The following is a 72,089-nucleotide window of genomic DNA, read 5'->3' on the forward strand; positions in this document are numbered from 1 at the left end:
CTTCGTCAGTGTTCTTTCTCCATGGCAGATTTTCAGCTGTGTCTACCATCAAGATGAAGAGCAGCTGTATTCTCTTGCTCGTACCATTATCTAGTCTGACAGCCATATCGCCGAATCCATTTCGTAAAAGCCCCCTGCGAACTGTGTCTTCTCTGCAGATCCACGGCATCCCTCTGAGGAGCGCTTTGAGTTTTAGGCTTCTTCTTTTTTTTTTTTTTTTTTTTTTTTTGGCTTCTTCTCCGGTGCTGAAACGATGTTGTATTTGAGCAGAGTCTTCCATGGCCCTACCGAATTTCAATGGCTTCTCTAACGACACTATCCCAATATTTGGAAAGAATTACGCTAAAATCGAAGTACGGTTGTATTCCACAAAGTGTGCTCTTCGACCGCCGACTTGCTGGGGTACTTTACTTGAGTGTGCTACTGGTGTTCTCGGCATCGATCTTCTATGTTGAGCACTGTTTGTCTAACCTGTCTTGCCACATTGACACAGAATCTGATATAACCCAGCCTTCCACGAACCGAGATCATCTTTGGCACTACTCTATAATACATGTTATTAATTGGGCGGGCAAAAGACTATTCTTACGCCGTTCTTTTTCAGTATGCGCTTGATATTTCCCGATAAAGCGCCAGATGCAAAGGTTATCGCTATCTCTTCCACCGTGATTTCTTCCGTCTTCATTGGTTGTACTGTAGCGGTGGGGCGAAGAGCGCGCTTAATCTACCATTCTGAGAATCCATTTTCTCGGAATACAGTTCTAAGGCGTTCCAGTTCCCGGAGTAGATGCTGAGCGGCCGAGATGGTGTGTGCCCTGTGTACTGCTTATTTTAGCACCCTATTCTTGTGCACAGGATGGTGGCAGCTATCAGTGTGCAAATACAGGCTAGTGTGCGTTTTCTTCCGATACACACCGTGGCCCTGGGTGCCATCAGTTCTTCTCTTGACCATGACTTTCAGGAACGTTAATATTCCTTCTTATTCGGTCTCTATAATGAGTTTGATGTTGGGTTGTATGAAGTTCAGATCTACGAGGAAACCAAAGAATTTCTCTCTTCCAAGGTGACACATAACGAACATGTTGTCCATGTAACGAAAAAAACAGTTGTATTTCCATTTGGATAACGTCAGGGCGCCTTTCTCGAAGTGCTCCAAATTTGTAAGCACTGGCCAGAGTGGGGTGCTCACTGCCACTCACTTTATTTGCTCATAGTATTCTCCATTACACAGAAAATACATGGAGATTAGGACATGCCTGAAAAGGAACTGTGGTCCTCTCATCAAATTTTTGATCAATGATTTCTAGTGACTCACTTAGAGGCATCTTGGTGAAGAACAAAACGACGCAAAAGCTCAAAATGATATCTGAGTCCTTCAGCAGGAAGTTGTTGAGGCGTTTCACAAAATGCACAGAACTGCGGAAGTGTTGTGGGCCTTTACCAAAACAATGACTTAGTATATCTGTCAGGTATTTAGCCAGCAAATATGTGGGAGCTCTGATGTTGCTGACAATGTGTCGTAACAGTACCCCATCTTTGTGAACCTTGTGGAGTCTATAAAGTCTATGTAATTCCCTGAGAAGCAACCTGAGTTTGTCCTCCACCTTCAAATGGTTCAAATGGCACTGAGCACTATGGGACTTAACATCTGTGGTCATCAGTCTACTAGAACTTAGAACTACTCAAACCTAACTAACCTAAGGACATCACACACATCCATGCCCGAGGTAGGATTCGAACCTGCCACCGTAGCGGTCACGCGGTTCCAGAATGAAGCGCCTAGAACCGCACGGCCACACCGGCCAGCCCACCTTCTTGGTGGTGTCAGCTTTTATCTACCTGTAGGAGTCCTCTTTTAGCAGGCTATGCATCTTCTCAGTGTACTTCTTGTGAGAGAAAACAACAGCAGCATTGCTTTTGTCAGCAGGTAAGATAACAGTTTCAGAGGATTCTCTCAGGTTCTGAATGGCTGCCCTCGCTTTGCTGGTAATGTCTGACTTCGTAGTTTTACTTCTCGCTAGAGCACACACTACTTCTACTGCTTCAGGCGGTAATTGCACGGCAACTTGTCCGAGTGCACTGACGATGTTCCCAACTGGTGTGAACTTGTGGATGAGAGCAAAGTTAAGCCCCCTCTCTGGAACCAAAACTGCATCATCCTCAGCTGCATGTTAGTCTGACCGATGACAGTATATTTATAGTTTGTTAACGAGACATGAAAATTTTGATGTTTGACCTCCTGTAGCCTTGGTGTGGGAGGGATCGGCCGCCACTCATGTAATACCGTTAATCCCGTCCCAGGTCGAAAAGTTAAAATGATACGCCAGTTTTAAATGTAATTTAAAAATTTCCTTAACAGTGCACTCAAGACTCGGCGGGTAAAGCGTACCCACTGACTTATGAAGGCAAGGCTGGCCCCATTTCCTGGTTCTCCTGGCTGCCGCAGGATGGACGTGATGGATGACTTCAGCAAAGCTCGGCACAACTTTCTCGCCACGACATTTGTTCAGAAATGCAAGAGCACTCAGCAAACACCATCTTCGGTGGCGCAGGTTGTCGAGATTATTCATGCTGCGATACACCTCCTCCATGTAAAGGTATGTGATTTGATTCTTTATTGTTCAATTTCTCCCGGCGTATTTGTTGATCGAACAACCCACGGGTGTACTGACTGTCCATAGTGCCCAACGGGCAAAATATCTCGGAGGGCAGACATGTCATCGTTAGGCGCGTTGACGAAATTGAGCTTCTGAGGTGTTCTTTCCCGCTTTTCATCATCATCCTGAGTAGACGAAACGGGCTGCTTGAGAGCTTGCAGCATGCTCTTTCCAGCCGATTGGTGTACAAGTACAATTTATTCATTTAATATTTTTTGCATGTATGCAATTAGTCATGTTTTACAAAATTTACAGTTTCATGTTTTTCAATATAAATAAAATAAAATATAAAATTAATTTTATTTTTAATATATATTTGATAAATTATATATTCATGTCTAACATGTTTAACATAATGCTAATATTACTCATATTTTACAAATTACAAAGTTATTGCGTTAAAATGTATAAGAGTGTCACATTTGCTTATGTGTTTGAGTTGACTCAAATGCTTGCAAAAAGGAAATGAAATTTAATTGGCGTAACTGAACTGAAAAGAGTAAATGTGTATAAAAAGTAAGTAGATTTAAACAAGTAATCACTGGATAAGTAAGTCATTAATGAAGGGTAATGTAGAAACATTGGATATTGGTACTGTATTAGGGAGTACTATCTTGTTTCCTCACACACTGATGCATTACAGTTGGTAGCTATTGGTGTCAATTATGTGATGACGGTTTCCATTCATCTCAGATACTTTTTACTATCAGTGAAGAGCGGCATTGTGGTACTTTTAAGCTCACTGTTGGTTCTGTGGCTATCGTAGTTCTCGTGTGCATAAATCTAGTGTAATAGTACGTGTGTGTGTGTGTGTGTGTGTGTGTGTGTGTGTGTGTGTGTGTGTGTATGTGTGTGTGTGTGTGTGAGAGAGAGAGAGAGAGATTCGGTTGTATTGTGTGTTTTCTTTCTGGTGCGTATATGTGCAACTGGGCGATCCTAGAAATTAAGATGCAAAATCTCGAGGACAAAATACGCAAAGTGTTTCGACATTCAGGCTGCCCCAAAACAGAAGTGCGATCAAAAACGCCTCATGGTCCTAGGGGCTCCCCCAGGTGTAGACCGACAGACCGAACCCCTCCCTACGAGTCATCATCGAATAGGTCCCGCTCAGCACATCCAACGAATCGGTTATCGACCAGTTGCGGAAACAAGGACTGGACATTACGACAGCTTGGAGAATCGTATCCAGGAAAAACAACACCCAAACCGAAACGTTCAGAGTTGTTATAATCGACCCGCAGACTGTGGATAAAATGTTAGTGGAAACTGTTGAGACAGACTTGAAACGAAGATCCACCGAACCCACACATGGCCCTCCCTCCACAACCTGCACAGTGCGGCAAGAGCTTATCCTTCATAAAGGTAACGGTAAAGAGCATAGAACTGGTGAAGTGTGCGAAATGTGCTGGTAACCACAGCCTCTCGCAGCGCAGACAACTGGAGAAACAACAGTGTGCAAATTGCACCGGGGACCACTCGACACTGTGCTACAAGTGTCCACAGGGCCCAAAGAAACCGCTAGCATCGAGACCAGGGCCCCATCAAAACGATCAACGGACCTGAGCCCCTCCCAACTGAAGAAGACTTCAACGAAGAACCAGTACTCAAGGACGACTTAATTAGACACCTCACAGCGGTCTTGGTAGATTTGTTCGAAGAACGCCGGGAGGACGTAAAAATGTCGATAGACAGAGTCTGCAGGCGTCTCCTTGCAAGGGGCATGATCACACCCCAAGCGAGAAAAAGCACTTCACATCACAACAACAGACAGTTGGGATCCGGAAACACAACTGTATGGAAACTGCACTAAGCAATGAACACACCCCAATCCCTCCCCTAACACCGACTTATCACCGACCTCTACACAACACACACACCCCTCTCCTACACCATGGAAAGCGTGGGAGAGACAAACTAGTTAAACCTTCTTTTCACAAATGCGAAAGGAATCAAAACAAAACAGTCCCTACTAATGCACATGCTCCACCAAGAGAATATCCACATAGCCACCTTAGCGGAAACGTGGCTCAAGGATAGAATCAAATGCGACTTCCCAAGTTTAATATCTACTGCAAAGACAGGCAGGACGGCGGGGGAAGAGTGGCCATCTACATTCAAGAAACTACCGCTGCGAAGCAGATCACTCATCCAGCGGTTTTCGACAACACTGAAGCCGTTGCAATTCAAATAACAGACAGGAATAGGAGATCTCTCAAACTCGCATGCCTATGCAACCAGTTCACCTCCTCTCCCCACCAGGGGAACAAATACTAAAATATGCCACTGCAGACTGGGGCAAATACCAGAACTTGCTCAACAAAGAACTCTCCATTCCCATAAGCCTTACGGATAATAAAGACGGCCAGAAAATCCAAAATAGATCTGAAACAGCCATAAAGAAAGCAACACAGGGAACAATCCCCACCAAAGTAGTGGAAAACTGGAAACCCTTCATCCTCCAAGCAGCACTAGATCTGATAAGACAAAAGAAATAGCTACAACGACATATAATACGAGCCGACAGCCCAGACATTAAGAGAGAATGGAATAGACTGAATGCTAGGAGCAAGAGAATAATCTCCAACACAGACAACAACAATGGAATAAGACAAGCAGTAAGCTAGAGCACAGGAATGGGGGGAAATTTTGGAGCAGATTTAAAACCCTTACAGGGCAACGCCAGTCATCCACCAACACAGTAAAACACTGAAGCGCCAAAGAAACTGATATAGGCCCTCGTATTTAAATACAGATATATGTAAACAGACAGAATACGGCGCTGCGGTCAGCAACGCCTGTGCAAGACAACTCATGTCTGGCGCAGTTGTTACATCGGTTACTGCTGCTACAATGGTAGGTTACCAAGATTCAAGAGAGTTTTAACGTGGTGTTATAGTCGCTGTACAAGAGATAGGACACAGAAAATCTGATGTAGCGATGAAGTGGGGATTCTTCCGTATTACCGTCTCACGAGTGTACCGCGAATATCAGGTATCCGGTAAAACATCGAGTCTCCGACATCGCTGCAGCCGGAAAAAGATCCTGCACGAACGGGACCAACGACGACTGCAGAGAATCCTTCAACGTGACAGAAGTGCAATCCTTTGCTGCAGATTTCAATGCTGGGTCATCATCAATTGTCAGCATGCGAACCATTCAGCGAAACATCATCGCTATGATCTTTCTGAGCCACTCGTATACCCTTGATGACTGCACGACATACAGCTTTACCCCTCACCGGGGCCTGTCAACAATGATATTGGACTGTTGATCGCTGGAAACATGTTGCCTGGTCTGGAGTCTCGTTTCAAATTGTATCAAGCGGATGGACATGCACCGGTATGGAAACAACCTCTTCAATCCATGGAGCCTGCATGTCAGCTGGGGACTGTTCAAGCTGGTGGAGGCTCTGTAATAGTGTGGGGCATGTGCAGCTGAAGTGATATGGGACCCCTGATACGCCTAGATACGACTCTGACAGGTGACGCATACGTAAGCATCCTTTCTGATCACCTGCATCCATTCATGTCCGTTGTGCATTCCGACGGACCTGGGTAATTTTAGCAGGACAGTGAGACACCTCACACTTCAGAATTGCTACAGAACACTTTTCTGAGTTTAAACACTTCCGCTGGTTACCAAACTCTCCAGACATGAACGTTATTGAGCATATGTGGGATGACTTGAACCGTGATGTTCAGGAGAGATCTATAGCTCCTCGTACTTTTAAGGTTTTATGGACAGCCCTGCAGGATTCATGGTGTCAGTTCCCTCCAGCACTACTTCAGACATTAGTCCGGTCCATGCCACTTCGTGTTGCGCAGTTCCGTGTGCTCATGGGGGCTCTACACGATATTAGGCAGGTGTACCAGTTTCTTTGGCTCTTCAGTGTGCCTATACCAGTGTGTAATTCATGGTTTAACTAGTTCATGATAATTTTTGTGTTTCGTCAGCCATGAAGCTGTGAATACTCTTATATGGGTACGTGATATTTTATTATCTTTATGTTGTCGTTAATATCTTCAACAGTTTGCGAAGTGGAGAGGTGTAAAGTTAACCTAATTTAGAAAGAATTTGTATTAGAATACCTCCCTTCAGCTGCCACTTTTCCTATGACGCAACAGATAAAAACTAACGCAGGAAAAGTATTTAGCTCTGCTGGTGGACTGTTCAAGAGTTGGCACTCTCGTCATAACTTAATAATAACATGAATAATTAATATCTTTAACAGTATCTGATAAAGGGCTAGATATTAAATGTGGGTGTTGTAAGCATACATATGATACAGGAATTTAGTACAAGGTGTGCAACTTTGCTTCCGTCGTTTGCTGACAGCTGGCGACAACGGTAAGTAGCGGTCGAAAGCAACTGATCGCGGATGTCAGGCAGTTAGCTTGGACTTCGATCAACATAACCTCATTCAAACATTAGACGATTTGCGTCTGCATCATGAAGTTGTTCTTGATTGAAAATGACAGTTTGCGAGCCTGATTCTCGTCATTTGCGGGGGATGTTACTGCTTTGTTTCAAAACGAAGAAAACAGCGGCTGAGTCTCATCAAATGCTCTCAAGTACGTATGGTAAGCAGGCTATTAGTGAAAGAATGTGTCGTGAGTGGTTTCAGCGCTTCAAGAACGGTGATTTTAAAGTCGTAGGCCGGCATAGTGATGGAAGAGAAAGTTTTCGAAGATGCAGAATTGGAGACATTGCTGAGTAACGACTCGCGACAAACTCAAGGAGAATTTGTACGCTTAGTGGGAGTAACACAGCAAGCCATCTCAAAACGTCTCAAGGCTATGGGCATGATTCAGAAAGAAGGAAATTGGGTCCAGTGTGAGCTGAAACCAAGAGACGTTGAACGGCGTTTGTATGGTTGTGAACAATTGCTTCAGAGGCAAAAACGGAAGAGATTTCTGCATCTCTTTGTGACCGGAGACGAAAAATGGATTCATTATGAAAACCCTAAACGCAAAAATCATGGGGATATCTCAGCTATGTTTCCACGTCGACGACCAAACCGAATATTCACGGCTCCAAAGTCATGCTCTGCATTTGGTGGAACCAGCTCGGCGTCGTGTACTATGAGGTGTTAAAACAAAGTGAAACAATCACAGGTGCTCGTTATCGAATGCAGTTAATGCGTTTGAGCAGAGCATTAAAAGACAAACGGCCGCAATACAGAGAGAGGCACGATAAAGTGATTTTTGAGCACGACAACGCTCGACCCCACGTTGCTAAAGAGGTCAAAATGTACTTGGAAACGTTAAAATGGGAAGTCCTACCCCACCCGCAGTATTCTACAGACATTGTTCCCTCGCCGTCCGGGGTGGCCGAGCGGTTATGGGCGCTACAGTCTGGAACCACGCGACCGCTACGGTCGCAGGTTCGAATCCTGCCTCGGGCATGGATGTGTGTGATGTCTTTACGTTAGTTAGGTTTAAGTAGTTCTAAGTTCTAGGGGACTTATGACCACAGCAGTTGAGTCCCATAGTGCTCAGAGCCATTTGACCCATTTGAACCATTGTTCCCTCCGTCTGTCACCTGTTTAGATCAATGGAGTATGGTCTGGCTAACCAACACTTCCGATCTCATGAAGAAGTCACAAATTGGATTGATTCGTGGATCGCTTCAAAAGATGAACAATTTTTTCGACGCAGGATTCGTACACTGCCCAAAAGATGGGAGAAAGTAGTGACCAGCGATGGAGAATACTTTGAATGATAAATGTGTAACCAATTTGTTTCATTAAAGCCTCAAATGTTGGGGAAAAAACGACGGAAGCGAAGTTGTAAACCTTGTATAACGATGACCTTTATTCACATGAACATTAAGCATTATTTTAGCTTATGACCCAAAAACTGAGTGCAAAATACAACCACAGGTGTATAACAGAATGAGCTGTTGGCTAAGTGAAGATGAAGTACGATATAATTACGGCTCCCAGTGGTCTATGGTGAGCAAATTTGCTAAGGAAATAAACGCAGATTCTATTAGACAGCAGTGATCGAATAGGATAGCTCGTCAATGGGAACCCACATACAAATGGTGTCTGCTGTGGCGGCGAAGGTTATGAGTACGTTGCTGAGAGCACCAGAACAAATAAGCAAGTCCCTACTTTGCCGAATACCTTAGCAACTGTGCGATAGGCTCGTTGGTAGACAGATTTTATTTTTGCACGTAATTGTACTGCACGCTAGACTCAGGAATGCTGACCTCCACAATGATCTCCGTTGGCTATCGTGACCCAATGAAATGCGGAACAGATAAGAAATACTCGCGACTGTCAACCTCTGTCCGTACTACAAAGTCAGTGATCACTCTTAACTACACATCTACCTCGGTACCTGGCGGTGCAGAGGAGACTTTTAGCTGCGCTTTTTTACGTCAGCCAGCAACTTATTTGGTTCTCCGATCAACTTGCCTCTTTAAGGCGACTGTGGGAAGACAGAGATGTGAGGACTGCATCCAAGAGATGCAAAAACGGAGTGTGTGCATGGGCGCCGGACTGATGGAGTTCCCGCGGAGTCAGACATCTAAATCTGAGAAAGCTGCCCACGCAGTGCAGCCACCAGGCACCGAACCGGCGGTCAGCGAACTTTTATGGGCAGTAAAGCCATTTTGCGAAGGGGCAGTGAGCCATCTCTATCTCGTGCCGTCCGTAGCTTATGTTCTAGTGGCTAGCGTTGCTGCCTCTGGATCACGGGGTCCCGGGTTCGATTCCCGGCCAAGTTGGGAATTTTCTCTGCCCTTGGACTGGGTGTTTGTGTTGTCCTCACCATTTCATCATCATTCGTGAAAGTAGCTCGATGGGACTGTTTAAAGATTGGGACTTGGTACGGACGTTGATAAACCGCACAGTTGAGCTCCCCACAAACCAAACATCATCATCATCATCATCATCATCGTCGTCGTCATCACCAACATCATCTAACTTGTGTCGACTTTGTGTAATCTCCATACCGCCAGATACAAAGGCGTGTCGCAGGAGGGTCTTGAGTGATCGCCTTTGTCGGCGACTCGCTATTCACAGCGTCTGGTCCTTCCAGGAACGCACTACCTAACCTTCCATGAGCCTCACAGTGAACTACTTCCCGCAGAGCCACCGGAATCACCCATAGCCGAAAATGTAGGAAAGAAACCAGTGTCATCAGTCAAGCAATTTAATCAGAGCAAGGAAATTACAGCTCTCGTTATCTGATCACATGTTATCGCGTGACCTTACGCCGAGAAAATTTCAAGTGCGTGTCAAAATGAAGAAAAGTGATGGGAGGCGACTAGACAGTGAGGGCTTGGCATCTTTCAAGACAACAGATTCGTGAGAGTTTAAGCCTGTAAGGCTGCTTACGTATTATTTTATTTGGTGCATAGAAACTGATGATGGTAGATCGATTGAAACTGTTTGTCTAAATAAAGAATTTTACCAGTACCTCAAGGCGGAAATACTTCATTTTTCAGATACATAAGAACCGTGAGGTACCACCTCTTGAAAATATTATTTAATATCCGTTATAGTCTTACAATTTTCACGGCTAGCAATGTAAATTTCCAATGTCGGCAATGACATAGCCTGTAACGAATTTTGACTACACTGAGTCACTTAACTAACGATTTGAAAAGCACTCGGTGTTACAATGCGTAGTTAATTTTCAATAAACTATCACGTTATATTGAACTTACACTCCGTAAGGTGGAAACATAACATAGTCCTTGTTGTGTGCGCCGTCTATGATGTCTGGCCGTAACTGTGTTATGCCCCTCTGGAGGTTGGCGTTGCCGTGTATGGCTGAGTGTCGTATCTCTGGAGGAAACAGCATGTTTCCATTCTTTTCCTAATTTTAACCAAGGTGGTTGCCAAGACGGTTGCCTTGAAAAGGAATCTGTCTTTTCCAGATTCTTGTCTAGACTGTTGCGCCAGTGGAGTCGATCACACTGTTGAATCCGCGCTGTAGGACGTACCGGCGCGGTAATCACAGCTTAGCTGGGCTGGCTTCCATTCCACAGTGCTGTATTTCTTAGCACGCCTCAACCCAACGCAGTTGCTGCCGTAGGCGCCCAGTCGTTCGTCCTCATGCAACTGTGCTCAAGAAATCAATAGCTAAAGGTCTAGAAAACAGGTACTATTCTCCTTAAGTACAAGGTACCATCACTTCAGATCCTGACTGTGTGACCTCTTACAGAATGCCAATACATCCCTGAGTCCTACTACACTCGAACATTCACTTTGCAGAAATTATATCTCTATGAAACGAGTTTCTAGCAATTTGGTAACATGCGTTCTGTGATCAGGAAAACAAAGCAAATGGGTTGAGCAGTACTGCGCATTTCAGTATTCAAAGTTTGGCTAGCGACATTGTTAATCCAGGCAAATTCACTCTGCACCCGGTGTGTGTGCTGTTTTGCAACTTTCTGGTGGATTGAGACTGTGTCCTACACCTTGCCTTTCATGGCCAATGCTCTTACAAATAGAGCTATCCAGATATGACTCACGACCCAACCTCACATGTTTACTTCCGCCAGAGCCTCGTGGTGCGGGTTCCGCTGCGACACACAGTTTTAAACCTCTGGGCCATTCCGAAACACCGCGCACTGCGCTGCAGAGTGAAAGATTTATTCTCGAAACAATCCCCTAGGCAGTTCGGGACCCCTACTCTCTGCGTTATATCGACCCTAAAGATCTATGAAGCAGTTCGCACGGAAACAATAACTCGCTGGATAGCTTGCGTGTTAAAGTGTATCTTCCGGGATGGGGAGGTGCGCCAGTCCCCGATCGAATACTTTCGGTGGATTAACAGCGGCGGCCGGGGTGGACGAGCGAGCGGTTCTAGGCGCTACAGTCTGGACCCGCGAGACCGCTACGTTCGCAGGTTCGAATCCTGCCCCGGGCATGGATGTGTGTGATGGCCTTAGGTTGGTTAGGTTTAAGTAGTTCTAAGTTCTAGGGGACTGATGACCTCAGAAGTTAAGTCCCATAGTGCTCAGAGCCATTTGAACCATTTGATTAACAGCGAGATCTGGTATGCCAGCCAGCTTGGATGTGGTTTTTAGGTGGTTTCCCACATGCCACAAGGTGAATACTAGGGTGGTATCCAAGATCCACCTCAATTATAGGATTCGCAAATAATTAGAAAACTCTCGCTCACTTCCACATGGCCGACCCTCCATCGATGCGGGGCAAATGACAAGAAAAAGATTTGTACGGAAATAACACGCGCTCTGCAACGAAGATGGGCTTCCGGGCAATCCTAATTCGTTTTAAAGTGAGTAGTCTTTGACATTACAGCCTTACTCATTTAACATTTATCGCGAATCTCTCGCCCAGCGCAGAAACAAGCGCTTGTGTAGACTGAGGGTAAACAACTGGGCATCCAAAATTACACACCAGTACCCCAAGCGTCGGTTTGCTGCAGAATTCTACAGCATATTCTAAGATAGAATATAACAAATTTCCTTGAGAGAGAAAAGCTTCTGCTCACAAGTCAACACGTACATGTCGCGTAGACGCCACGAATGCAAGAGAAATCAGAAACCCTATAGCACAACCATCGTCTAGAGGAGCGGTGCTGAAACTTTTTTGCTCAAGCGCTAATACTGATATCGTGGGAAGGCACCTCTAGCCGCATATTTACCGAACTTATTATTAATTGGTAATACACACAAATTAGTATGTTATGAGTCCCCAATAGACGATCTGTAGGAGGGGTACACTAAGCTGGCCATTGGTTCACAAGTACTGATCGTTAAAAGTTGACACCATTCGGAACAGTCCGCGTCGACTGTTCTCTGTTTCAGATTTCTGTCACCCCCAACGACCGCAAAGTTGTGACACTGTAATTGCCTGACGAAATAGTGTTTTGTTGTCTGTGTGAGCGGATGATTAACTGATTAACTGATTTTAACAGTAATCGTTAGTTATATATATTTGAAACGTCCCCTTAGAAAAATTTATACGTGACTGTGCTTAAACTGACACACAATTTTTTTTTTAAATTTTTATTTTTTTTTTTAATTTAATTTTTTTTTTTTTTAGCGCATCGCAATCTGACTTTCAGTATTCCCTACAAGAGAATGGCCCTGACTAAATTAACCTATACGTTTCACAAATCACTTACCTCACAAAAATCTTCGTTACTCGAACTACTGCAGTACAGCGAGCGCCACTACTGCCAGCTGAAACGTCCCCTTAGAACAATTTATACAAGACTGTGCTTAAACTTACATACAATATTTTTAGCGCAACGCAATCTGACTGTCAATAATCCCTACAAAAGAATGGGCCCTGACTAACATTAAACTATACCTTTCACAAATCACTTACCTCACAAAAATCTTCGCTACTCAAGCTACTGCAATACAGCGACCGCCACTACTGCCAGCTAAATAAAAGATTCGAACTACAGAAGGCACTAACTACTGATAGGCGTAGTTAGGAAATGAAAGATTTTAATAGAGAACAAACAATGTATTTACCTTAATAGTCATAATATATATAGCAGTTCATGACAAATTACAAAACTCCGCCATCTCTCTCCCCACATCCACCACTGCTGGCGGCTCACTTCCAACTGCGCAATGCTACGCGCTGTTCACAGCCAGCTGCCTAACACTACAATGGCAGACAACAATGCAAACTAGACACAGACTGCACACAGCACAGCCAGTGATTTTTATACAGAGGTGGCGTTACCAATAAAAAAACCTAAACAGCCTACTTACATAGCCCCCATGCTCCCCACAAAAAATTTTACAAATTGTTTTGAGCAGTGGTCAATAATGATTTGATAAAATTTTTCGTAATTACAATAACAAAGATATCAAATCCACACACTTATTGATACAATGTTGGTCAAAAGCTAAAATTTTCTCACAGTCTATAAAGACAGTCCTGATCATTCATCACAGTAACATTGCAGTGTTTTTCTCAAAGTCTGAGCAGTAAAAGAAAATGCACACGGAAGTAGTGGATTTCCATGCAGTCTTGAAGAAGTAGTGTCCTTCCTACGGAAAGACAGTGCTGACTCTTGACATGCAGACAGGTAATGGGCCACAACAGAGCAAACCCACCGCAGAGTCAGTAGAAGTTGAAGGATATTGGTAGGTAGGTCATCGCAGAGCAGACCAACTGTAGTCCTGGTAGAGATTACGGTATTGGTGGGCCACCAGAGGTGTAGACCCAGTGCAGTCCTTGTAGAAATAATGGTATTGGTGGGCCATCAAAGATGCAGACCCACTGTAGTCCATGTAGAGACGGCCAGCAGCCATCTGTTGCAACTGTGCATGTGCACAACCACCATCGAAGAGTCTTGCAGAGAATATAGCAAGTCCATAAACCACCACTTATTACTCACAAACCTTTTTGGAATATCCTTAGAACCAGCAATGCTGTTAGCCAGTCCCTTGCTGAATTATCAACACACATGCAAACACTATCAGTCCCTACTTCTCACATATTGTCCATATACTATGACCAACAGAAATGTGTGCAGTGAAATGTATGCTTACAAGTTACTTAATTTGCTGAACTGGTGTCAATTACAATAATATAACATGAGAATACAATGACAAAGGTACAAAATATATCATTAAAGAACATAACGATACAGTTAACATTTGTAGTAATATGGGCTTTACAAAAGAATCGAACTAACATATACATCAGTGTTATAGGAATTATGACATAAGTAAATACATAAAAGATCAGAATAAGTTTTGAAACATCATCTTTACACATGAGCATTAAAACGAAACAGAATAAATAATGTCTAAGCATCTTTACAAGGTAAATAACATATTATCAGAAAAATTCTACAACGTAAATCTTATTAGCTAAACACATAAAGACAGGAAGAAGACAAATACAAAAGGGTACATAAACACATAGCGGAATAATACAAAAGGAAAGACAGGGTTCGTGTTCAGTGTAACATTTGGTACTGCAGTCCAACCCAAAACTTCATTTCATAGATCTTTCCTCTTATTTCAACATTTGTTTCCACCAAAAAATCCTATCCAAGCATGCTTTCTGTATTTGTATGTTCACATTTTTCTTACGTCATTATTTATTTTCCATTATCTTACCTCATCATTTATTTCCAGAAAATCCTACCTATACCTGCTTTCTGTGCTTTTTTTGTATAACTTCTCAATGCATTTCTTCCAATTCATCGCAACTCATTCTCTTATATAGTCTACCCCCTCTTAAGCTAACTTAAATCTACTGAGCTCAGATGCTAAACTAAGGGACGAGGCAATGCAGCAGCACAAAACAATTAACACAAACAGCAATGACAAAAAAATGGAAATTGGCAAAGCAAGCAGCATAAATTAGCAAAGCAAATGCAATATTACAACTAATACAAGGCAATGTGCAGCAAACAAGAAAAATAAATCCGTAGTAAAACTGGCTTAACAGAGTAATACAAAGTCAAATTCAGTAACATTATGCCTGGCAAACAGCAGCAGCAAATGCAATAACTTATATCTAATCATGACAAAGCTCAAGCCGAAAAAATTTTACAGTAAAAATGGCCATGTTCAATACCTATGTCACATCTTAACACTAGGGTGATGCATCACCTTAACTTACACTACTAAATAAGTTACCCAGTCATTGACAAAAATTATGTACGCAATTCCTGTGAAGGGAAATGTCTTTTTGTGCTCCCTCATTTTTTTGGAATAGATTATAAAGTTATTATTGACTGGATCTGTAGGCATAAAATAACTATATTAGTACATCTATTAAATTTTATTTTGACCAATGCTGCAGTGCAGCTAGAAACTAGATATTAATCAAAATGAGTAAATAAATACATAAAGCAAGCCATATGGCATTTCTCTCAACTAGCAAGACAATAACCGTGAAATGTTTCTCATCGTTTCATTAGGCATTTTAGTAAATATCATAAATTAAGAGCTCCACAGTATAATCATATGTTTTCAAGTTTGAGCGTGTCGTATTTGCGATGCTTTCTACAAAGGAATGTCAATAGCGAGGATAATGGCCTCCTTTTTTTTCTCCAGCTGTGCCTCTGAAAGGCACACACTAATGGCTTTTTTTTCCAGCTGTAGCGCAGCTGGGTGCCCACGACGCATTACGTGCAGGTGTTCACTTAACTTTCTTACCGAAATATTTACGATACCAGTTTGCACTACAGTGACAGTCTCATATAAAAATTTCACAGGCCGAGAATTTGCGTTTCAAATCTGTAGGAACAAAATCCTGTAAATATAACAGTGTCGAAAAAATTTTCGCCAGCATAGTGATACATTCACACATATACACGCATTTCATAACTCTTAAAGTACGATTCTCGGTTTCCAACATCATTTTTCACAAACCAGAGTCCCTAACTTCTATTCATTATTCATATACATATAAACACGCAATCACATTCCTCATATAGCATCAGCTTATTGATCATAAACATACCTCAACAGCATAATACACATTGTCATCGTAATAATAACATAATAAAAACTCAGTCAAATCTTAAAATCGTCGTAGCTTTCTGCAATAATTTCAAACCATAAAAAATATTCTCTGCTCATTTCAATAGTGTCATCTACCTCGAACATACTTTAAAAATCATGATCTCATACCAAATACATCATTCAAAGCCCTCATAGTATCACAATGGTTCTGAAAAAATATGAAGAGTTCACAAAGTACAGACAAAATACAGTTTCATAAGTGTGAAGTTATCCAACTGTGTAATTGCGTAAACATGTCACTGATGTAGTAAAAAATATGTTTGTCTCTCTCAGTTAAATGATCAGATATCTGTGTAATTTATGTGTTAGAGAAATATGGAACCGATGTGTAAAGTTGTATAAGCAAATACCACATTAGCTAGGGCTCCTTGTGCTTGCCAAACACATGGTACACAAAGTAAGCGTGTACCCCCCTGAGCATTAATGTAACTATACTCTGAGGTGTTACAGAGTACAGCAATGGAATGAAATGTATCACGGAAAACCTTTTTATCATTGTACTTCAAATATCTTTAAAAATAAATGTTTTAAGTAGAAAATTAATCAAACAAATACGTGTACTGTAGCGCTAAACTGTGCGTCTTGTTGTAAGATAATCTTTGTGGAAGTGTCATAGTTATCGTCCTCCGAAAGCTAAGTTCTGCAGAAGGCAATGTACTTACCTCATGATAAACAAAAGTGAAATGCTTTGCGTATAGATATCTTAGTTATTGCCGTGATGAAGAAAGTACTGTGCTGTAACGTATTGTTGTGGTACGGAAAAGGCTGTCTCATTGTACCTATACCACAAAAGTTACTACTAAAACATGTTTTGCTTTCCAGAATAATTCAGAAAAACTATGCAGATATAAAACAGATACAGTGCAAAAGCAATAATATAAATTGTGTCACTTATTAGTAGCATCGTGATATAATCGTGTAGCTGTCAAATAAACTAACCACTGTGTCATCTGGTATCTCACAAAAAGTACTTTGAATCCAGAATGTATTTTCAAGTAAACCAAAATGTTGCATTAAAATCTCATTAGCAGTACTGGCAAATGTTCTAAGTATGTGAGCCTTATAGTCGTTATGTAATCGTGCAACTAACAAGCAAGAATGTACACACACAATAACACTGTGTCGTCTGTTCACAATAACAATGCATTCGTAATTTCTGTTTAAATAAGTTCTCTTGGTTCTTGACTGGATATTTAACTTCAAACATTGTTGCATGTTAACAGATTCTAAGTCTGACAAAGCATACTAGTAATGTAAAGTGAACAGTTATATGGCAAAGACAAAGTTAAAAAGCAGATTATCTTTCAATAAACGGTTTTACACGTGAAATGTGGTGTAAACCTTTGCTCTTCCTAGTACGCAGAGTTTCAACTTCAACGCAATTATCATGTGGTACACGTTGGATTCTGTAAGGTCCATTGTGAACTGGAAAGAATTTGTGACTCAAGTGTTTCTTCTTATGTGACAATGAATGAGCTTTAATGAGAACTTTCTGACCAATATATAATTTCTTTGCATTTGCTTTACCGTGTAGTTTTCTCCTTTTGTCTGCTGCAGATTTTATATTTATAATAGCCAAATCAATTATGTCTTTGTGTCGAAGTTTACATGTATTCGGGAAAGGTACAAGCTCTCTGATTCTGTTCAGTGGTTCTTCATTCTTCAGTACAAGAGTAGGTGGTAAAGCAGTGGAGTTATGAGGCATTTCATTCAGCACGTTTTGAAATAAGTGTAAATATCTGTCCCAATGCTGATGCTTTCTGTGACAATAAAGTCTGCAAAGCTTATTGATTTCTTTCATAATCCGTTTGGACGGGTTACAATGTGGTGAGTACAATGAAACAAAAACAGGTTTGATTTTATGATTCCGAAGCATGCGTGACCAAACAGCAGATCTGAATTGCGGTCCGTTATCTGAAATGACTTTACTAACGTGTCCAACTTCACGTAAGAAATTTTTAACAAAGCTGTTGGATACAGACCGTCCAGTGGCTTTACGTAATGGTGTGAAAGAAACAAATTTTGAAGTAAGTTCAACAGCGACTAGAACGTACGAAAATCCATTCGATGTTCTGACAAGGGGTCCCAAGAGATCAACAGCAGCAAATTCTTTTAATTTAGAAAGAATGATAGGAAACAACGAAGCATGATGTGAGATGGTAGATGGTTTCGCCTTTTGACAAAGTTTACAAATAGACAAGACTCTTCGAATTCTCTTTTCCATATTGTTAAAATAACAAGTCGTTCGAAGAATATGATAACATTTTAGTGGACCAAAATGTGCGTAGCTGAAATGAATGTACCAAATGAGCTTATTAACAAAATCGTCTGGAATGCAAAGTACCCATAGCTTATCATCAACAGTGCAGCGTTTGAAGAGCATGTTATTTCTAACCAGATAATAATGCCGAATCTGAGTGTGTGTCTTTTCATTCCATTTACTTTTGATGTCGTTCCAAATCGGATCTTTATCTTGTTCATGAGCAATGTCCTTTAAAAATGTGGAGATGAAGTTTTCAAAGGAGACTTTCTGAATGTGAAGAATACTGAAATTTTTCTCGAGCTTGCCTTCTGTGTTACTTTTCTCAAGCCCAGCCGGTGCGCGTGACAGTGCGCCCGCAACAATGTTCTCCTTGCCAGGAATGTAGACTATTGTGCCCAACGTTTTAACCTATCATGATTTAATTTTGAAGACATAAGAAATTGTAATGCACGATGATCACTGTATACTTTTACATGCTTACCAGAAAGAAAGAAACGGAATTTGTTAAATGCCCAAACGATAGCTAAAGCTTCTAATTCAGTAACGGAATAATTTTTTTCAGATTTTGTTAGCACTCGGCTAGCAAAAGCAATGGTTTTCTGAACAGTAGTGTCATTTTCTATGGCTTCTTGACATAAATGGGCACCAAGACCGACTTTAGAGGAATCCGTGCTAATGCAGAAATCTTGTGACAGATCTGGATGAGCTAGTATTTACCCGTTAAGTAACGCTTCTTTCAAAGAATTGAATTCCAACTGTGCTTGTTCGTGTCAGTTCCAAATAGTATTTTTTCCAGTGAGAGAACAAAGTTTTCGTGTAACAAGAATTTGCATATTCAGAAAACGACGGTAAAAATTTACGAAACCTAGAAAACTTCGGACTTGTTTTTTTGTGGATGGAACTGGAATGGCTCTGATTGCTTCTAACTTTTCAGGATCCGGCTGAATGCCTTCAGAAGAAATAATATGTCCCAAAAACCTCACCTTTGACCTACTGAATTCAGACTTTTCCAAGTTAAGTGTAATTCTAGATTCTGCAAAAATACATAACAAACTGTTGAGGATGCGATTATGTTGTTCCCATGAAGCTTCTGCTATTAGAATATCGTCCACATATAAGGTGATGTGACGTTTTAAGAACTCAGGTAATATGGAATTTGGCCCGTGAATGAATGCTGCCGAAGAAATGTTCAAACCAAAAGGAAGTTTCCGAAACTGATAACAAACGCCGAAACAAAGGAAAGCTGTGTATTTTCTGCATTCTGGATGAAGTTCGATCTGATAAAAGCTGGATCTGAGATCAATGGAAGACAACACTTTTACACCATAAAAATTTTGAAGAAGTTCTTCCATCGTTTGCGGCCTGTCTGTTTCAGGGATAATGATAGTATTGATTTGTCTCGAATCTAAGACAAGCCTGATCGATCCATTTTTCTTCTCAACAACATGTAATGGATTGTGGTATGAGCTTACTGCAGGCTCAATAATGCCCTCGTCAAGCATAGATTGTATTTCTGTTCTAACACGGTCCCTATAATGTGCTGGAATTACGTATGGTCTAACACAAAATTTAGTATGCTTACGAACACGAAAGTGGTATTGAAATCCCTTGAGTGTTCCTGTTTTGTGGGTAAAAACTGTGGAATGTGCTTGTAAAATCTCAAAAAGGTCTTGCCTATTAGTATCATTACAATTCTCAATTGTTTGAATTTTATTCTGAATTAACTCATTAGTATCAAATGCGCCGTCGATATCATCCCTGTCAGTACTTGCAGAGTGATTGTTAGTGTCAAGTTCCGTCGAAAATTCCGAACTATTGTCTAACAGGAGGTAAAGCCGATTAATTTCTTCGTCATGGTTTGAGAGCCAATCACCAAATTTCAAAGCTACTGACTTACCTTCTTTCTCTAAACTTATTTCAGCATCGTGAAAGTTTAAGATTGCTTTGTATTCATTCAAAAAGTGTACTCCCAATATAATTTCCGTCGACAATAATGGAACAATAAGAAAGTTCATAGAGAAACTGTGGCTTTGGCAAAAGAATTCTAAGTTGGTTTGTAGGCGTACATCTACACTTTTTCCAACGATTGCACCTGTAATTTAATCTTACGTAACAGAAGTGTGGGGAAATCGTTCGATTTGTTGCATTTGCTAAAAGCTGTTTCACTAATTACTGAAATGGGACTGCCAGAGTCAAGTACTGCCATAAGTTTTACGTCATTTACAGTAATGTGAATCACAGGATGTGCAATGTTGTTATGTTTTACGTCGTGTTCCTGGAGTAAGATGTCCCTAATGTCTTCCATTTTTACATAATTACTAGCTACGGCAGCTGCATCGTCAGTTTCATAAATACGTTTTGTGGCTGCCAGCGGTATGAGTCATTGCCTATTGTGTCTTTGTTGGCGCGCGTCGTTATTGGGATTTGGAGACCTAACTTCTACAAATTCACCTTGTCGAGAGGGCCCTGCTCTGTTTGAATCCCGCCGGTTCTGATGCAATTCAGGTCTGTCGTTACGATCATATCGTCTGTCGTCATGTCGGTAGATTCCATAGTTTCTTTCTTGTCGGTCACTTGGTAGAGAATTTCTCCTTGAATCGTAACTGCGCTCTGGACCATTGCATCTAAAGTTATTCTGTCTCACTTGATAATAATTATTTTGGTTCCCATATTGTCTGTTTCTCTGATTGTCTCTGTGATAGTCATTACCGCAGAGAGGTGATCTTTCCCTGTAATTATTACTACTCTGCCAACGGTTGTCATACGGGTGGTGTCTGTTTTGGTCACGATTTGTGTTATGAGAATAGCCCTGTTGTGTCCAGTTGTTATTTCTTTCATCGCGGAATTGCGACGGATGTGACCTGTAATTGTTGTGTTCCTGTTTTCGCGTTCCGCGATTGTCAGTGTCAATTTCTAATTCTTGTAAGAGTCCCTGAAAAGCTTCAATGTCGTCTTTGCAACGTCCTGCCAAAATAATATGTCATAAATGTTCAGGTTGTTTGATTAAGCAAATGCAGATGAGTTCTGAGGGGCTGTATGGGTTTGACAGGTACTGATTCTTGTGCAACATGTGTTCAAAATATTTCATAAGACTGGAAAATTCAGATTGTTCGAAATGTTTCATCATTATGACGCTATGTTTTACTCAGTCTTGTGTAGCTTGAGACCAATATGCTGAGAGGAAGACGTGATAAAATTCTCCTTTACTGTGAGAATCGTGAATGACCGATCGCATTCTTTCAAATGGTTCAAATGGCTCTGAGCACTATGCGACTTAACTTCTGAGGTCATCAGTCGCCTAGAACTTAGAACTAATTGAACCTAACTAACCTAAGGACATCACACACATCCATGCCCGAGGCAGGAGTCGAACCTGCGACCGTAGCGGTCGCTCGGCTCCAGACTGCAGCGCCTAGAGCCGCACGGCCGCTCTGGCTGGCCGCATTCTTTCAGCTGGTTCATTCTCTAAGTAGCCATACATAAATTCTAATCTGTGCTCTAATGACCAGTTGGAAGAAAAACAATGAGAGAATTGATGGAGCCACTCTTGTGGATGAATGTCGTTGCTAGAATTCTTAAATGTTTTGAATTTACGTGTAGTAATGAACAGCTTATAGTCAAAATCATCGTGTCGGCGAGTAGCAGATCGCTCATTGTTACGTCGTTTCGGCGGTTCCATCTCAAAATTCAATGCGCCTTGCCAATTCCTTTCATAATTTCCGAAGTGTCCTGTGTTATTATTTTGTGGTTGTTCCGTATTTCTATGTCCCTCTTCCCATACTGGAGCGCGAGTGTCCTCTGAAATATGTAATTCTTGTATTACTTGTGCCAACTGATTTTGTACTTCCCGGATTTCTCTTTTGTACAGTGTATTGATTTGATTTTGATTTTGTTTGAATTTTCTAATTTGTTCATATTCTTCAGTGTCAGTGAAGGCTACAGGTCTTGTGTCATTCAGATCATCATCTACCTTTGTAGATAAGTTAATGAACTGATCTGAAAGTTCGGCTACTTTATCCGATAGTGAAATTATTTCCTCTGTGTGTTTTTCTGAACCAAGTTTCAGAGTGTCCATTTGTGTTGAAATCGTATCTACTGTGTTCTTTAAGTTTTCCTGAGTTTTTGCAAGTAGTGTAACAGAATCGGTAGATGCAACTGAGTCAATTTTAGCCCACAAGGTCTCATGATTTTCATGAACAATGGTTTGCGGTTCTTTTATGGCTGCTTCGTGATTCTGTAATGCATTTTCATGCCGCGAAAAAAATAGGTTGAAAATGCTCACAAATTTGTGTTTTTATGTCATTACAGACTTTTTGACATTTCGATTCAATGTTATGTAACTCAGTAGTTAAATCTTCAAGTGTTTGTCCAAGTGTGTTGTCTAACTTTTGAAGCTTTTGCTGTGTTTGTCTCTGATTTTGTTCCATTGTGTCTAACTGTTGCTGTGTTTGTCTCTGGTGTTGTTCCATTGTGTCTAACTTTTGAAGATTTTGTTCCGTTATGTCTAACTTTTGAAGATTTTTCCCCATTTGTTTCTGATTTTGTTCAAGCGTTGTGTCTAACTTTTGTAGCTTTTGTCCCATTTGTTGCATTAACTGTAATAACAGTGCACTGGTGTCTGAAACATGTTCCTCAGTGCTATTCGGCAGTGCATTTGAACCGGCAATATTCGCATTTTGAAAAGCAGAAAATGTGTCTTGATTTATTTGAGAAAACGGTGAGGACGCAAAACCTGAATCTACAGTATTTGCAAGATTGTGTCCTGTCATTTCGGAATCCTGAGGCGAGCTGTTGCCGATCGATCGATCGATAATGCTTCCCTGTTCACTAATTGTTTCACTGCCTACACCATTATTTGCAGCCCGCTCCATTTCCCTATGCACAATTACCAAATTACTACTTTGAACATTAGTTAATTCATTACATGGTGGCGCTAAGACACTGCTTTCGTCTTCACTGTCACTTCTCTGTTTACTTTAGAGCCTAGTATTACGTTTTTCACACGCCATTATTGTCACAATATTTCACACGACAACATATAACAACACATTTGAAGAGCAAAAATAAGAGAACACATTAACATAGCACTGAAAATAATATCTCGTTAATTGCAAGCGCAGCTGCGAAATACTTGGTGCAAATCTACATGCGTGCCACACCTGTTTTACTGTACAACAATGAAATACTGCAACTACAAAGGAGATTTTCTCTACAATTACGCGCTAGCAATAAATAAAATCTACACTAATTACACAAACTACAAGAAAAAATCAGAAGTTTCCAGTGAGGTATCCTCGGCTAAGCATCGACATATGAAACGTCCCCTTCGAAAAATTTGTACCTGACTGTGCTTAAACTGACACGCAATTTATTTATTTTTTTTTTTTTTTAGCGCAACTTTATCTGACTTTCAGTAATCAAAAATGGCTCTGAGCACTATGGGACTCAACTGCTGAGGTCATTAGTCCCCTAGAACTTAGAACTAGTTAAACCTAACTAACCTAAGGACATCACAAACATCCATGCCCGAGGCAGGATTCGAACCTGTGACCGTAGCAGCAGCGCGGTTCCGAACTGAAGCGCCTAGAGCCGGCCGAAGTGGCCGTGTGGTTAAAGGCGCTGCAGTCTGGAACCGCAAGACCGCTACGGTCGCAGGTTCGAATCCTGCCTCGGGCATGGATGTTTGTGATGTCCTTAGGTTAGTTAGGTTTAACTAGTTCTAAGTTCTAGGGGACTGATGACCTCAGCAGTTGAGTCCCATAGTGCTCAGAGCCATTTCAGTAATCCCTACAAGAGAATGGCCCTGACTAAATTAACCTACACGTTTCACAAATCACTTACCTCACAAAAATCTTCGTTACTCGAACTACTGCAATACAGCGAGCGCCACTACTGCCGGCTAAATAAAAGATTCAAACTACAGAAGGCACTAACTACTGATAGGCATAGTTAGCAAATGAAAGATTTTAATAGAGAACAAACAATGTATTTACCTCAATAGTCATAAAATATATAGCAGTTCATGACATCCATTCTTACAAATTTCAAAACTCCGCCATTTCTCTCCCCACATCCACCACTGCTGTCGGCTCACCTCCAACTGCGCAACGCTACGCACTGTTAACAGCCAACTGCCCAACGCTACAATGGCGAGTATTACAACAATGCCAACCAGCCACAGACTGCACACAGCACAGCCAGTGATTTTCATACAGAGGTGGCGTTACCAATACAAAAACCTAAACAGCCTACTTACAAATTATTTAAAGACAAGTTTACTTCTACTCACTGCACTGTGTTACAGAGGCTTTAATTAATTTAATGGCTCCTGCCAAAAATAAGTACCGCATTTGAAGGTGACCATACCTGTAATATGCTTTCACGAATGCATGTTACTTCCGTGTTAAAATTTATACCACAGCAGCTGACCGCTACGCCGCGTACGCCCGTTAGTTGCCGGTACTTTAAGACAAATAATAAAGATTTCGCCCTCTCACATCCTCTATCCCCGCAGTGGCCGCGCAGCCAGCCCCTCTGCTCCTGTGGTAAGCGGCAGTCTTTACTTAGCTCACAGCCGAATTCACCAACGTCAATTACAAATAAGCACATCTTAAAATATTATTGTCTCTGTAACTATTGTTTTTCTTACTGAGCAGCAAAAGTACTCTCTTAAGAAGCTCAACGACAGATGACGTTTTTGGATTAGTTTGTTGGTTGCGAGGTGCATCCATACATATTATAAAAATGTATGTATGTATATGTGTTTGTATGTCCCTCTTGTCCACTTAAACTGCTGGACCGATTTCCACCAAACTTGGTACACATATCTCTTACTGTCAGGCAACAATGGCCATGAGGGTGGGAAACACCAGCATTAATTCAGGAGATATGACCCTGTAAACACTAAGATGCGTGAAGAACTGGCACATCATGCATGATGTTTAAATTTATTAGTTCTTTGCTACTAACTCTATTCGCCACATATGACGCTGTATGTAACTACACAAATAACTGTGCGACACAGAGTTGGCCGAGCGCTGTGGCCGAGCGGTTCTAGGCTCTTCAGTATGGAACCGCACTGCTGCTACGGTTGCAGGTTCGAATCCTGCCTCAGACATGAATGTGTGTGATGTCCTTAGGTTAGTTAGGTTTAAGTAGTTCCAAGTTCTAGGGGACTGATGACCTCAGATATTAAGTCCCACAGTGCTTACAGCCATTTGAACCATTTGACACAGAGTTGAAGAGTTATGACGTCATAAAGAGTGAGATATGTGAATAAATGAGGCGTCTTGCATGAAGTTTTAATACATTGTTTCTTTACTAGTAAGACAATCCTCAGACATTCCTGACCCAAGCAGTGCTTTCGACAGCTTTCAAGTACTAAGGGCAAACGGCCGTGAAATCCGGTTTTGCAGGACAGAGCAGATCAGGTTATGGTTGTAGAGGGGGCCGTAATCAGTTACTGTTAGTTGCACAAAACATACAAACTTTTATTTTCCTAAAAACCACTTAAATACACATTGCCTTAAAAGGATCAAATTAAAACGATACAGCTGAAGGCCTGGTTAAGAAAACTTACAATACCTTCTGGGCTGAAGGCCCAAACCCACACCGAAAAGAAGAACGGCTGAAGGCCTGAACACAATTTATAAATATTGCTTTAAAGAATACATGCGCCTGAAGGCCTTACCTAAAAAATAAAAAAAAATATTTCACGTAAATACTCGGCTGAAGGCCACACACAAGATATTGAGCAACTCAGGGCTTAGGTCCTGGATAACAATAATTTCAGATAGAGCAAATTTAAAAAAAAATTAGTTTTACACAAATCAATTTTCAAACTTTTAATTTAAGGTGGCTGAAGGACTTATCTTAAAAATATTTCACGAAAAAGCTCAGCTGATGGCCACACACTGGACATTGAACAATTCAGGGCTTAAGGCCTGGATAACAAGAAGTTCAGATACAACAAACTTTCAAAATTTAGTTTTTAAAGAAATCAGTCTTCAAATTTTTATTTAAGTCGGCTGAAGGCCTTATTTTTAAATTAAAACATACTAAATTAATTAACGGCTGAAGGCCTAGCACAGTACATCACACTAAAATGAAAATCACAATCTAAAACCTACAGAACTGTGGTGCTCGACTGACCCACAAGTTAATCAATTCCCTTCCGCCCGACCAACGGTACGACAATGGAAAATATCAGCCAGGGATGAAGATACCCGCCGCACTATGTCTTCAAAATTGGCATCAAAAAAAGAGCCAAGGCACAATAACCACTGTTAAAAATAAATATGAACAAACAACTGAAAGGCTGCTGAACTACACGCCATGACGGACAGCATCAACATGGCAAGGAAAACACACTGCCGAGAAACTATGCTAACGTCCTGAGCAGGTAACTGGGGCGTTAACGGCCACAAGGCAGAAAATACCGCTGGTGCACTTCACTGATAAATAAGAACCAATTTAATAGTTAAAGACCATAGAGGAAGACGGCTGCAAAATTTCGCCAACTCCTACACACCATATGTTGCTGCTAGCTGGAACGGCCCAGGAAGCAACAACTGGCAATGAACGAAGAGGTGTCACAGCTGTTGAGGTTTCGTAACAGGTTAACTGATCACTCAACTTCAGTGTCCAGGTTCGGTGGGCAACGAACTTTGCAGCTCTCGCAGCTAGCGCCTCACAATCTGACCACGTGTGCACGCCGCCAGCTGTCCCGGCGTGACCTAGTGCCGCAGAGACTTCCTCGCTGCTCTGTCCCAACCGACCGACTGCCTTAATCCAGCACACAGACAGCATTAAATAACTGCTCAGGCAAAACCACACAAGCTACACACAATTGCACAAAAACACTTCCACAAACAACTCGACAAATCTAAAACAAATCAATGTGGAACAACAAGGACGAATCATAAGTCGACACACACAGAGAGCCCAGAAGCGGTCAGCGACCAAATACACGTTGTCCGAAGAGACGACCGACTAAACGGCCAAACAAGGTCGTTCCCACTCAAGTCATGTGTGTCTACAACGATTGGGCGAGTCATCACTGTCCGGTTCTCACTGCTGATTCGTCCCAACTCAACTCCCGGCACACGACGACCCAGAAATACTAGCGGTCACTCCAAAGACAGTTAGACAGTGCTCTTATTGATAAGCGCTGCTGCTGCAACTCACGGGCAAGCAAGCCAGCAACTTAATGACGCCAGTAAATCGAATAAGAAACGGGACGGCAGTACTGTAAAGACAAGATCTGAAGCAATAAATGACACGAACACGAGCTGTGCGCGGCTCAGGCCTAGGCATGAACAGTTGGCCTCTATAGAGCTATGAAGAGACGTGGCCATGTAGACGTTTACATAGTCGCGTTGTAAACACGCGAAGCAGCTGCACCAAGCGTACAGAAACTGCCCGGGACTTAGAGTATAAACACAGTTCATTTTCTGTTTTTGTTTCTAACGAAAAATTGATAAAATGAAATCCCAAGCAATGCTGGATTTGTCAGCTAGCATTTCATAAAATAAGCTTCAGAGCCGCAGGCCACAGAAATGCCTTTTTCGGACTGCATGCAGCCAGCGAGTTGCAGTTTGACGACCACTGGCGTAGAAGGTTCATTGGGATGAGTGAATAGCAGACATGCTCTACGTAGAAATTTTATTTTACTCAACGATGGTGCAAGGGTATTATTTCAGCCGTCTTCATAAGAAAGATTGGCATGACTAGTAACACAAGTAGACGTGTAGTTGTCGTAAAATGGAATCTTCGGCCACAAAGAACCTGCCTTCCATTCAGTGCCCCCTTTTAATATGAAAACGGTCTCTGAGCCCGATGCTTCTGACAGTTTACAGCTTTGACCAATTACTCCAACTGTCCAAGTTCTACAGGTAAACGAAATAACGGGATTTGTCTTCTGTAGTTCCGGTCGCTAGAAAGTCGAAAAGAAAGCTTTCCAGGCCGGAAATGACAGATAATTACAAATAATTGTTTTCGAATTAATGCTGTGAAGCGCGCTTCGGGAAGAGGGAGCGGCCATTGTGTACGCCACGACAATGTGAAAGTGCGGCAAATTTTTCGTCTCGCGGAGAGGATATTATTCACAGTGGAGAAACACTTTGATATTTCAGAGCGCAATTAGACGCGGAGTGCGGCCTAAACAAGCAGCGCCTTTATTGTGGGGAGGAGAGACGGCGCGGCGGGCAGAGCGGGCCGGGGTATTCAGCGCCTTTTCTGGGAGCTCCGGCGGACTCGCCTTGTGTAAGGAAGCCGCGGCCCTGGAGATACCGCGGGATGAATGGCGCCTCCGGCTAGAAGAGTATTGATTATCGCTGAATGGAGATGGGCTGTGGTGGGGGTTAGGGGGCGGGGGGACTCGTACCTGGTCCGGGGCCGACACAATGCAGCGCCGAGGAATATCTTATTAGCAGCGCCCGCGGCTGCGGCGGCGGCGGTAAAGGCGGCGCCTGCGGCGGAGACCTGGGGACAGGAAGAGGAGGAGGAGGCGAGGCGAAAGAAATGGGACGGCCGCCCGATTCTGGGCCAAGGCAGCCGCTTCCTCTGGCCTACATCCGCCTGCAAACTTTACCTCGCCTCTACACGTCCACTGGTAACGAGATCACCACAGTTCAGCTTTCCGTTACGTCTCCGTCTCACTTGCGAAAGTGTCAACAGAGAGCTACCTGCCTTCTGGCGTCCTCCTTATAATGATACTGCAGGGTTTACTTTCTGAGCAAACATAACTGACGATGTACAAGTACTCGGATTTGCCTGTTGTAGTAATACATAACTGGAATAGTATCTCACATGATTCTGCAGCGTACACGATGTATCGTAGCTTATAGAATTGATAGATGTCCGCGGAGAATTCGCAAGATGTGTTGTAAATAAATAACTAAATAAAACACACCATGAAGGAATTATCAGAATGGGACGTAAATCAGTAGATGTGATGTGCACGTACATGCAAACAAATGATCACTTTTCAGAAAAATTGGATGATTTATTCAAGAGAAAAATGGTTCAGATGGTTACGAGCACTATGGGACTTAACATCTGAGGTCGTCAGTCCTCTAACCTAACTAACCTAAGGACATCACACACATCCATGCCCGAGGCAGGATTCGAATCTGCAACCATAGCGGTCGCTCGGTTCCAGACTGAAGCGCCTAGAACCGCTCGACCACACCGGCCGGCTTCAAGAGAAAGAGCTTCACAAATTGAGCAAATTAATCACACGTTGGTCCACCTCTAGACCTAATGCAAGCAGATATTTGGCTTGGCATTGATGACAGAGTTGTTGGATGTCCTTCCAAGGAATATCGTGCCAAATTCTGTCTAATTGTTGCGACAGATTGTCAGAATACCTGCATGGCTGGCGGGCCCTGCCCATAAAGCTCCAAATGATCTCAATTGGCTCAATTGGGGAGAGATCCGACGAGCTTTGGCCAGGGTAGGGTTTTGCAACCACGAAGAAAAGCAGCAGAAACTTTCGCCATGTGCAAGCGGGCGTTTCTTTCTGAAATGTAAGGCTAGGACAGCTAGCCATGAAGGACAAAAAAACGGGATGTAGAATATCGTTGACGAACCGCTGTGCTGTAAAGGTGGTGCGGATGACAACTAAAGGGGTTCTTTTATGAAGTGAATTGGCACCCCACACCGTCATTTCTGGTTATCGGGCGCTATGGCGGGCAACAGTCAGGTTGATAATCCACAGCTGTCTGGGACGTCTCCAGACACATCTTTGTTGGTCAGTCGGGCTCAGTTCGAAGCAGGACTCTTCACTGAAGACAATTCTACTCCAATCAATGAGATTCCCGGCCAGTGACATGTCTGGAGATGCCCCAGGTAACGCTGAGACACCAATCTGAATGTCGTGCGCCATAAGGCCCAACAACTGGGAGTTATGGTCTCGGATGCCATTTCTTTTCGTAGCAGAATCCATTTGGTTCTCACCCGTAGCACCCCTAAAACACAACGGTACGTCGACGATGTTCTACGCCCCGTTTTGTTTCCCTTCATGGGAAGCCACCTTGCGGTTACATTTAAGCAAGAAAATTCTCGCCCGCACACTCTGAGAGTTTCTACTCTTGTCTTCGTGCTTACCAGTCCTCACCTTGGCCAGCAAGTTCGCCGGATATCTCCCGAATTGAGGACTTTTGAAACGTTGTGGGCAGGGTCCTTGAACTAGCTTCGGGATTTTGACTGTCTAAAGAGACAATGGGGCAAAATTTGGCCGATATTGCACTGTGGCGGAACAGCTCTTATGCTATCGTGTAGTAAACAGATTTATCGCTGATATGTAGAAGTGAGAATTTTAACATTTCTCTTTGTTTTTTACTTATACTGTTAGCCACTAAAATTCTTCCACTGATGTGTAAGAAGGGTATTCTGGCTGTGGACGACGCTTCCTTCACTCTGAGAAGGAGCAGATCTTACAATAAGCCCCTTCCTATACTGTTGCCAGCCTGTTACGAGTATAAGCTTTTTTAACAGCAATTTCATCTGTAATTTAAGTAGCAGACTGTAAGTCGCCGTCTACAGTGTGACACAATGTACTAATTGTTACTACAATCGACGACTTTATAAATCGTCATTTTTCTGTTTTCCGTCTTTTCTTAGTTGCTTTAAAACTCGTGGTGGTGTATTCCGTATATGCAACTAATTAAAGGCAGTTTCTTTATTGACATACGCGTTTCGCTTCTTTTATTTGTGAAACATCTTCAGTGGCCTGTAATACATGTTTATTTTTATACATATAATAAACGTATTAAGTGACAGTTACAACATATTGCTATGTTACATGTTGTGTTTTGCTCTAAAAAACAAGAGAAAAACACTACAAAATGTAACATAGCAACATATTGTAGCTACTACATAATACGCTTATTATACGTATAAAAAGAAACATGTATTACGGGCCAATGAAGATGTTTCACAAATAAAAGAAGCGAAACGCGTATGGCAATAAACAATCTGCTTTCAGTTTGTTGCATAGAGACAAAATACAGCCAAGGACATTATAAATGTTTGCAAATACCTTGATTATACGTCTAATGTTAGTCCGGTCCAGTTGAAGATAATTTTACTTGTTAATTTACGAAAACCGAAAAATCGATTATTTACGTGCACACATCTGAATCACCACTGAGCAGAGATACCAGTTCGTGCACACTTTGTACGTGTAAAATTATAAGTTTGAAATAGATTCCAATATTGCATTAAAGCCAGCCAGTATATGATACATATTATGTCTTGACAAACTTAACACATGCTCTTGTAATAACAGCTCTTATAACAACAGCTAATCAAAACAGATTCTCTGAATACACTGAACAGGGCTACTTGCTACACAGTTGGTATTAACAATAAATCTCTCAGCAAGCATTTGCAGTTATCTAGCAAATGTTATGAATTTCAAAAAAGCTCTGTGTCATACGATATCTTGTTAATAAATAAACCTTCTAAAATAACTGAGATCAGAAAATGCGACTACATGCGCCGTTGATCCATTTCTATTATCGTGCCCGCGTAAAAATAACATAGCATACCTCTTAACTGATCACAAGGCTAGGAGTCACCTTCTACTTATGATGCTTTGTTATTATTAGTTATCAGGGTAATACATAATTGAAACTTTCTGGCAGATTAAAACTGTGTGCCGGACCGAGACTCGAACTCGGGACCTTTGCCTTTCGCGGGCAACTGCTCTACCAACTTAGCTACCCAAGCACGACTCACGCCCCGTCCTCACAGCTTTACTTCTGCCGGTACCTCGCCTCCTACCTTCCAAGCCTTTGATGAAACCTATATGGAACGATACGTCTACATTATTTAACGAATCAAATAAGCCACTGCAGAAGGGAGAACTACATAGACGTTACAAATAAATCGTCAAAAGAAATAAAACTCTTTCCCAACACAGAGGAAACCAATCCCGCAGCTGTTGTTAAATATGTGCCACAAACGGCAAAAATCTTCAACATATTCGCATTTGAAGCAAAAGTAATTACACTTGTAAAAATAATCGTATATTATAAACCTGAGTGAGTTGTAAGAACGGACAATCATTAAACTCCATTAAAAATCTTAAATGTCAAGGAGAGTGCCTATGATAATAAGAACAGACAACAACTGCTATGCATCTCATGCATGAAATATATGTTGATATTCTCTTGCTTTCAGCAGAATAAGCTGAGAATACACATATATTCGAAAATATTTCTTCATGAATACTTTGTAGCTTATGTTATTGAATCAGTGTGACTCGGCTGTTCTTATATGCATTTCACAATGATTCATGTCTACTGGTAATTTAATAACGCATGGAACGCAAAAAATTAGCAAATATTTCGTCAGTTAAGTAGAAAATAATTAAAAACAAATATTATCCTTAAGACGAATGGCACTCACTGCTTTCTGACTGCTTGGAGCGATAGTGTCGCTGTTAAACAGTAAGAACTTTCGCACCAGAGAGTGTTGTGACCGAATGAATTAGACTGTGCTACAGAGTATGTGTCACAGTCTGTGTTTTGTTCGAGTAATAAAATCAATATCTTTGCTATACTTCTGTCTATTTATACTTAAAATAAACAATCCAGAATTATTCTCTGAATATTTCCAGCCATTAAGGAAAACGAATTAATTAGTAATTATTTCCTGATAATATTACTCAGATCTGAAGTTAAACTACAAGGCTTTGAACTTTAATTACTTTGTACACTTGAATATCAGCATCAAAGAACATCTCTGCCTGGTAATATCCACTGCTATCTCCTTTAATTTCCATTTAAATGTTTCCCTTGGTTTCTTTAGGGAGGAAAGACTTTAACCATTTTTCCGTTATGGGGTTAATCTCAATTTTCTCTGAAGTTCAGAATCGCGAATAATTTTCTTTCGGTTTTAACACAACTCTGCTTTAACTAGCTTTCGTATACAGAAGCGGACGGCGATAGTGAACGTGTGACCGCAAGTTGCAACCCACAATTAAGCGGTTCTACACTAAAAAAAAAAAAAAAGTAAGCAAACTTCCTTTGTGCCACCACCACTTTATGCCATACCGTTTAAACAACTGGAGCAAAATTAAGCCTCTTCAGGTGTTGGCTGCTCGCGACGCACTATCATTCCCAACTTTAAAGATCACTCGGCACACAAGAAAACGTAACTAATGGTCAAGTCTTGAAGATATAAGTAAATGGTTCCACATTATTATTGATCGACTTTTAAGATAAAATCTTGACAATGAATGGATGAAACTAACGCTATAAAACCAATGAATTATTGCTAGCTGAGTTCCTATTAATCAAAGCGAAAACCGATCACCTTTTTACAACAATAACGCACTACAGTATTCTCTCAGTGAGCGCATAACTCTACAAATCTCCATGTCGAACACTTGATCCTACCAGAGTGTATCAAATCCATACACCAAATAAATATTGCAACACTCAGCCATAAATGAGTTTGAAATAACTGGAGTGCTAATACGAATTTAGAGAATTATTCAGATCACCATGTAGTCCCCATTTATAATGACTCATTAACCAGAGTCTGCTTTTTGTATGGTTTGGTTCTACCACATAATTCTCGATTCCAGTAAAATATTTTGTCCATTCCCCACTATCAAATAGCTAGATCTTCCTCGTTACTTGACCATCTCTACGTTAACCATTTAGTAAGAATTCACAAGCGAAAACTTGCACTATCTATCCTTCAATCATACCGAGTCATTCAGCAGTCGTACCAAAAGAACCTAATTCACTCTACACTACAAATGCAACTATTGCGCCGAGATTATCATCAACAGAGCCAGCAATGGCTATTCACACGTCACATGTACTGAGAATATTCAGGTCAGCCAGTCTCTTCTGCGTTGATTTTCCCCAAGAGTAGGTCAACCACGATTGACCTACTCCCATATGAAGCCATTTAGGAAACATTTACCAGAGAAAGGCAGAGCGATACCATCACTTTTAAGACTTCACTAATTTAGGTGGCCTTCGACTTTTCTTCTCGTGGCCTGCTATTATCGGTACAGTCTTTCACACTCGAACTGCTCGTGCTGTCTGCATACAGTAAATAGCGTCTTTGCCTCTCAAATCTGAATCTTGGCGATGTATCAGCGTTGGTACACTATAGCATACGATTCGAAAGGACACTTATAAACAACATATAATAATAACATCAAACCCACAATCAAAAGATTTCATTTACAATCCATCAACTGCGACAGTGTGTTAAGACGAGACAGACTACTGTGAAGAGTCTTCAGATAACTATTTCTTTCGACCTGTCACAGTATCCCTCAGGTGGACATCCAACAACTCTATCAGTGAATGCCAAGCCGAACAACTGCTTACATAAGGACCAGAGATGGATCAACACATTGAGTAGCTCAATATGTGTAGTTCCTTCTTTTGAATAAATCATCCATTTTTTCTGAAATTCTAATCATTTGTTTGCCTGTACATGTACATTACAGCTACCGATTTCCCTCCCATTCATATAATTCCTTCGTAATTCATCTTTTTTTTTGTCTTAGAGTGTATTGACGAAATATAACACGCTATTATACATTCTGACACTTCAGATTTGATTAACATTACATTAATCGTGCTTGAATAAATATAACCAAATAATGACACACAATAAAAGAAGGATAAGAAAATACATGATAAAAACCTTATGCAGGTATAACCTCTCCCAAAATGTATCCAACGAAAGCTAACATCACATTAGTACTAAACAGGCAATACAAGGGAGTACAAGTCGAAAGTAGCGCACTAGCCCTAGTTACACTCTTTTTTATGCAGTAAACAAGAAAATAAAAAAGTACTTGCTACAATATCTGAGCCAAATTTATACCAAAAAGACAATACAAGGAATGCAAGGGAGTAAAAATCAGCAGTAATGCACTACTTCTAATTACATACTGTTGCATACAAAAAACAAGAAAATAAAACAATACAAGCCAGCCCAACGAGACACAAAAATTTCTCTGAACGCACTATAATTAGTAGGGAAACTCCAGCTTGAATACAGCAGGGTAGACAATGGACTAGTTGAGTTTAACAAATGTTATCAATTGGTGACTCGATTTATACAACCCACACAGAGTCGTCTGCGCTGCAAATAGCAATTGTCATACCGGATACACCCTCCTTTAACTGTAAAAACGGTAGACTCACCAAAACTTCTGTCAATGCTGCATCCTCTAGACCTGTGAACCAAACATTATCCACTGTCCCAAACCGGAAGGATGCCTCATGCTAACATCAAGCCATCGCAAGCCCTGCATGTAAGTCCACCAAGCGGCCTCGCTGCCCTGTTCCAAGCTTTCTGCTTAACATATCCAGCCAGCTGCCACCTCTCTCAAAGCCGCTGGTAGTGTTGTTTCCTCACTGGCCATCTGGCCATCCAGGCACTGTCTCTGTTCCAGCGAAGGTCTCTGTAGCTGATGACTATGGCGACCGCCCCTTTCTCTAACTAAAGGAGGCAGCGCGGCCTTCGGTAACTCCCTGAGCCACACACATCTCACCCAGCACGCCACACACAACCCACCCGACACTGAACTGAACACTTGTCGACCACTGTTCATGGCCATCAGGCGTTGGAACGAAGTTGATGTTGCCACATTAGCTGTAAATACCAGACTCCATTTCCACTCCTCATTTGATGACTGCTCCCAGCCCCAGGGACGACCATTCACAACAATGACAAGCTCGGCCAGTGTACCACTCCAGGACCAGTGCTGTAGCCGAAGTCTTAGGCCAGCTCAGCACTAGCTCAAGTTGTAGTTGCCACCAGTCTGCCCTCCACTGAGGCTCTCGTCACAACTCACCTCGGCGCGGCGCCGCGTCCACAACTTAGCAGATATGTACGTCTCTCAGTGGTGGCAGGGACACAAGAGTCACACTCGCATCGCCTGATAGATGAGCAGGAATTCAACTGTGCCGCGAGTTGCTAATTCACGACACAAGTTTGCTGAACATCTTCGTAACGATCCGGTGTTGACACAAGCCGCTCTTTGTCGGATCTTCCATAATTCTTCCACTAATTGATGAATAGTACTCAATAATCAGTCGAATTAGTCAGAATGAGATTTTCACTCTGGAACGGAGTGTGCGCCGATATGAAACTTCCTGGAAGATTAAAACTGTGTGCCGGACCGAGACTAGGAGACGAGATTCTGGCAGAAGTAAAGGTGTGAGGACGGGGCGTGAGTTGTGCTTGGGTAGCTCAGTTGGTAGAGCACTTGCCCGCGAAAGGCAAAGGTCCCGAGTTTGAGTCTCGCTCCGGCACACAGTTTTAATCTGCCAGGAAGTTTCAGTCGAAGTAGTGTTTTATAAGTCACTTCTTTCGTGGACGAAATACATTTCCATGTGATTCGCTTAGTGTTTCTCACCCTGGCTTGTGATTTTCATAGTATTTTTTTATGCAGTCATTCCACTTTAGGTGGCTCTGAATGTTTACTTCTGTTTTTTTAACAGTGATTACTGTGAGGAGAAGAAAATAGTCTGAGTTACGAAGTTTAAATTGCTGTTTAGTTATACATCAATGAAGCGTATTTCGCGTGATTCAAGGTATCTTGAAATTGGCCAATATATGTTGACTAGCAGTCCGCCAATCTGAGGATGCCTTGAATTAGGCGAAACGGATGTCATTGATGGATAAATAAACAGTACTTTCAGCATCGCAACCAAGAATGTTTTTCTTCTCCCCATTCTACGTACTGGTTGCTGAACGACTGAGGCACTACTGGTGATATTAGGCTTGCTACCTCCAGACCTAGCCGTAGGAAAGAAAGATGTACAATAGTGGCTGAAATAGCGCTAGTATGATAAGGGCACAAGAACAGTATCGAGTAAGGTAGTGCATTAACAGAGAATGGTAAGAAATCTGGGACAGGGCGGAAATAGGAAGGAGGGCCTACATGTTCCTTCCTAACATAAAACAAAGAACCAAAACGACATACTTCCTTTCGACCAAGGGAGCTATACACTACTGTCGGGACATGATCCATATCCCAGCTACTTGCTGAAAATATAACAGCGCTCCAAAGACACTTATGAATGTGGAGCAATCGGCACTGTAGGTCACATTGTCTGGGAATGTACCATTAGACAAGGTGCTATAGACCAGGACAGGAACGAATTTGGAAATGCATCAGCCTGTAATACAATAAGGAATGAGGAACTGCGGCATAAGCTGAACTCGCTGACAGCTAACAACAAGAGAGACAACCAACAAGAGAGCGTAATGACGATAATGAGACCTGCCACGATAGAACATGCACCTATTACGACTCTCTGGAAGCAGTGAGGAGATGAGCCTCGAGGAGGACCAGGGAGGATTTCTTGAGGCCATGACAGCCATCTCTCAATCCAATGCCTCTGAGCACTATGGGACTTAACATCTGAGGTCATCAGTCCCCTAGAACTTAGAACTACTTAAACCTAACTAACATAAGGACATCGCACACATCCATGCCCGATGCAGGATTCGAACCTGCGACCGTAGCGGTCGCACGGTTCCAGACTGTAGCGCCTAGAACCCCTCGGCCACTCCGGCCGGCCATCTCCCAATCTCTACACCTTGGGTGGCACAGCAGTGTGGGCCCTGTGAATCCTGAGTTGCACCTCAGTGCGCTGGAGGCTAACCATGCAGACGAATGAGAAATCCGACTTAGTTCTGATACCAAATACAGTAGTGTACTTTACTGTCGTGCTGTGTAGTGTAGTGCTGCATAGTAAGATAGCCCAGCACTGTAAGCTACAAAATTTTTGGTATGCCTATGCTGCATAGTGTAACAGATCAGTAGCGTGTGTCTTCCGGATTCTAGATGAACAGATAACTGGGCGCCAGATGGCCAAACAGTAGTACGTATACAATTTTTTAGCTATAATTATTACTTTTCCTTTTATATATATATTATAGTAGATTTTGCCCACTTAAACAGCATAATGCTCGCTTATTAGAAACACATTTGAAACTGTGTTAAAATATTATGTGCTGTGCTATATTCATGCCGATTCAAGTGCAACATTCGGTCTTTTCTTTCATACACATAACAGAATAAGAGAAAATAGCAAATAAATAAATAACTAAATGTTCTATGTATTGTGCTACATATACTCTGAATGCTGTACCATCACGCCACGGACTGGAAAACTTTTTAATGATTACTATTTCCCATGATTTGTCCCCAGTAGTGTAATCAAGCGGTAAGGCAGTTCTTTGCCTTTTTATCCAGAATACGTTAATTGCATTTACATTCATGGTCAGTTTCCAGCACCGTTTTGTGCAGAATACGTTACGTCTAATTGCGGCCATGGTCAACTTCCAGCATCAGCGCTAATTGCCGATCCCCTGCAGGTCTTCCTGCATTTCTCGACGGTCTTCTTACGTTTGATTCTTGCTAATCATTGATCCCCGAATAGTCTCACAAAGCCGCAGTATCGCTCTGTCGGAAGTACATATTGTACACAGTAACAGTACAACGACACTCTTGGCAACGACACTCTCTTGGAGTACAACCGAAATTACCTTTACATCTGTCGATTTTGTTCCGTTAAGAACGACATGCTGAATTCTACGTGGCAGCAAATCTTGATACCAGTCACATATCTGGCCCTATACAAGGCAAGCTAGTATTTGGCGACTAAACAACAGTGCAAAATTGCATCAAATGTGTTCCAGTAGTCAAGAGATACAGCATCGACATAGGTGCCTTTGCTTGGGGCATCCTGGATCTCTATATGAGGAATTCATGTGTATTTTTCTAGAGGATACTTTTCGCTCTCCAAAAGGGTCATAAGGCTTGAGCACAAAACATGTTCCATAAGTATTGTTCAAAAATGGTTCAAATGGCTCTGAGCACTATGCGACTTAACTTCTGAGGTCATCGGTCGCCTAGAACTTAGAACTAATTAAACCTAACTAACCTAAGGACATCACACACATCCATGCCCGAGGCAGGATTCGAACCTGCGACCGTAGCGGTCGCTCGGGTCCAGACTGTAGCGCCTAGAACCGCACGACCACTTCGCCCGGCCACAGTATTGTACAAAGGTTGACATCAGTGATATAAGCCTACAGTTATGCGAATCTCTCCGACAACCCTTCTTGGAAATGGGAATGACTTGTTGCTTTTTCCATTCACTATGTACCCTTGATGTACCAGCCATGGCAAATGTCCAGAAAGTTTCATCCGATATTTTCGTAGGACGATAAGTCTGTGGTGTAGACCTTCCACTTGGTTCTAGTCCAAAGAACCGCAGTCTACTCTTTATACGATGCTGCACTCTGCACGCTCTGCTAACTGCCTCACCTATCTAGCCAACTACCTGCAGAAACCGAGGATGGATTCAAACCCCAGGCGGTAAGCGTCATTCGTGACCACACGAGCCACTATTTGCAGCCAGTAGCGGCCTGTCCTTTCAAGAGCTTCTGGCAGCTCCTCCTTGGACGGGGCCTTCCTGCAAGCATACCGAATTCGAGATAACCTACTTTCGCGATTTGCTTACTCTTTCCCTGAGGGGCTGCATTACCCATCTAACGTCGGAGTTTCCAATGACTAATATACCCATCCTCTGTGAATTTCCTGGACTTGGTAGGAGTACCGGTTATTGGCGCAACAGACAAGGCTTCCCGCGTTGCCTGTGTTTTTATCTAAAATGGGCAGCTCTTCATGGCGTAGCTAAGGCATGCACGGGGAGCCGTCCGATGAGTTTCCAGTTTCGCTTTCCGCACAGAGATAGGCGAATACTACATTCGAGTGAAGACAAATTGTTCAAATAACGCGAATCCGAAGGCTCTGTGATGTTAGCGTTGTCGGCGTAATAAAAAAACCGAAGGTATTGCGGCTTTGACAACCAACCGTTGCCCAAACATCACCGCAGCTTAGGGCAGGAATCTGAAGCCTGTCGACTGTGGCCAACGTAGCTTCTAGCAGTTTTGAGAGCCTCAGGGTGCGTACTATCAACCGACCCATTCCTTTAGACAAGTTGTGACATGAACTGCTTCACGTGTCAGTTCAGTTCAGTATCTCTTCACTGTTATCCGATATATCTAACTAATGTTCACAGTTGTACTGTAACACGACATCTCAAAAGTTTCTATTCTATTCGAGTCTGTAATATTTATCGTCCACCACTTCTTGCAGGGCTGCCCTACAGACAAATACTCTCAGAAAAGACTTTCTAACAATTAAATATATGCTCGATGTCAAAAAATGTATCTTTTTCAGAAATGCTTTTCTTGCAGTAACTAGTTTGCATTTTATATCCTCTTTCCCTCACCTATCGTCGCTTCTTTAAATGCTAATATATCAAAAACCGTCTACTGCTCTTAGTGTCTCATTTCCTAACCTAATTCTCGCAGCAGCTCCTGATGCTCTTCGACTGCATTCTATGATTCTTGTATTATTTTTGTTGATACTCACCTTACAATCTCTACTGAATTATTTCAGGTTCTTTGCTACTGACAGAATTAAAACCTCGAAGATTTTTCTTCCTGAACTTTAATTCTCTTTTCATATTTAATCATAGTTCCCTTTACTGCTTGCTCAATGTAGACATTCAATAATCTTCTGCTGCCTTCAGAATTTCAAAGACTGTATTGTCAAGAGCTATTTCTAAATCTAATACTAATATTTAGAAATACAGGGTGATTCAAAAAGAATACCACAACTTTAGGAATTTAAAACTCTGCAACGACAAAAGGCAGAGCTAAGCGCTATCTGTCGGCGAATTAAGGGAGCTATAAAGTTTCATTTAGTTGTACATTTGTTCGCTTGAGGCGCTGTTGACTAGGCGTCAACGTCAGTTGATGCTAAGATGGCGACCGTTCAACAGAAAGCTTTTTGTGTTATTGAGTACGGCAGAAGTGAATCGACGACAGTTGTTCAGCGTGCATTTCGAACGAAGTATGGTGTTAAACCTCCTGATAGGTGGTGTATTAAACGTTGGTATAAACAGTTTACAGAGAATGGGTGTTTGTGCAAAGGGAAAAGTTCTGGACGGCCGAGAACGAGTGATGAAAATGTAGCACGCATCCAGCAAGCATTTGTTCGCAGCCCAGGAAAATCGACTCGCAGAGCTAGCAGAGAGCTGAAAATTCCACAATCAACTGTATGGAGAGTCCTACGAAAAAGGTTACTTATGAAACCTGAACGTCAACTACCCGAGGCGATGGATCGGCCGCCAGGCAGCCCGTGACAGAGCACTTCATCACTGGCCTCCAAGAAGCCCTGATCTTACCCCCTGCGATTTTTTCTTATGGGTGTATGTTAAGGATATGGTGTTTCGGCCACCTCTCCCAGCCACCATTGATGATTTGAAACGAGAAATAACAGCAGCTATCCAAACTGTTACGCCTGATATGCTACAGAGAGTGTGGAACGAGTTGGAGTATCGGGTTGATATTGCTCGAGTGTCTGGAGGGGGCCATATTGAACATCTCTGAACTTGTTTTTGAGTAAAAAAAAACCTTTTTAAATACTCTTTGTAATGATGTATAACAGAAGGTTATATTATGTTTCTTTCATTAAATACACATTTTTAAAGTTGTGGTATTCTTTTTGAATCACCCTGTATACTTATCTATGCTCCAGTTCTTAAAAATGTTGCTACATTATCCTACAAAGATTCGGATGATTTTGACTATAGTGATATAGAGTCTAAACCTATATAAGAGTGTATTCATCTGCCTACATGATTCATTAATAATAAATATTATTTATTTATGAATGTATTAGTATTTTTGTCTCATATGTATTACAAATTTTTTGACTCTTTTGTTTCATGTATGCGGAAGGAGATCTGATAAGAGTGGCCAGCTAAACTTTCGTGAGGATTTAGCAATACATGTCACCAACTAATCATAACTGATCAACAGCAAACAACCGGAAGAGGAAGCCAAAGCGATACCAAATTTCCTGCAGCCATTGTGGTGTGACAGTTTGAGAAATGAATTACTGTTGAACATGATGTGTGGTTATAAAATTGTATTCAGTTTAGATTTGAGTTCTTGCGTTGTACAGACATTTACTTTGTGAAGTGTATTCTTCGCCATTTGACAGATTATAGATCATTGCATTTCATTGCGAGGTGAGGTAGACGACAAAATACAACCAATAAATAGTGTTCATTTGCTTCATTTAAAATTGGTCAAGTCATTTGTCACTTCATTACCGTGTCTGAACAAAAGGGAAGTTTTTTGCTGTAATTTTTGAGGAATAACTAGAAGATAATTTAATTACAAGTTTTCAGAGATGCAACTTAAATCTATGGTCCTGAAACATTACGACGACTTAAATTAGGTATAACATAGACTGGGATTAACAGAGGAAAACGCATTGCCTCACATTCTAAACTGATGAAAAGTACATGTTGTAGATAGACTGATGAGAAACTTTTATTTCTAGAGAAGTTATTAATCAGATATCAACGTTTCATTGATAGTCTTGAATTTCTAGCTCAAACTTAACGCGTTTGCTCCGGTATTTGAACAGAGTACCAAAACTAGTAAAAATCAACTTGTTAAATGAATTTAATTCCTTTTTCACTGAGCAATGAAGCAACGGTCATTCATGATGAGAGCATGCATTCTCTCTACTGCAATCACGTAAAAAGAATACAATGATTTAAGAAGAAAGTCGGCTCATGAAATAGCCATCTTTTGCAAGTTTTAGCAATTTTACACAACCACCAGTTTTGTGGGTACTGTATCTGACAGACGCGTGAGCAGCAGATTGACAGTTCGGAGACAATGCCTAGATCATATATAATTTGGGCTTGCTCAAAATAATCAGAAGGTACTATTAAATGATCGGAAAATTATGTCAGGGACGTGCTTTTCTCATAGAAGAATAAAATCAATGGGTGAATGAGAACTGTATTCAGTCATTGCGTCTCTTTACTATGATCTGCCGAATTCGCAGTTACACCTAGGTTTTCTGAAAGGAATATCACAAAATTAAAATTCATGTGCACCTTAATAATTGCGGGGAGATCTTTTAGTTATAAATGATATCAAGAAGTAAGAGATTTGTAACATATGTAATTATAAATGAAATATAAGCTAATACAAGGACACTTAAAAGAAAATGCGTCTGCTCAAATTGAGGCATACATAAGAAGGCCAAGTTTTCTGAGAACCTCATTTCCCGCTTTTTCTAAAAAAAATTAAAATTACGGAGTCTGCGATTGGTTTCCGCCACAGGCTGATTTCTCTCAGACCGTTAATCTGAATATGTAGTTCATATAACCTTTTCTGCCCAGTATTTAGTTTCTATACGTTTCATTAAACTGTTTATAAATAACTTAAAATATTTATTTGTTCGATTACAAGGAGCACATAAGCTTTGACAAGGCCGTTGTTACAAGGAAGGTGACTTTTTAGCCGGAAGGCTTCGTCAGCCATTGCTGATGCGCGGTGGCGCGGTTCGAATCTGGTACCGAGGACGTTTTGATTATTAATCAAAACCATTAGTCCTAGGCCACGGATGCGAGCCTTGCAAGTGGTAACACTGTCTTCCCACGAAAAGCAAACATTCTGATGAGATTTCTGAATGAGAAACCCCATGTGTCATCTTTCACTTTGTGCGGAATGCTAATGGCTTTACTCACACTCACTTTGTGCGATTGTGCTGAAGTGATGGACTCGTGATTTGCAAGCAAGTAGTACAATTTATTCCAATTTGAAGTTCATGGGTTAGTTAGTTACATGTTCTACAGGTCACTTGAACGATTCTTTATCCAAGAGTTGTGGGACGAGTCTGTTTACGGGAAATATGTACTTGAGTAGTGTTAACATTAATGAAAGTATTATTTTTATAATTCTGCTAATGCAACGATACTTAAAAAATAGGGTCTTTTAAAGATAGGCTACCAGTTTTTATATAAAAATTCGTTCATAGAACAGAATGAATTGGCCAGAAGAAATTATTTCAAGTTAGATTTATAATTTGATTTGCTACCTGCCAAGCACTTTATGCTAGACTCTCTTCATGCATGTCGTCTCCACGGTGTTGCAGTTTTAATGGTCGGCAGTATATTAAGTACGTAAAAATATATTTTTTCCCTTGCCTGTTATCACATGTCGATAAATTTTTCCCGATTACAAACCATCAACTTAAAGGTAATATACCGGTTTGAGAGCGTTTTAACTTAAGTTCGACGGAGCAGAAATGTGCAGCGAGATCGAGTTTGAGGGTATTAAAGATCAGGCTGCTGCATTACTGCAGACGTTCCGGTGTGGAGAGAATCTAGTGAGCAGTCCAACTGCCGCGTGACATAATGCTAGCGTGTTGATATTGAAGCCTCGCTCATATCAAGCCATCAGTTGAGCGTGCGGCGCATTACAGGACAGGAATCCGCAGTAAGTGGGGGACGAGCGCGATTCCGGCGGCTCTAGCGCCGCACAGATTAATATCCGCCAGCACAGCCGCCTCCTCATATTGCGCGCTGCCCTCCTTACAACTGCGCGCCGCGCCGCACCGCACAGCTCCAAGTCCTGCGACGGCAGCGCCTGCGCTCCCGCAGCCCGCGCTACAGCCGCCCCTCTGCCGACCAACTTCGTGCATTCGCAACTCTGCTCTGCCATTCATCGGAGGAACCGATTGCCAACTCAAACTCACATAATACGCACGTCATGTTCACATTTACGAGGGCATTTCGAAAAGTAAAGATACAATGGCTCGCAGTCCTTAAATAGAACATTTATGTACAAAACGTCAATTACATCTTATTAACTGGATTATTTGTTATTTTTTGACATAATCACCCCCGTTATCCAAACATTTGTTAAGTCGGCGCACAAGCTTTTGTATCCCACAGTCATATAAGGTTGCCGCCTGTTGTCGGAACCACATTTCAACTTCATCTTTGATCTCTTCATCGTCGTGGAATGATTTTCCGCCGAGATGTAACTTCAGGTAACGGAAGACATGGAAATCGCTGGGCGCAAGGTCCGGTCTGTATGTCGGATGGTCCAATACGTCCCATTTGAATTGTCTGAGTAGTGCTTTGGTTACGAGCGCTGTGTGAGGCCGAGCGTTGTCATGAAGCAAGCGGACTCAACTTGTCAGCATTCCCCTGCGTTTGTTTTGAATTGTCCTTCGAAGACGTTTCAAAGTCTGGCAATATGCAGCATTAATTGTCGTTCCAGGAGGCATAAATTCCAACAGAAGAATGCCTTGACTGTCCCAAAAAAACAGAAGCCATGATTTTCTTCGCTGAAATCGACGTTTTGCATTTCTTGGCTTTTGATGAATTCGAATGGCGCCATTGCATTGATTGTTGCTTGGATGCAGGTGTATGGTGATAAACCCATGTCATGTCACCTGTCACAATGTGATCAAGGAACTCATCACCTGCTTCAGCATAGCGTGGGAGGAAGTCGAGTGCAAACCCCATCCTTTTCTTTTTGTGTTCTGCCGTTAACAGTTTTGGAACCCAGCGCGCACACAATTTCCTGTACTCTAACTTGACAGTCACAACGTCATAAAGAGTTGTCATTGACACGTCCTGTATGATCTGATGCAATTCTTTCAATGTGTGACGTCTATTCGCACGAACTGCTTCCTCCGCTCTCCGAAGGAGGGCATCAAAGATCACAGATGGCCGACCTGTTCTTTGTTCGTCATGAACAACCGTCCTACCTTCAAGAAATGACTACACCATTTCGTTACATTTTGTCGGTTCATAACGTTCCCATAAACAGAAGCAATTTCTTTGTGAATATCCGCTGGTCGCTGACCTTTTGCATGAAGAAAACGTATGACGGAGCGCACTTCGCATTTGACGGGATTCTGAATCGGCGCAGCCATTTTAAACATGACCTACTCCAATCAGAAGCAACGTTCAACTGCCGTACGACAGCGAGGAGAAAGCTAGCGGTTCAAGGCTAACATCAGTGTTGCTAACTTGCTCCCTAAACTCTTCTGTTCCTCTGGCGTACGGTGTATCTCTACTTTCCGAAATACCCTCGTACTACAAGTTCATATTATGAAACGTACTGATCCAATATTTATTTTCATTTCTGTCGTTGTAGAGGAATGAAGTGCTGTCAGGCGTGAATATTACCGAACTACGAGGGCGTTCAATAAGTAAAGCAACACATTTTTTCCCGTCCAGTTTTGATCGAAAAACTGCTGAATTTATTGTAGGACGTCGTGGAATATTCCCGCTTCAGCCCCTATAGTTTCATGACGTTCCAATATTTGGCAGCAATCTAGGTAGCCTTAAAAATGGCGTCTGTAACAGAGGTGCTTTTCAAGTAGAGAGCTGCCATTGAGTTTCTTTTGGCAAGAAACCACAGTATCACAATCGTTCATGGGCGCTTGAAGGGCGTGTACGAAGACCTGGCAGTGAACAACTGCATGATGAGTCGTTGGTAGAGGCGTCTGTCATCATTCCAGCAAGGTCGATCACGACAGCGCCAACATGTAACTATTATAAAAACAAACTCCTCGCGCGGTCTGGTTATTTCTCAGATACTATCTCTCAAAACTGATAACATCGTCTCGACGGAGCAGCACACGGGAGTGTGTGGGCCGCCCTTGCTTGTAATTAAAGCAGTGGTGTTCGATGTCTATGGATCTTTTCCACTTATAAATATAGCGACTGCACCACTCGATAACTCGATGACTCCCTTGATCTGAAATGATAACCGAAAGTCCTTTGGGTGTTCGCGACAGACTTTTTACTTTAAGCGAACTTGCTGACTGTAGTTCTTATGCCCGGTTTGAGAATGGGTATTCAAACGTTGAAAATGTAATGTCTTGACTCATCAGTCCATCACCGAAGCCGATGTCATCTGATGATTGTTGCGAGGATATTGAGTTGTTAATTGTTATTCCGTCGTCAGGGCGACGCTACGTCGCGTATTCAACAACTACAGGACGTAATTCCAGAGACAACATACCCTTGAGCAATATTGAGAATGCGTCGTATTTCGGTTTAAACTTATTGCTGTTTACAGTTAAATTATCATTAAATCACTTTTCACTTTTATGTTTTCCGAAGAATAAGTTAATTCCACAAATACACTTTAAATGTCCATTAAACGATGTATACGACACGAAGAATTAAAGTTGAATTAAAGGTTTTTGTTCTTCGGAATTATTTGTCCCTACACTGAACACACACACAGATTTTTAATCCAGGGAATTGCGTCTGTTAGCATCAGCAATTCTGACTCTAACGATAGCTTCTGACAGCACTGCGCAATTGTAAGTTCTTCGTGATTGCGTTTATCTGTTGCCTTCTCAAGTCTAATAATTGAGTTTATGTCGGCGATCAGTCTCTTTCTGTGTCCTTTGATATTCGTGACTATTAAGTATCACGAAGGCTAAGCCCCATCACAAATCAGCCATCACACGAGCTATTTTTCTGTCACATATATCAACTATCCCATTATCTGTCTAAACGTTAAAGATGATTTTACTTCAGTCCGACTTCTGACTAATACTTCCAACCGTAAAGCTTTTAAACTTCAGATCGGTTTTAAAACAATCTAGTAGGGCTTAAAATGTGTACTACTATTGCAAAAGTACGAGAGAGAAGTGAACATCTCCATTGCCGAGTTACACTGTAGTCACAGCGAACTTACAGCTCTATGTGGCTACAACTCACTTCTAGGATAAATGTAACCTTTGGTCAATTTGTGGTCTGGGCTTTAACCTTCGTAAATAATAATTTTTTAAATTATTTCTTTAAAGTTTCTGTTTCTAATCATATGGTATTCTTTCATTCAGTCCTTTCTTTATGATAAGCATTAGTATTTACATAACATTCTTGTTAATCGAACTGTCAAGGGTGTAAATTTTGTTGTCAGTAGTTGTCATGACTGTCAAGATGACTGATTTTTTCCATTTCTTTTTGCAACAAAAGGGTGTTCATTGTGCGTTGTGTAATTGGGGTGTTACAAATTCAAACACCTCGCTGCACAACTGGACGTGTCTGTTGGTAGTGCTGGCGCAATCGTCCACCGGTTGGGGTACTCAGAGGTGTGTGCCCGCTGGGTTTTCGCCGCCTAAGAGGAGACCATAAAGAGCAAAGAAGGACCATCTATGCTTAAGAGTTACGAGACTGATTGTGACAATTTTTTGTCTAACCGCGTCACTGGCGATGAGACATGCGCTCACTACTTCGAACCGCAAACAAAACGGCAGTCCATTGAGTGGAGCCACATCACCGCTCCTCCTAATAAAAAGTTCAAAGCCGCACCCTCAGCCGGTAAATTTTGTTGGGTGACGAGGAGGTTAATGGTGCAGCAAGACGCTGGCTCCGACGTCGACCAGCAGAGTGGTACCATGTGGGGATACAGGCCCTCCCAGTGAGGTGCCGTAAGGCCATCACGTTGAGCAGAGACAGCGAAGGCTTGGAAGTGTAGCTGAACGTAGTACATAGTGTCTTGAAACAGCGATGTAAGATGAACATTATCAAAAGCAATGCAAGGGGACAGAATGTAGTAGAATTAAATCAAGCAATGCTGGTGGGATTCGTCATAAAGTGAGGCACTGAAAGTATTATGTGAGTTTTGCTATTTGGTTAGTAAAATTATTTACTACGGTTGGCGTAGAGATGACAAAATGTAGAATGACAGTGGAAAGATAAGCGTTTCTCAAGAAGGGGAATTTGATAACGTCGAATATAAATTTAAATGTTAGGAATTCCTTTCTAAAAGTATGTGTCCGGAGTGTAGCCTTGTACGGAAGGGAAACGTGGACGATAAAGAACACAGACAAGAAGAGAATAGAAGCCTTTGAAATATGGTGCTAGAGAAGAATGGGAAATACTGAGTAGAAGTGGGGAAAAAAGAAATTTTAACATAACTAAAAGAAGGGATCGGTTGACAGGGCACTTTCTGAGACACCACGGAATTGTCAGTTGAGTAGTAAGGAAAGCGTGGTAGATAAACTACGGAGGGAGGCCAAGAGACGATCACAGTAAGCAAGTTCAAACGGATTCGGGTTGTAGTAATTATTCGGAGATGAAGAGGCTTGCACAGGATAGAGTAACATGGAGAGCTGCATCAAATCAGTCTTCAGACTCAAGATCACAGTGAATACGGGGGAACGAGAAATCACGCGTAGGATGCTATAAACACCATAACGCAAACGCTTGCGCGTGGTGTGGTGCCATGACCGAGAAAGCATGGACTGCTGAAGAATGGACTCGAATTTTTAATCAATAAAATAATATCATATACTCTACTTTCCCGTGAAATTTCATTTCCATCTTTCCTCCCGGAAACATCACTTTTTTTTTTGTCAGGTACTGTTTATCTTTGCTAAACACATGAGGTCACTCATATTTAAAAACTTCATAATTAGGACGGACAAGCGTTCTTGGTGAATTATAGTAAGGCTTTTTAATGCTACATTTACGTACGTTGTACACTCCTGGAAATGGAAAAAAGAACACATTGACACCGGTGTGTCAGACCCACCATACTTGCTCCGGACACTGCGAGAGGGCTGTACAAGCAATGATCACACGCACGGCACAGCGGACACACCAGGAACCGCGGTGTTGGCCGTCGAATGGCGCTAGCTGCGCAGCATTTGTGCACCGCCGCCGTCAGTGTCAGCCAGTTTGCCGTGGCATACGGAGCTCCATCGCAGTCTTTAACACTGGTAGCATGCCGCCACAGCGTGGACGTGAGCCGTATGTGCAGTTGACGGACTTTGAGAGAGGGCGTATAGTGGGCATGCGGGAGGCCGGGTGGACGTACCGCCGAATTGCTCAACACGTGGGGCGTGAGGTCTCCACAGTACATCGATGTTGTCGCCAGTGGTCGGCGGAAGGTGCACGTGCCCGTCGACCTGGGACCGGACCGCAGCGACGCACGGATGCACGCCAAGACCGTAGGATCCTACGCAGTGCCGTAGGGGACCGCACCGCCACTTCCCAGCAAATTAGGGACACTGTTGCTCCTGGGGTATCGGCGAGGACCATTCGCAACCGTCTCCATGAAGCTGGGCTACGGTCCCGCACTCCGTTAGGCCGTCTTCCGCTCACGCCCCAACATCGTGCAGCCCGCCTCCAGTGGTGTCGCGACAGGCGTGAATGGAGGGACGAATGGAGACGTGTCGTCTTCAGCGATGAGAGTCGCTTTTGCCTTGGTGCCAATGATGGTCGTATGCGTGTTTGGCGCCGTGCAGGTGAGCGCCACAATCAGGACTGCGTACGACCGAGGCACACAGGGCCAACACCCGGCATCATGGTGTGGGGAGCGATCTCCTACACTGGCCGTACACCACTGGTGATCGTCGAGGGGACACTGAATAGTGCACGGTACATCCAAACCGTCATCGAACCCATCGTTCTACCATTCCTAGACCGGCAAGGGAACTTGCTGTTCCAACAGGACAATGCACGTCCGCATGTATCCCGTGCCACCCAACGTGCTCTAGAAGGTGTAAGTCAACTACCCTGACCAGCAAGATCTCCGGATCTGTTCCCCATTGAGCATGTTTGGGACTGGATGAAGCGTCGTCTCACGCGGTCTGCACGTCCAGCACGAACGCTGGTCCAACTGAGGCGCCAGGTGGAAATGGCATGGCAAGCCGTTCCACAGGACTACATCCAGCATCTCTACGATCGTCTCCATGGGAGAATAGCAGCCTGCATTGCTGCGAAAGGTGGATATATACTGTACTAGTGCCGACATTGTGCATGCTCTGTTGCCTGTGTCTATGTGCCTGTGGTTCTGTCAGTGTGATCATGTGATGTATCCGACCCCAGGAATGTGTCAATAAAGTTTCCCCTTCCTGGGACAATGAATTCACGGTGTTCTTATTTCAATTTCCAGGAGTGTACTTTTGGTTTGGTCTATTGAGGACCACGTGAATTTCCTGATTATTTTGCTTTTCTTCTTTGTTTTCACCTAATACCTTGCCTACATTTGACGGAAGGCTGTGTGAAGCTTAAAGTCTTTATCAAGACACAAAGGAATTAATGACATTAGCTGCCAGTGGGCGTTGATTTAAATCAAATGGGAACGTTGAAAATTTGTGCTGGAATGGTTTCGAAACGGGATCTCCTGCTTAATAGGCATACTGAGTCAAAGCGACTGCACGGACTACCTTAGCACACCTACCGACAGACCCAAATTATCAGCTTACCCACACACTACTGACGTAGTGATGCCGATTATCTTCATTACTCACGGCATTTCACCGACTCACATAAGAGTTCGAGCATGGTCTGTACCCTCGCTAAGGTGATCAACTGATGTGGCTGGAGGGAGGGAATTGACACCATGAATCCTGCAGGGCTGTCCATAAATCCGTAAGAGTACGAGGGGGTGGAGTTCTCTTCTGAACAGCACGTTGCAAGGCATCCCAGATAAGCTCAATAATATTCATGTCTGGGGAGTTTTGTGGCCGGCGGAAGTGTTTGAGCTGAGAACAGTGTTCCTGGAGCCGCTCTGTAAGAATTCTGGACGTGTGAGGTGTAGCATTATCCTGCTGGAATTTCCCAAGTTCGTCGGAATGCACAATGGACATGAATGGATGCAGGTGATCAGACAGAATGCTTACGTACGTGGTACCTGTCAAAGTTGTATCTAGAGGTATCAGGGATCCAACATCACTACAACTGCACACGCCCGTACCATTACAGTGCCTCCACCAGCTTGAACAGTCCTTTGCTGACATGCAGGATCCATGCATTCATGAAGTTGTCTCCATACCTGTACACGTCCATCCGCTCGGTACAATTTTAAACTCTACTCGTCCGACCAGGCAACATGTTTCCAGTCACCAACAGTCCAATGCTAGTGTTGACGGGCCCAGGTGAGACGTATCGCTTTGTGTTGTGCAGTCATCAAGGGCACACGGTTGGGCCTTCCGCTCCGAAAGCCCATATCGATGATGTTTCGTTGAATGGTTCGCACACTCACTCTTGTTGATGGCCCAGCCCTAAAACCTGCAGCAATTGGCGGGAGGGTTTCACTACTGTCATGTAGGAAGGGTCTCTTCAGTCGACGCTTGTCCATTCTTGCAGGATCCTTTTCCGGCCGCAACGATTTCGGAGATTTTATGTTTTACCATATTCTTGATATTCACGGTACGCTCGTGAAATGGTCGTCCGGGAAAATCCCCACTTCATCGCCGCAGTTTTGGATTTACGGATAAAGACTTCTCGTTATGTACTTTAAATGAAAAGCCACTGTCATTTTCCTTGCCACATCTAAGTTAGCTTCTTTGTCCAAAACATTTGATTATATTATTTGACCGTGATGTTTACATTTTTTAGCCTTTTTTATTTATCCATACTTAGTTTACATGTATTTTGGTGCCTCCTTTGCACATCTTTTCAAAAGATATTCATAGACCATTTTTTGAAGCTATCTCTTGTAGAAGATTTATTGGCGTCGTTACAGATTCAGCTAAGATCACAAGATCGTCTGCAAGGACCAAACAATGGTTCTCAGTTTATACCCTTTTCTCCCTATTATAATTTTTTAAATTCTTTCTTCTTCTGTTCTTATCTTGTTCTTATCCTGCAGTTCCTGATTACCTATTTCAGTACACATTTAAACGGCAGTGGGGAAAAAATCCATCTCGTTGTCTTAGACCAGTTTCGATCTCAAAAGCCTTGGGAGTTCCACTTGAAAATTTAATTTTACCGTTAATATTTGTTAATGTGTCTTTTATGACTCTTGTTAGCTGCAGATTCGTTTAAGATTCAGTACTGTTTGCCTGGCAATACAATCATACGCTCTTTTGCAGTCTACAAATCTTATATAAACGCTTTTGGCAGTCTACCATACGTTATTATCAATTTCAATTTTAAAATTCGTTTCACACAGGGTCTTTATTTACTAAATCCTCTTTTTTACTTTTCTAATGATCCTGTTGGTTTTCCGGCCTGTTTTGCGATTAATTTAAATGAATTTTGTAAGTACAGAAAGGAGGAAAATTGCTGTATAGTTCTTGGCGCCAGTCTTACCTTCTTTTGGTGGATTGGTTGAATTAATGCTCTATTACAATCTTGTGGAATGGCTTCTGCTTCCCAATCTTTTTGAAAGACTCTATGTAGCTTCTTGAATGTTCCACCACCTGTAATTTTTCACATGTGGGCGGTTACTGTATCAGAGAAATCATCATTCTTGAAATCTTTGATGATATTTTCGATTTCAGCCATCCTGCAGTAGTTTCTGAATTTGAGTAAATGCATCCTGGACTTTTTTAGAAATTTTTCTCTTGGTTCCTGACAGTTTAACAACTTCTTGAAATCACTAGCCGATAGTTAACAATTTTTTTTGGCTTAGGGCTAATTTTTCATTTTTGAAGCACTTGTTTGGTGGTTGGTAAATTTGGAGGTCTTTTTTAAAGTTTTGTAAAAGCTGCTTGCTTTGTTATTTAAAGCTGATGAAATCTTCACTTCTTTTGCTGAAGAACCCTTTCTGCCAGGCCTGTTTAAAAAGCAGTAATGAATGCCTTGTAACTCTGTTCGCTTCAGCATGCGTGCTTTTTGTGTCTCGTAAACTGTAATACTTAAGGGCTATTTTGAATAATTTTGTTCCTGAAATTGCTGTTTCTTTACTTGAAATTATTTATGAAGACTGTTTAGTAAGTACTGTACTTACAGTTTGTTAATTCTGCCCAGTGTGAGCTGGCCAGGAATCCAGTTTCTTTATGCGTTTCGGTGATCCATTTGGGGCTGTGTGTCTCAATCTGTATGCGCCAAGCTAGAATTTTGCAATGTTAATCTTGTACTTGAAATCATGACTTCTAATCATTGAGTTTTTGATACTACTGATTGTAATTTCTGTTTATTGTTGACCTCAATGCCCTTCCTGGGGTGAGTTATTAGAGTTGACCTGTAACTAAAATTGTGTGCGCTCATCGTAAAAGTACGCACGCGTGGGTCATGTGTCTGTACGTGCTTGTATTTGCAAACTCTCTTACTCCGTGTTGAGGAACCCTTCGGTTACAAGGGTACAATTTAACCGGCCACCTGTCATTTTGTGCGTATCCCAGTTACACTGTCTGTTCGCCCCGAAGAAGCTTGTTTGAACCATTATGTAATTATTCTTTTACATGAGTTTTTACATTGCTTCTTGTCATTGCTGGGAAGGTTCACTTGCAAAGTTAAGGGCGGGCTGCTCCCATACTGAAGTTTTAATAGCTGAATTTTTAATTGCCCGTTTAAGTAATACTGTGTATGGTAATTTTTATCAAACTTGTTTTGCTGTTTGTTGTTTCTTATATTTGACAGCCTTGTATCAGTAGCGGTTGACGCTTTGCTGTCGTGCTGGCCTTAGGCTTGGACGTGTTTTCCTTCTGCTTCAGCGGCTTTGACGTCATCGCATGAGGCCAAAAGTGTTGGCAGGTCATACGCGATTCTGCGGTTCACCCGTTCCGGCCTCAAACGGAGTAGTTTGATGTTATTTTTTTGGTATCGTGCCACGGTGGGGGTATCGCCGAATTCGGAAGTAACTGACTCAGTATTTCGGCTATTTTAAGGCCCTTGTGAGCGTGTGATGAAAGTCTTCGGGCAAACTGAGCACTAAGTTTCTTGATTCCTTTGAAACAATTTATGTTTCATTATGATCATTTTAACTGCGTTTTAGGGGCCCGGTAGTTTATTTAAGTACTTAACGTGATTTATGTGGAATAGGCTTGTAGCCAGTCAGTGAAGTACTACTGTTGTTTCGGTTTTACGTGTGGGTAGCCTTTGGGCAGCTTGGTTGCAACTTGTCTGTGTGAGAGCAGAATAACCAGTGGAGATGTACTCCTTATAACGTCTTTTATTTAATGTATGTTGAACTTATATTCATGTCCTGTTGTGGGATTATCCCACAATTGTGATCCGCAGGTTTGTTTAATTAATCAACTGTTTGTAGTCCGGCAACCATTGTGTTGCACAGCCGACCTTTTCGAGTACTATTTGTAATTTTGTGGTTGGCCGCTGTGGCCGAGCGGTTCTAGGCGCTTGTCCGGAACCGCACTGCTGCTACGGTTGCAGGTTCGAATCCTGCCTCGGGCATGGATGTGTGTGATGTCCTTAGGTTAGTTACGTTTAGGTAGTTCTAAGTCTAGGGAATTGATGACCTCAGATGTTAAGTCCCATAGTGCTTAGAGCCATTTGAATGAACCACTCTTTTTGTAATTTTGTGTATAATGCAAAGGTCCTTATACACTGAGAATTTAATTTAAAAAACTTAACTTTTTGTATGTATTTCATAAGAATCTTGTTTGGCTCATGACTGAATTACTATTAAATAAAAATATTTGTTCGGTAATGATAAATAACGCTTCAAGTTGAGCCACCCTTCCACGTGTTTTCCTTAAATTACTTCCGATTTTTGTTCTTCGTTTCAGTATTCGTAGCACATCAACGTGTTTGATTTTCTATCGGTTCACTGTAGTCAAGTTTTGGCCTCCTATAATTTTATCCTACACTTCATTGCCACAATCATTTCTTGATGTCTCAGACTGGGTTCTGTCAGCTAACCCCTCTTTTAGTTAAGATGTGCAATAGATTCCTTTTCTCCCCAATTCGATACAGTACATCTTCATTAGTTATACGATGTACTAAACGTCATCCTCAGCATTCCTCTGTGGTACCACTTTCCAAAAGCTTCGAATGTGGTGCTACAGAGGAATGCTGAGGATTCTTGACGTTTCACTTCCGTGCAATGCCTTCTGGAAAATTTCCTTATACATAAATTTTTATTCGATGTTAATAAATTAATCTTCTTTTTACAGAGTCCTTTTCTGATTTATTCTCACAAATTCAGCCATCGTTATTTTTTCTTGCTGTACAAACAGCAAAACTTATTCACTACTATTAGTGTTCATTTCCTAATCTAAGTTCCACAGCATCGCCGGATTGAATTCTGGTACGTACTATTTACCCTTGCTTTAATTTTGTCCATATTCACCTCATAATCTATTTCGCCCACTGTCCATTCCTTTCAACTGATCTTCGAAGCCCTTTATCGTTTCCGCCAAAACTAATGTTTTATCAACTGACGTCAAACTTTTTATTTCTTCTTCCGGAAATTTGATTGCCTTTCCAAATTTCTCGTTGTTTCCTTTACTGCTTTCAAGGCGCACCGGTGTATTCCAGTCAAAGCTCTCAGAAGCTTTCTCTAAATCAAGAAATGTGTAGATTTGCATTTTTCTCAGCGTAATTTGTATATTAATTCATACGGTAAGTATTTCCTCGCGTGTTCCCAAGATTATCAGCTTCGAGGTCGGCTTCTTTCAGTCTTTTCGTTATTCTGTAAATAATTCGTGTCAGTATTTTACATCTGTTGTTGTTGTTGTGGTCTTCAGTCCTGAGACTGGTTTGATGCAGCTCTCCATGCTACTCTATCCTGTGCAAGCTTTTTCATCTCCCAGTACCTACTGCAACCTACATCCTTCTGAATCTGCTTAGTGTATTCATCTCTTGGTCTCCCTCTACGATTTTTACCCTCCACGCTGCCCTCCAATACTAAATTGGTGATCCCTTGATGCCTCAGAACATGTCCTACCAACCGATCCCTTCTTCTGGTCAAGTTGTGCCACAAACTTCTCTTCTCCCCAATCCTATTCAATACTTCCTCATTAGTTATGTGATCTACCCATCTAATCTTCAGCATTCTTCTGTAGCACCACATTTCAAAAGCTTCTATTCTCTTCTTGTCCAAACTATTTATCGTCCATGTTTCACTTCCATACATGGCTACACTCCATACGAATACTTTCAGAAATGACTTCCTGACACTTAAATCGATACTGGATGTTAACAAATTACTCTTCTTTAGAAACGCTTTCCTTGCCATTGCCAGCCTACATTTTATATCCTCTCTACTTCGACCATCATCAGTTATTTTGCTCCCCAAATAGCAAAACTCCTTTTCTACTTTAAGTGCCTCATTTCCTAATCTAATTCCCTCAGCATCACCCGACTTAATTAGACTACATTCCATTATCCTTGTTTTGCTTTTGTTGATGTTCATCTTATATCCTCCTTTCAAGACACTGTCCATTCCATTCAATTGCTCTTCCAAGTCCTTTGCTGTCTCTGACAGAATTACAATGTCATTGGCGAACCTCAAAGTTTTTATTTCTTCTCCATGAATTTTAATACCTACTCCTAATTTTTCTTTTGTTTCCTTTACTGCTTGCTCAATATACAGATTGAACAACATCGGGGAGAGGCTACAACCCTGTCTTACTCCCTTCCCAACCACTGCTTCCCTTTCATGTCCCTCGACTCTTATAACTGCCATCTGGTTTCTGTACAAATTGTAAATAGCCTTTCGCTCCCTGTATTTTACCCCTGCCACCTTTTACATCTGTGTGTGTTAAACTAATTAAGATGTACCAATTAGTTGTGCAGTTTTCACGAATTACTAAAACCACAAATTAAACATGTATTTTTTGCTTTGAAATGGTTCCTTTTAGTCACTTTGACTCTATCTAATCTTTTGCTAACCCAATAATACTGAATGTTATTTGTTTATGTTTAGCTGTCTAATGTTAAGCAGTAATTTGAATGGTTGGTAGGACAGGAAGGAGACTGAGTGTCCCAAAACATAAAAAAATAGTCAGTTCACCGCTGGAAAGCAATATTTGGGAAGAACATTTAACTACTAAGAAAAGAATTTCTGCTGAAATATTTCCTGCTAATAACAATGTATACAGTCTCTGACTAAATATTTCTTATAATAAATAATATGAAAGGAAGACATGTCGCTGTGGGAGAAAAAAATGGCTCTGAGCACTATGGGACTTAACTTCCGAGGTCATCAGTCGCCTAGAACTTAGAACTACTTAAACCTAACTAACCTAAGGACATCACACACATCCATGCCCGAGGCAGGATTCGAACATGCGACCGTAGCGTTCGCGCGGTTCCAGACTGTAGCGCCTAGAACCGCTTGACCATTCCGGCCGGCTACTGTGCGAGACTTGCTGCACGTAATAAGCATTTTGACCTTATAAAGCCTGTTGTAACTTTTCGTATTGACACACAAATGGTGTAACGTAACACGTGAACAACCATGCCTTATATTTAAACGTTAAATTAGCATTGTGAAACTGGACAGTGTAATCTTCTCATTTTGTGTCAATAATACTATATGTTTCTGCAAGCGCACTAATCTCTGTCTTGACCTGGTGGTCTTATGCGAACTGTACTTTAGAGGTAACACAATAGATTGGCAGTAGACACTTTCGTTATTTGTCGTTTTCAGAGTATTTACTCAAAGGAATATAGATGTGTACCTAAGCCGTATTGACTGCACCGAGTGAGGTCGTGGAATGGCTCTGAGCACTATGGGACTTAACTTCCGAGGTCATCAGTCGCCTAGAACTTAGAACTTAGAACTAGTGTCGTATAGATTTAGGTGTGCCGTGATAATTGGCCATAAGTATATTCGATACTTCACTACCACCCCGAAAGATAACGCCAGTATGGATGCAAGCACGAGCGAAAGACAGAATGTTTACCTACTTCACCGGTCTGGGTGTCCTACCGTTACCACGCTCTGTTTTAGACGTCTGAAAGTCCCTGTCTCTTACTGCATTGCCAACTGTTTACGCCAGAATGGACGTACAGTTACGCCAAATATGTAATGTTGACTAACAGTATCGACCAAATTAGGGTAATCACGATCTTTGTATCAGAACTGGACGTCTTTGTCACGTACAGCTACTACTGACGAAACCTTTCTCAATACCGCAGACATTCGTTTCTATTTTTTAATAATCAAACAGCGGTAATATAGGGTTAGAATACATCTGGGCAGTATTGACGGAAAGCCCCGGTTTGTTTCCCGTTAGAAACAAAATTGTTTTTAAAGTGGATTTTTAAGTGCTCATTCGACAGAGCGGTCCAAATTAGTCTAGCGTAGGCGGCGGCAGGGCGGTGCATTCACTGCTGCAAATTTCAAAGTAATGGGTAAAACTTAGTTTGATATCGAAATGCGTTAATTTCGATGTAGAACAACAGGACTACATCAAAATTTTATTTTAAACGGAAATATGTCGAACTCACGCTGCACAATGCGACATCCAGACTAACCGGTACATTAAACAATTCGTCTGCGAGAAAGCAAGCTGTTTTAAATGAAATTTGCGTCTGCTAGCTGACTGCAAAACAAAATGATTTAGATTAAAATCTTGGTACTGAATATTACTAATCTTTATCTGTAGTCTTACAGTCACTGTACCAGAATAGCCGGCCGGTGTGGCCGGGTGGTTCTATGCGCTTCAGTCTGGAACCGATCGACCGCTACGGTCGCAGGTTCGATTCCTGCCTCGGGCATTGATGTGTGTGATGTCCTTGGGTTTGTTAGGTTTAAGTAGTTCTAAGTTCTAGGGGACTGATGACCTCAGATGTTAAGTCCCATAGTGCTCAGAGCCCTTTCAACCAGAACTGTTATTGTAACTACTCAGCAATTGAACATAAAAATTAACGCATCTGCCGTTCTGACGATAACTGCTTGAAAATTCACAAGTAGGCCCTTACTGAAAGCTTCTACTAGTATCAAGCGCCTGAATGATGTATTATTATCAGAAATACACTCTGACCATCACTGTGTCTTACAGTGGACATGAGTTTTGAGGGTAATTAAATTTATTGGCTTACCTTTCTGCACGGAACTCTCGTTGATCTGCAACCTTTCGCTATTAAGAATAATGATGTTATTGTCCAAAATCAAATTTGTTTACCGTATTTCCGATGTGCAATGCAAGACGGTATCTTACCAATTTTCATAAAATGTTTCTCAGTACACAACTCGCTATGTGCAGTGCATGTGTGAAAACGGAGTGACAAAAGTAAAATGCGAATGGGGAACTAATGTTAACGAGTGATAAAAGAGAACAAAGACTCCAAGTTTAACTACGCTTCAACAAACCACGACAACAGTATACCTTTTCATAAAGTTTCCACACCTAGACAAATTAGCAAGATATTTCCTAATTGCTTTCTTGCGCACAATTGCCTTCTTTAACATTTGTTTCAACTATAAGACAAGACCATGTTCTGCATTATGCAATTTCTATAGCAAATTTCAACCCTACTCAATGTTCGAACAATAAGAAGCTGTACAGTTGCAAATACAAGAAAACTGGATTACGTTGAAAGTTGGCTTTTATCATTCTTCCATTAATATAATCAGTTTCTGTCATCAAAACACATTACCAAAAAATCCGTTTCAAATAATCCTGCCTCCATTGCACTGCAGTGCCTGTTCCAATCAAGTACAATGTCAGACTCTCCAACAAACACTGCAGTTGCTACTCTCTTCAAATGAAGTAACTCTCTGACCAATATCTTTGGTCTCAAATACAGTCTTACAAAGAATATATCGAAATTACAGAGGCTGAGTAAATTTATCAAATTCGCAACTTCATGCACATTTTTGGTCAAAACTTCTTGATGATCGTCATGGTAAATAGAACATTCTACTTTCACACTATATAAGCGAAATTGCAAATACATGCCGAAACTATAGAAAAAATGCGCGTGACGAATCTTACGATGGACGCCATGTGATATAGGGTGGTCAGAAATAACGTGAAAAGCTTTTAAGTATGTTGCAGGGTACTTTCTGTTGCGAAGTAATATTTGAGAAAACAGATGATGTCATAGGGTAGATGATAGTGCACTAGACCGCTCAGCCTTTGGCTTGGGTTCGATCCTTACTAACTGCCTAAGTCCAATATTCGTATATCTCTTGTTAGGTTGCAGGAACCCAAACGATAATACGTTTGGCGAAACTGTCTCCGGCGAGCCGCTTGAATCTGCAGACGCAACGGCGTGATAGGTTTAATCTTAATGTTGCCCACGAAAATAATATAATGTAAATAGTGAAGACTAATCATTGGTTGACTGACACATGGTATGCAGAGCCTGTTGCCAATAACGCTCAGCCGTTTGCTGGAAGAGCTCATTTACAGCATATCAAGCCGGCCGCGGTGGCCGTGCGGTTCTAGGCGCTCCAGTCCGGAGCCGCGCTGCTGCTACGGTCGCAGGTTCGAATCCTGCCTCGGGCATGGGTGTGTGTGATGTCCTTAGGTTAGTTAGGTTTAAGTAGTTCTAAGCTCTAGGGGACTAATGACCGCAGCAGTTGAGTCCCATAGAGCTCAGAGCAATTTGAACCATTTGAACAGCATATCTCTGACAACCTACCTAGGTACTAGTCTACATTCAATACATGTTGGCTGCACGCTGATGGCAAGATTCGACCGTATGAACGTAGTAGTCTTGCAACCGTTTCACAATTTTGAGTACGTAGAACATTTATGTTTATTTTAGCTGTGACCACGGTTCAATAACTGGAACATGTTAGCAGTGAATAAAACTGGCAGTTGCGTCGTGAGCGAGTCCTGTGTGCATCACTACGACCTCGAGAGAAAGGAGCAAAGCAAACAGCGGAAACATACGAATTCACCACCGCCGTGAAGCCGAAGACCCAACTGTCGTCGGGCTAGATGAGTCAAACGCAGCCGTCATCGGATAAGATGATTCTGAGTGTTTTTGGGAATGTTATGGTGTGGTACCAACAGAATATGCTCATGAGAGGGAAACCGTCACCGGAAAGTATCTGATATGGGACCCAGCGACTTCTTCCTCTTTTCTTGGCTGAAGAACTCATAATGTGGCAGGGATTTCTAGACTGATGAAGCAGTAATTAGCTAGATGGGGCGTTTCCTGGGCACCTAAAATGCCGACTCCTACAACTGAGGTTTCTGGCACGTCACCAAGTGTTGAGTAAAGTGTGTCGCACTGAAGGGTAAATACATAACCGAAGACTAACCCCATCACCGAGTTCCTCGACTGTGGCCTTACTTTTTTCTAGGCGATAGGGTAGCTTGGGGTAAGAATACGCATGGGGCAAGTGTACACCTCGAGTTTTCAGGTCCCTAAAGCAGAAGTTCACCATTCTCGCATCAGACTGTCTTCTCTGGAACCTCGTGGCAGTCGATCTCTTAATGCTGGAGAAAATGCGGCAAGTCACTTTTTTACCTTCTCGATGTAAAATCTGAGATTTGATTGAGTGTTAATGAACCTAAATCTGTTTAAAAATTAGACAAACTAGCTTACCGGAAATGGCGGTTATACGTTTCGAATATTCTCCTTGGTCTCCACGACTTTAGTTGTGTAATATGTGTAGATTGTTGAAAAAGATAGCAGAATAGGGTAAAAGTACGCAGGTCTATTGGGAAACAATCGGAGTTTTTTTTAAAAAAAAAATTATTTAACTTTGATGCCACCTCTAACACTTTATTTACTTACCAAACTTCCCATCTGACCACATTAATGGATTTGCTGGATTACTTCCACGCCTTCTATTATTTAACTTTGCTAGCATATATAAAGACGAACAAGATGTGTTTTGAAAACTTCGTTTTTGAGTTTTTCAAGTACAATTCAACCGAAGCCAAGCACTTTAGTACATGTATGTGGGACATCTCACAAAAACGTCCTCACTTTGGCGGATAGAATCGACCTTTAAAGGCATGGGACTGAAGCGAGATGGTTGTCTTCCCAGACTGGCTTATTATGGTGGAGCCATGTACACTGGTGTTTCCCGTCTCGTTCGGCAAGGTCAAGTGTTCGTTTTAGTAGAATATCAGACACTCTTTGCTAGAAATGAGTGAGAACTTTGTAATAAATAAGAAGTCTGTAGCCCCAGAATCGAACAGGAGCGACATGCCCCCGTTGCCTCCCACTGGTCACCCCTTCCGAATGTAGGTGCTTGAGTTCCTTGATAAAAACTTCCGACGCAGCTGCATTAGACGTAGGGCGGCAGCGTGCCCGTACCCTTTTAAATGGTGACCGCGAAGTGCCCAGACTCGAAGCGCACTCAGATGCGATGGGTATACATTTTCTCATACGTTTAGGACCTAATAAGTGAGTTCAGACGTTAGGTTGAGGTGAGTATGATACTTTTCTTCAAAACACATTGAACTTTTACTTCAAAAATCCCACTAAAAGAAAAAACAACAGTATTCAAATTCAGTCAGTTTTTGATAGTATAGTTTCAAACAGTGAAATAGCTATACTTTCACAACTTCCTCAGCAACTGCAAAATGCAATTAGAATAACTTAAGAAAGGTACAACAAAAAGCAAATTCAATAAAATAGACTTACAAATCCCCCATTATCCGTGCTTGCAAAATACTGCTGTGACGTGAATATGGTTAACCTTGACGAAACAAAAAAAAGTTTTTTGTATAGACAAACAACCGCCAGCATACATACAGTCATACAGTATTGCTCGGGGCTTATGTCGTGACTAAACTCCGAATAAATACGGCAACCAGCGAGATCGGAGCCACCGCGGTCATAAAGACAGCTAACTTGCTTTAGGCCAGCCACGCCAACGATTTTCTGAATCGTGACCACAGCCTTTGTGGATAATAAATAAGGCCATTCGGCACTTCTGTGCATGCAGATAGGTACAACAGACGACCATGGTTCACAATCCCGAACAGCACATTGGCTCACTCGATGGCAAACGCTGCCGTTGACGATGCAGAGTCTGAAAAAGAAACATGATCAGGGAATGTGGACTTCGTCGAGGGTCGCTGCAGGTTCAAAGCTGGTAGGGGGAGTTGACAGCAGGTAACTTTGTTTACATACACACATTAATCATTGTTCCATAGATCATGAATATGACATTTCGTAATGATGTAGAACGTGTCACTTGAAAATAAGTTTTCTTTACACAATTCATCTGTTGAGTAGATGGAGTTGTTATTCCGAAATTCTTTTAATTTGCTTTTCAATGTTTGTTGGCTATCTGTCAGACGTTTAATGCTATTTGGCAAATGACCAAAGATTTTTGTGGCAGCATAATTCACCCCTTTCTGTGTCAAAGTGAGATACAATCCAGAATAGTGAAGATCGTCCTTTCTTCTAGTGCTGTAGCTATGCACTTCGCTGTTATTTTTGAACTGGGATGGGTTATTAATGATAAATTTCGTAAGTGAATATACGTATTGCGAATATACGGTGAATATCCCGAGTTCCTTAAATAAATATCTGCAAGGTGATCTTGGGTGGGCTTCAGCTATTAATCTAATTACACGCTTTTGTGGAATGAATACTTTCTCTATTAGTGACGAATTGGAACAAAATATGATGCCATGTGAAACCAATGAATGCAAACAGGCATAGAAGGTTAATTTACTGATACGTTTATCACTAAAATTTGCAATAACCCTGATAGCATAAGTAGCTGAACCTAACCGTTTCAGTAGATCATCGATGTGTTTCTTCCAATTCAGTTTCTCATCAGTGCACACGCCCAGAAATTTCGAATATTCTGTCTTAGCAACAGACTTCTATTTGCAATAACTCTAATAGAATAAGTAGCTGAACCTAACCGTTTCAGTAGATCATCGATGTATTTCTTCCAGTTCAGTTTCTCATCAGTGCACACGCCCAGAAATTTTCAATATTCTGCCTTAGCAACAGACTTCTATTCATAGTCTATATTTATCAATGGCGTTATGCCATTTACTCTACAGAATTGTATAAACTGTGTTTTCTCAAAAATTAGTGAGAGTCCATTTGCAGAGAACCAATCAATAATTTTCTGAAAAACATTATTTACAATTTCCTCAGCTGATTCTTGCTTGTTGGGTGTGATTACTATACTTTTATCATCAGGAAAAAGAACTAGCTTTACATCTTCATGAATACAGAGTGGCAAGTCATTAATATATATTAAGAACAGTAACAGAGGCGCCACAATGACACTTTCCACAGCGCCGCACAACAGCGCTCGCCGCAGAGGCGCACTCGAGAGTTTGAATGTTTTGAGTAGGCACAATGATGGTATGATTTATCTTGCAAAACGATGCCACACATATGAAATTCCCAGAAAAATAGTTGCAGGTTAGGAAAAGATGGGTAATATCGAATATGTTCAAGAGCAAAGCGGGAACGACAACGTAGAGCGAAGGACGAAGAGCTCGAAATGAATAGGGTGTAAGACAAGCAAACAGTCTTTTATTCGCAACTGTTCAGTCTGTACAATGAGAAACAATGATAACAATAACAGAAAGATTCAAAAGTGAGTTTAAAATTAGGAGTGTAAAGAGATCAACGATAACATTCGTTATGACATTGATATTCTCGATGATTGAGGAGGAAGTGCAGAACCAGTTGAATGGAATTAACAGTTAAATAAGCAGAGAATATGGATTTTTTCCTTTATTTATACTGTGAAACCTTTCTTCTTGACAAATTTCATTATTCTAGACCAGGTTCGCCCAAACTGTGCCCCTGGGGCGCTAGCGCCCGCGATCGCCCGCGGCCAGCGCCCCGGTCGAATTCCTATGTTGTCGGAGTGGTCGAGCCGTGCCGCTTTACCTGGCCGTGTGGACCGCCCGAACGCCAGCCCGCAGATGTATTTGTTCGTCCGTTTTCCCTTCGAGCAGAGGGCGTCTCACAAGTGCTTCAACTAGAGCTGATTGACCTACAGTGCCATATCCTCCTGAAGGACCGCTTTCTTATGTGTAAAGCTTTGGATGGATTTTACAGCTGTCTGCCACGAGAGAAATATCCTCTTTTGCACAAGCACGCGGCCAAAGCTCTCTCAATGTTTGGTTGGTCAGTTAAAATTATTACGTACAAAACAGCAAACTAAGGATCCGATTTCTAAACTCTGAAAAGGGCTACAAGGGCACGAAGTGTAACAAAAAATACTTACTTGTAATTACTAACAGTAAGAATGAGAGTCTATATCCCTTACATAAAATTAATTCTGAAATAGAATATTTTGTTTACGTTAGATCTGACGGATGGACAGTCCAGCGCACAGCAGCGCTGTGCGGTCTCACTCGCCCTGCAGCTCTCTCTCTCTCTCTCTCTCTCTCTCTCTCTCGCTCTCTCTCTCGCTCCTATGCCGACAATAGCGACACACGGTCGCGGACGGGGCGCTGAACTACACTGCCCTGCGCCCGCGGGTCGCGGGCGCGCCCGCCGGCCGCAATTCTTGGACGAGCCTGTTCTAGACCAAAGGCAAGTACCCTCTAGATTTTGATGGGTAAGTTTGCGAGTATCAAGGTATTCGACATAAATCGCCATATCGTTTGGTTGCACTCACTTAGATGCGTTACTTTTTTACATCGGAAGGGACCGTAGATCTTAGTATGTGACATAAATTTCAACTTTGTACGTCTATCCGTTCCTGAGAAAAAGAGATTTGAACAGTCGGACAGACAGGGTGATTTTATAATGGTTCCGTTTTTACCGACCGAGTTACGTAGCCCTAAAAATGTATGTATGTATGTTTGTATGTATGTATGTATGTTCCACGTCTCCTCCGAAGTCAATGGACCAATTTCAAATAAACTTAGTGTACAAATCACTTACTGTCTGGAAAGAATCGATGTGGGGGTAAGAACCAGCTACCTGTCAAATGGGTGGGGGTAGTAAACTCCCGTTTATCCGAATTGATCGGGACGGCGGCCGGTTCGGATAACGAAAATTCCAGATAAACCAAATTCCCCCTATTTTCACGCGTGAAACACCCCGAATTGCGTCAGTACCGCGAAATATGATCGTAAAACGTGCGTAGCGTACGTAGAATGTTATTGATATGGTTGTGGAAAAGTTTGCGTGTTTTTACTGAAAAAAAATATGTTGACGTGTTAAAAAGGCGCCAAAGTATCATTGAAAACGCAAAGATTTCAACTGCTGAATAACAAAGTTCGTTTAATGTGCGTTCTTACAGAAAAAATCTGTCTTATTTGGTAGCAGGAAAAATCAAGAGTTTTAATTTTATTACCTATTTTTTTGAATAAAAAATAAACTACTATACAAAATTATGAAATAAATTCAGAGATTACTCAAAGGAACGAAAAGTTTGTCTAGAGGAACTTTGAAGTAAAAAAAAAAAAAAAAGAGCTTTTAACTTATGGACATTGAAGTTCTAGGTGGCTTCATAAGAATTTATTTTTTGGTAGAAAAGTCTGTAATGTTTTGTTTTTTGGCTTGAGAAACTTTTGTTGCGGCAATATATCTCCAACGTTGACAACAAACGATTTCGGGGTAAGTCGCCTCCTCCTGTTGGCTCATGTATTCCAGGACGGTTTGGCTCCCTTCGTAACCGACTATGCTTCGTCATGAAAGACATATTATTCTGACGCTTTCTGACTGGTCGCAATTTGGACGATTTCTTCCTCAGTCAAGTCAAAAAAGTCGTTTTTCATCCATTCTTTAACGTCTACGAAGTTCGCGTCTTCACAACATGGTAGCTTCTCCAGTAAATTCACCAAAATTACGTCATTTTCATCTGTTTCTGGCATATCAGTTTGGGTTTCGGTATTGTCTCCTTCTCCCGACCACTGATGAGTTGCCTTATGATCTAAGAGTTTTTTTTCAAGACCTAACGAGAGAAATTGGAGGAATTAGATTCCAAGCGTCAGCAGTCCAATGAATGACACTTAAAACATCGAGTTTTTTAACAGCTTGCACAAAATGTTCTTCAGCACCAATCGCACCGATTAAGTATTCCAGCAACTTGCCTCTGTAATGTTTTTCATCGCCTCAAGAACGCCTTGGTCCATCGGTTGACACAGAGACGTGACTTTTGGTGGGAGAAACACAACTTTGATATCCCCATCTTGTAGATCATCTTCTAACTGAGGATGTGCACCTTTTCTCATTGTTTTTCGAGATTTGACTGCACTGCCTGCCACTTGGATGGAACAAAATTTTTCAATTTCTGATCGATTTGTCTCCCAATCAGTAATAGTACTCCTACCGACGTTCGAATCCGCAGCAACATTCGCGGTGGCCAACCAGCATCAATTCTCTGCAAAACGCGAAGCTTTTGTTCCAACGAGGTGACATTCTTTTTTTATTTCGCGTCCGTAGTCACGTTCAGCGTTTTTTTACCGACACGCGACTGATACTTTTTTGGTTTTTGTCCACTTTTATCTCTGGGCATTTTAAAGCACGTAGCGCGAGCACGAAACGTTAAATCGAAAGCACACAGACGCACCACTTGAGAACACTCGAGACGCACTAGACAAAGCTTTTGGCTTTTGAAACCAGGCACACGCGGCAACACAACAGTGCGTTGTACGTTCACTGTTAAATTGTTAAACTCTCGGCATCGTCTGATTTACCGACAACAGGCGGAAAGTGTTTGGCGACGCACCCTCATTGTCGGTTTCGACAGGGCTGCGTCGTGCTGCATAGAGCACTACTGTACGTACTGTACTTCCAAGGAGTTCCATGGCAATGGCATGAAACCACGCAATATGAACGAGGAACACTCTAAAACTTCAACTAACACACGCACGAACTGACGACATTCGGACTTCTGACACGCGCCAGTGCACTGATTAACAGCAGACTGCCGAAAAACAGCAGCGAATGCATAGCTCCAGGCGCAGACGAGCTGAAGCTTGTCAACTGTCAGCCTAGCTAGTCAAAAGCGCAGCTGCGCGGTGCCAGTGTGAGCTGCGAAAATCGGAAAAATTTGTTCGGATGAAGCGGATTTCGCATAAACGCGATTCGGATAAACGGGAGTTTACTTTATCAAGATGTGAGACATACGTCGCCATATCGTTTGGTTGCACTGACTTAGATGCTTCACTTTTTTACATCGGAAGGGACTATAGACTTCAGTATGTGACATAAATTTCAACTTTGTACGTCTATCCGTTCCTGAGAAAAAAAGTCTTTGAAGAATCGGACAGGCAGGCGAACAGACAACGGAGTGATTCTACAAGGGTTCCATTTTCACAACCTGAGGTACAGAACCCTAAAAATGTATGTATATATGTTTCTATGTATGTATGTGCCACATCTCCTCCAAAATCAATGGACCAATTTCAAATAAAAGCAGTGTACATATCACTTACTGTCTGGAACGAATCGATGTGGGGGTAAGAACCAGCTACCTATCAAAGGGGTGGGGGTGGGACTGAAAACGAAATGTTGGCCACGAGGCGCGAACACCCAGATTTTTTCATCTGGTATGTGAAAACTAGGGTTCTTTATTACTAATTGTATTTGCGACACATTTTGCAGACAGTGTTCACGTACACCATTGAATGTACCAGCAAATTAATATGTATGTAGGCAAATAGCTCAAGATAGATGCCTGAAAAACTGCCCATCACGCATAACTTTTAAATTTATTGTTACTAATCCGCTGAACCGATGTCGATGGAACTTCGTAAGGGGATAGTTTAAGCCCCGAGGAAGAACAAAGGCTACTTCAGGAAGTATGTAGTACAAGATACTTATTGGCTTGAAGAACAATGCGCGAATTAGGGAAAATATTTATCCTTTGGAAGACCTATTTACTGCTTGACTTTTGAACTTTATCGTATTTGATGGAATTACATTTGTTAAAATACTTTGCTTGGTTGACATGTGGTATGTGATACGACTGAAAGTAATGAGTACAATGCTTATACAATCTTCAGCGTGTTTATTCCATACTTCCACAGTATCTCTAGCATAATGTGTAGCTACCATGTGCTTTATTTGAGAACTAGAGAACTTTGTGATTTATTGTAGGCCTACTTTACACACAATTTCAAATCTTTACGAAACTTTTTCTCACTGACAAGCCCCACAAAGTGGTAAAAGGGAAAAGGATTAGTTTCCTTTACTTCACGTATGTGGTCACAAATTTTTAAGTCTTCAGGCTACCGGTTTCGGTTAGCAATGACCATCTCCAGATCTCCTGACTTTTTATTTAGCACATTTTATTGTTTCTTGCTGTTATCCGTTTCGAACATTTTGTTCATTATCGGATGGATGTACTGCATTTAAAGGACGAACTGTAAAATGCAGATAAATACAATACGTCCATCTGATAATGAACAAAAAGTTCAAAACGGGTAACAGCAAGAAACAATAAAATGTGCTAAATAAAAATGTTGTGAGATCTGAAGGTAGCCATTGCGCCAGGTTAGCCGAGAGTGCTACTGTGCTGCTTCTTCGACGTGGATAGGCGCGCCGGCACCGGATCGAATCCGCCCAGCAGATTAACGACGAGGGCCCGTGTGCTGGCCAGCCTGGATGTGGTTTTTAGGCGGTTTTCCACATACCACTAGGTGAATACTGGGCTGGTCACCACTTCCCGCCTCAGTTACACGATTCGCAGACATATGTAAAACGTTCACACTATTCCATGGGTTACACTAGATGCAGTTAGCTGGCTACACTAATTCCATCCCAGGGGGTAAGAGGTGGCGACAGAAGGGGCATCCGGCCACCCTCTGACACTAACATCGCCAAATCCATAGTAACAGAGCCGAATGGTTCAAATGGCTCTGAGCGCTATGGGACTTAACAGCTGAGGTGATCAGTCCCCTAGAACTTAGAACTACCTAAACTTAACTAACCCAAGGACATCACACACATCCATGCCCAAGGCAGGATTCGAACCTGCGACCGTAGCGGTCGCATGGTTCCAGACTGAAGCGCCTAGAACCGCTCGGCCACTCCGGCCCAAAGAAAATTATGATAATGATTTGAAGATGGTCATTGCTGACCGAAACCGGTAGTTTGAGGACTTAAAAATTTTGACCATAGACGTGAAGTAAAGGAAAGTTATTCTGTTTTCGGATAATCGTTCAATTCGCGACCATGTTGCAGCTCGTGGAAGAAAAAAGTTTATCGGTTTCTACATTTCTGCTCTTCATGCAGTGAAACAGTCACACCAGGATTGACATCATGACGTTTATATTTATTGCTTTCAGCTAACTCTATTCGCAACAAATTTATCAGACAGTATCCATATACGCTGCTGAATTTCCTATAGTTACCTCACTATGTGAGACGTAGTACAGAAGATATGAGGGAAGTAGAAGATGTACAGAGAGGTGACAAGGAGGAGATGGAGAGAGAGATAGGGTAGAGGAGCAGATAGGCAGAAAGGCGGGGGGGTGCAGGAGATGGGCAGAGAGAGGGGGGAGCAGTAGATGGACAGCGAAAGGGGCAGGAGGAGATGGACAGGGAGTGGTAGGTGGACAGAGAGAATGGGTAGAGGAGATGGGTAAAGAGGGGAGCAGAGGAGATGAACAAGAGAGAGGAAAGGAGGTAATGGATCCATGAATTTGAAGTAAATACATACTAGGGCAAAGCCAGATACTTTGCTAATATAAAATATAGTTTCTTTGACCTAGGGGTACAGGAATTTCTCGGACACACTGTAGATGCCTCAGCGCTCTTTCAGTGAAACGAGCGCTTAGACAGCCGAGTGAAAGCTATAGCCAGGACATGTGATAAGAAAGAGATAGGATGGAGAGGGGCAGAGCAAACATCGAGGGTGAGCCACGGCCGTGCCCTCGGCCGCCGCCCACACACGTACGTGAAGGCTGCGCGATCTGACGGCGGCGGCGGAGGACGCCGAGGAGGCGGAGGAGGAGCAATCGACCGCGAACCGGCGAGGCGCTCCGCTGGGACGCCGCCTCCGCGCCGCTGTTCCCGCAAGGACCTACAGCCAGCTTCTGCAGCAGGGGGCGCTGGCTGCAGGCGACGTCGCGAGATGACTCCAGGGTAGCTCAAAAAGCACGTATTTTTCAAACTACCAAAAAATGTTCCAATTACATAGTGGCTCGACAACAGCCTCAAAGGACACTTTGTGATAGCTCTCTCTCTAGGCGTAGCGGAATCTAATAAATGAAGGATAAATAGGGTAAATAAAACTTAGGGTTACTCTGAGGC

Source organism: Schistocerca piceifrons, chromosome 4, assembly GCF_021461385.2.
Source record: "Schistocerca piceifrons isolate TAMUIC-IGC-003096 chromosome 4, iqSchPice1.1, whole genome shotgun sequence".
In the NCBI taxonomy this organism is placed as follows: Eukaryota; Metazoa; Arthropoda; class Insecta; order Orthoptera; family Acrididae; genus Schistocerca; species Schistocerca piceifrons.